The 70,105-nt window shown below is 38.0% G+C and overlaps 1 protein-coding gene across 1 annotated transcript; it reads right to left on the bottom strand.

The window, feature by feature from the left end:
* Positions 1-10,172: 10,172 nt before the first annotated feature.
* Positions 10,173-62,957, bottom strand: LOC109883737 (transcription factor AP-2 delta (activating enhancer binding protein 2 delta)). The gene is made up of 8 exons (XM_031815725.1): positions 62,711-62,957; positions 61,573-62,082; positions 59,062-59,122; positions 50,754-50,919; positions 41,139-41,257; positions 34,274-34,415; positions 32,568-32,681; positions 10,173-11,549 (listed from the first exon to the last, which is right to left on the bottom strand). The coding sequence occupies exons 1-8, from the start codon at positions 62,747-62,749 to the stop codon at positions 11,339-11,341; spliced, it is 1,362 nt and encodes a 453-aa protein (XP_031671585.1). The 5' UTR covers positions 62,750-62,957; the 3' UTR covers positions 10,173-11,338.
* Between the last annotated feature and the right edge of the window lie 7,148 nt (positions 62,958-70,105).

The following is a 70,105-nucleotide window of genomic DNA, read 5'->3' as shown; positions in this document are numbered from 1 at the left end:
TACCCTAATCCTGACTCCCCTATGGAAAGTGATCTGCACCAATCACTAAACCGAAACACTTCCTCTGTCTCTTCTCCCTTGTCATCAATACTCAATCAACAGACAATTATCATCCCCCTAGTAACCACATTTTCACATAGAATTAGACCCATACATCAATCAATCAAACACAACTTCTCTACAGCTCAGCACACTTACATACCACTCAAACCATACAGAATCATTTCAGCATTTAGAAAGAACAAAAACTTAAAGGACCTCCTCACCAAAGCAAGATTCAGTAGTAAACCACCACAAGACCTCAAACCTCATAATTTCCATTTTCGACAGATAAAGTTCATTACAAATATACACAGCCACACATCAGCATCAGTACAAGAATCCTATTCATTGAACACATAACACCATTTATATCATTACATGTACACTTTGCAATAAACAATACATTGGAGAAACCAAACACACCATAGAAACCAGACTCAAACAACACCTGTATAACATTAAAAGGGCACACCTACAAACGGAACTCATAACCCACTTCCAGGAGCACCCCATCACTCACCTTACCATATCAGGGTTACAGTCATATATAGGCTGGACCTGTGGGCAGCGAAAGAGGGTAGAACGGAAGTGGATCCAGCACCTACAGACAATAACGCCAAATGGCCTGAACGAGAGGTTTTAGAAAATGGGTTTTAACAGACAGGAAAATGGATGGAGAAGAACATGGTTTTATTCATATTTTATTTTTACTCTCTATATATTTATGGTTTGTTTGGTTTTATTTTGGCACTTCCTCTTTTAGGTTTTTCCTTTCCTTTAACAAAACAATAAAACCATTTAAATGCACAATATGGCGTTTATGTTCAAATTTTACAACACTATGGTTGAATGAATCTCTCACCACATTGACTTCTGCACTGCCACCCAGAAAAAGAGGCAACTTGGAGCCTCTCAGTTTAATTTATGATCCTAGGAGGACATCTACAGGCCTTTTTAAGTACTACACCTAATTATATTAGACCAGCAGAAATGGGAGGGATATACAGGAGATAGGCCTGTGCACCGTAGAACTAACTAGTTGAAACGAAACACAATTATATTCAAAACCTAACCCTAACCCTAACCCTCTAACCCTAACTCTAACCCTAACCCTAACCCCTAACCCTTAACCCTTAACCCTTAACCCTAACCCTAACCCTCTGACCCTTATGGTAACCCCAATCTGAATGTTGACCTTAACCTATAGCTTTCAAATCTTCAGCTTAATTTCTAAACCTAACCTTATGTCCCTACACCTCCATATCTAATTTGAATCTCTATACTCTCTATATCTATTTGAATCCCTACACTCTCTATATCTTTTTTAATCTCTAGATTTTTATACCGAACTTTTTCTCCTAGACCACCGCTCTGAATTTGGCACTTGGCCTTTCTTCTTAGTTTAGAATTTCTGGCTTTTAACCTAAGCCTTATTTTAATGTCTGACTCTGGTCTTCCTTTTATAGCTTTTCTTAGTCATTTAAAGTATATAATACATAAGTCTCACCATTTATCCTAAAGGGGTTGCCTGTGCCAGTGCACATCAGATTCGTCTGTTACTCATTGAACCTAACCCTAACCCTATACATTATTTGGGTTTTAAAAGACTTCTTTGACTAGATTGTTTTAGTATGTTAATTGTTTTAATTTGTTGGTCAAGTAGGCCACAATGATTAAACACCTACCCAAATTGGGACGGTTGATGGGGGGAGAATGGGGGGGATGGACGGAGGACTAAGCCATACATATGTCTCAGCAAGAAGGGATCCGCCCCCTCAATTCCCCATATCAGCACAGGTGTTGGTGACTACTCATTACCTCTGAAGAAAGCTATGATGCTGAAACGTCAGGTCTCTGTTTTTTGTTTGTTTTAATTTCTGAAAGTTCCCTTAACAGATGTTTTCCTTTAACAAACTATACAACGACAGTACTATGGAATCTAGCACATGAAGGCCTCTTGGACTGCAAATTCACTCGAAAGGAAGCTCCAGTGAGAACAAATGCCTGGAAAAGGACTAAGGAGAAAGAGATTTCTTTTCTAACCTTTTGAACATTGCTAAGAACATTGCTAAGTCCATGGACAATCTCCTCTGGTTAAGTGGATCATTACCAGTGAATGTTTGTGTGGGGTAAACTCAAGGGAACTTCAGAATCTTAATTGTTTTTATGTTTTGTTGTTTCTTGGTTTTAAATATTGTCTTTTTATGAAAATGTTTTTCTTCTTATAACATTTTTTTCCCTTCCCCTATGTCCTGATTTTTTAAATTTATTTTTAAACAGCCTAGGGTGTAGTAGAGACTCAGCTGGGATAACATTTCTAATTGCGGTCATTGTTTGGGGTGGCTGAAGATGACGCTTCCCAGAAGCAACAGGTTTGGGCCTCTGGCTCATTCTATAACTTTGGGGGAGAATACACCCACCTTAAGCTCAGACACTCTTAAAACCTCTTTCGACCCTAAATTGACTAAGCAGTATTTTAAATTATTACAAGCCATCCATCATGCGGAAATTTTAGCAGAACTACAAAGGACTGGGTCTTTCTCACCTGGCATGATGAAACAGGTTGTTAGACTTACAGCTTTTATCAAGCCTTCCTCACCTAACTCAAGCACTCTGGCACTGGTGAAGGAAAATACGGACCACTGGATGGTACCCAATATGGGTATCTTGGTGGAGCATTATGATTCAGTCCTGGCAGCGGGGTTACTGGAGATGGGGGGATTTGATATCAATTTCCTTTGAGCGAGCTGTTGCTTGGGCAAGGACTAGATATAGACGCAAGTTTACTCAGTCATCAGTGGCAACGTTAAAGGCTATACTTCCCAAGGCCAGCATTGGTGCCAGTGAGGTGGCAGGCCCAGGCCAGTTGACTATGGAGGACTTTCCGCCCTTGTCGGGTGCCCTGTCTCCAGCTCCCAGTAAGGTGGAAGGGGTGGGAGAGGGCAGTCCGGCAGGTGGGTTAGTCCATAATGGGCCTAAACATGGACCAAGGGGGAGCTCCCTTAGGAGATCTCCTGGGCTAGCAGCTCTAGAGCTGGATCCAGTGAAACGGGGGGGGGGGGAAATTGTTTCAGTTACGGCTGAAGTATATTCCCCTAGACCCCAAGTACCTGCTGGAGATCCATTGACCACAGAGTTAGTGCCAGGGGGGACTGATAGTGGGAAGCAAACACAGGTGAGGTCTGCTCTTGTTCATAGTCCTAAGAGGTCTTTATACAGTAATGTTATCCTACAATGTAGTAATACAATTACCTCTTTATCTGACTCTGGTCGGGAGGACCCCGGAGTTGGAGGGGGGCGGGAACCGTGGGGGGCTGCTTTTGGGACCGGAGGGGGGGATGAACATATGATGATAAGTGGCAACAAAACGGAATGTTCCCTGATTACGGCCTTGTCTGAGCCCCTGGGGGGTCCCATATTGCTGCCGCTCCGGTCCCCCCTGCTGCTACTCTCTTCGGGGACTCCGCATCTTGGTCAAGGTAGGAGTAAAATAGTGGGATTAGTCCCAGCTGAGGCGCACCCGGGGGTCCCTTTTTCTATCCCAGTGATTGACCTACCTGTCAGGAAGCTTATATCCACCTGTTTTGAACCAGTTAGGCACCCAAATTATATCAGAAAAATTCGGGATTGGGAACTCACAATTAGAAAACCAATTGTTATAATTGGAGATTCCAATATCTCACGGATACCTAGGTTTGCTGACCCCAGAGTGCAAGCAGACAGCTTCCCTGGGGCCACATTTCACCATCTAAAAGGGGTAATAGAAAAATTGGCACAACACCCAATGGTGGAGAAGGTGGTTCTATCGGGGGGTTTAAACAACTGCCTTTTGAAACAGCTGGCGTTGACCTCCTGGAAACAACTACAACAACTGTTGAAAGTGGCGGAAAGTAAATTTCCCAATGCAATACTCTACGTGCCAATTATCAACTACTCAGATAGATTGGAAAAACAGCAACAGATACTCTTGGATCAACTTAATCAAAAAATCCTAGAGCAATGTAACTATTTACCAGAGATTAGCAAACTTAGGTTCCATACACTGCCACGTGACCCAGTACACTGGACACCTGAAACAGGAAATATCATTTTGAACTATTGGCTGGATAATTTAAACATGTAAGGGGAGAACAGTGACCTGATACAGCTCCACACTCAAATATCACTAATCTTTCACACTCATATAGGCTTTCTGAGACGGAAAGAAAGGTATTGGAATGGGGATTGTCTTTTATCCCCACCCCCCGAATAATGGATAGGATGGAGCTTCGTAGGGACCTTCACCTATACCATAGGAGACAAAAATTGTTGGATCATTTTAACTATGTAACTGACATTCCCTTTGTACCATTTACAGATACCTCTTTTTGGGAATCTAGAGTACAATCCATGTCTCCATCCATTCAGACGTTGATCAGGAGGGATCTGGATGCATTTAGGAGGTTCCGACCTGGTCCAGTCACTGGGGGGAATATTACGGAATTGCAGCTAGATACTATTAAATCGTTGGGGTCCAACCAGAGTATAGTCATTAAACCGGCGGATAAAGGATCACAGATTGTAATTATGGACAGAGTACAGTATTTGTTGGAGGCTAACAGGCAATTAAATAACGTGAAAAATTATGTCCCATTAGATCACTCTATTCAATCTGAAACTCAAAAAATGATTAAGAGGATATTGGTGGAATTGCTGGAAAATAAGTATATTTCTTCCAAGCAATATACTTACCTGTTGGGCCCCGAGGTGCCAAGACCGCGACAATTCTATCTCCTTCCAAAAATTCATAAACCTTTGGAAGAGTGGTCTGTGCCCTTTCAGATCCCTAGGGGCCGCCCAATTGTTAGTGACTGTGGATCGGAATCGTACCGAATTGCTGAATATATTGATTATTTTATTAATCCGTTATCCCAGAAGCACGCTTCTTATGTTAAGGATACATATGATTTTGTTGATAAACTTAAAGGCCTTGAACTACCACTAGGGGCGTTCTTATTTTCAATAGATATTAACTCTATATGTACAAACATTGAAACCGCTTTGGGACTGCGGGCGATAAAACATACATTTGACAGGTTTCCTGATCCTCAGAGTCCGGAAAAGGAAATCTTAGATCTGTTGGAGCTGAGCTTGTTGAGGAACGATTTCAATTTTAATGATGAGTTCTATCTTCAGATCCATGGGACTGCTATGGGTAAGAAATTTGCTCCGGCCTTAAATGCCAGATCCTTCCTTTTCTATATCTTAGGTACTTGGATGATATCTTTGGAATTTGGGTGAGTTCTATGCGGGACTTTGAGTGCTTCTTAGAAACTCTCAATACACATCATCCTGCCATTACAACCTCCCACAATATACAAAGGGGAAAACTAGAGTTTTTGGACACTCAGGTCCTATTTGTACCCTCAGATGGGGTAACTAAATCATTGGCCACTAAAGTCTTCTTTAAGGAGACTGATAGGCATGCCTTGTTACATAAGGCAAGTTACCATCCAAAACATGCTTTCAGAGGGATTATTAAATCCCAGCTGATTCGGTTCAATAGAATCTGTACATTGGGTGAGCATGTGGAGGAGGCCATAACTATCCTTTTTAGAGCCTTGGGGCTACAGGGATATTCCAAATGTTTCCTTAGGGGGATAAAGGTAGAAGTAAGGGAATTATTTGGCAGGGAAGGGGGATACAATAAAACAGTGGAAACACATAATCTGATACCATTTGTTACAACATACTCTGGGAGTTTGAGTGGATTTGGCAGGAACTTGAGATCCAATTTCAGGGAGGCTCAACAAGCGGTGGAAGGACTGGTAGATTGTAGAGTAATCTCAGCGTATAGAAGAAATAAAAACCTTGGGGACAGTCTGGTCCACTCTGCCTTCCAGACGAAAAATGTACCTAATAAATTTGATTAATATTTGGGGAGACCAAAGTATATTGTTAATGCCTTTTCGGGGTTGGGGTTCCTCGTAAGACAGAGGATCGAATTGTCCACTGTAAATTTGATCTATGGAATTAAGTGTAAATTGTGCCAAAAGATTTACATAGGAGAAACAAAGAATGCATTACAGGTCAGACTGAAACAACACCTATACCAGATAGCTATGGGTAATAAGACTACGGTTTGTATTTGCATTTTGGCATACATGCAGTGGACGGTTTGAGTATCTTTGGCCTGGAGACAAATGGGAGCTGGTCCAGGACACAACGACAGGGGATGGAAAGAACTTGGATTGGGCGTCTCAATATGATAGACCCTAAGGGCCTGAATGAAAAATATTGATTTATTTTGGCTTACCTAACTGATGGAAGGGGTCATCTTCGGTGTAGTGTAGATATCCCTCTAGTGGTGTGGGGGCTGTGCTTTGGCAAAGTGGGTGGGGTTATATCCTTCCTGTTTGGCCCTGTCCGGGGGTGTCCTCGGATGGGGCCACAGTGTCTCCTGACCCCTCCTGTCTCAGCCTCCAGTATTTATGCTGCAGTAGTTTATGTGTCGGGGGGCTGGGGTCAGTTTGTTATATCTGGAGTACTTCTCCTGTCCTATTCGGTGTCCTGTGTGAATCTAAGTGTGCGTTCTCTAATTCTCTCCTTCTCTCTTTCTTTCTCTCTCTCGGAGGACCTGAGCCCTAGGACCATGCCCCAGGACTACCTGACATGATGACTCCTTGCTGTCCCCAGTCCACCTGGCCATGCTGCTGTTCCAGTTTCAACTGACCTGAGCCCTAGGACCATGCCCCAGGACTACCTGACATGATGACTCCTTGCTGTCCCCAGTCCACCTGGCCATGCTGCTGTTCCAGTTTCAACTGACCTGAGCCCTAGGACCATGCCCCAGGACTACCTGACATGATGACTCCTTGCTGTCCCCAGTCCACCTGGCCATGCTGCTGCTCCAGTTTCAACTTCCACCTGACTGTGCTGCTGCTCCAGTTTCAACTGTTCTGCCTTATTATTATTTGACCATGCTGGTCATTTATGAACATTTGAACATCTTGGCCATGTTCTGTTATAATCTCCACCCGGCACAGCCAGAAGAGGACTGGCCACCCCACATAGCCTGGTTCCTCTCTAGGTTTCTTCCTAGGTTTTGGCCTTTCTAGGGAGTTTTTCCTAGCCACCGTGCTTCTACACCTGCATTGCTTGCTGTTTGGGGTTTTAGGCTGGGTTTCTGTACAGCACTTTGAGATATCAGCTGATGTACGAAGGGCTATATAAATACATTTGATTTGATTTGATTTAGTGACAGGGGTTATTTGGGGTGGGGGAGGGAAGAGGGGAGGTGGTGGGGGCCGGGGGAGAGCCACTCATTATAAATGTTTGTTTATTGTATTATGTATTTATTTTGGACTGGTCCACGGTGGATTTGCCATTGTCTGATAGCACTTATGATTGCTTATTTCTTATTTAATTATTTATTTATGGATCTACTCACGGACCATTAAAAACGATGGCACTTATTTTTATCATATCCCTGATCTTTTAGTGTGGTGTGGTTTTATTTGATTGTTTAGATACTTTTATAGCACTTATTTCGAGTTTTGCCTTTGTTTGATGGCACTATGGACCTTTTATTATTATTATTATTATTATTATTTTTGGGGTGGTTCACCTTGTAGACCCTAACCCTAACCTGAATTCTAACCTTAACCACTAGTTACCCTAATCCTAACCCTGACCCTGACCCTAACCCTAACCTTGACCCTAACCCTAACCCCAACCCAATCTGAATTCTAACCTTAACCCCAAGTTACCCTAATTCCTCACCCTAACCCTGGGACCCCCATGCCTGAACCTAACCCTAACCCTGAGACCTTCATGCCTAACCTTAAACCTTTAGACCCTCATATCTGATTTTAATTCAACCTTGACCTGTATTTTAACTCTGACCCTTATGGTAACCCCAATCTGAACTTTGACCTTAACCTATAGCTTTCAAATCTTCAGCTTAATTTCTAACCCTAACCTTATGTCCCTACACCTCCATATCTCATTTGAATCTCTACACTCTCTATATCTATTTTAATCTCTAGATTTTTATACCGAACTTTTCCTCCTAGACCACTGCTCTGAACTTGGCACTTGGCCTATATTCTTAGTTTTGAATTTCTGGCTCTTAACCTAAGCCCTATTTTAATGTCTGACTCTGGTCTTCCTTTTATAGCCTTTTTTTTGTCATTTAAAGTATATTATACATACGTCTTACCATTTATCCTGAAAGGGTTGCCTGTGCCAGTGCACATCAGATTCGTCTGTCACTTATTGAACCTAACCCTAACCCTAACCCTATTGAACCTAACCCTAACCCTATTGAACCTAACCCTAACCTTAATCCTAACCCTATTGAACCTAACCCTAACCCTAACCTCTATACCAGGTTTCTTGCAGGATGACAATGTCTGTATTACCGATTTCTTTGGTGAATTCCGGGTTCCTGCTCTTTAGGCCAAAGGCAGATGACCTCAGGCCTTGGATATTCCAGGATGATATAGTGAAGGCTTTTTGTTCCATAGAGTGTCCAATGTTGTTGGTCGTGGTTTGTCCTCAGGCCAGTAAGTGTGAGCAGAGCCTGCTGAGCATCTGGTACATGCCATTGGCTTGGGCGAATGTGAGAGTGGGGGTTGGGACTGTTTGCCCGCTCACTACCTGGGCGTATGTGTGGCTTCCATAGTCTGTCTGTCTGTCTGTCTGTCTGTCTGTCTTGTCTGTCTGTCTGAAAGTATTCAGACCCCTTGACTTTTTCCACATTTTGTTACGTTACAGCCTTCTTCTAATATGGACTAAATAAATAAAAATTCTCCACAATATACTCACAATACCCCATACTGGCAAAGTGAAAATAGTTTCTGAGAAATTTTGCTGATAAAAAAAAAAAACTTATTTACATAAGTATTCAGACCCTTTGCTATGAGACTTGAAATTGAGCTCAGTATAGCCTGTTTCCATTGATTATCCTTGGGATATTTCTACAACTTGACTGGAGTTGACCTGTGGTAAATTCAATTGATTCAACATGATTTGGAAAAGCACACAGCTGTAAATATAAGGTCCCACAATTGACAGTGCATGTCAGAGCAAAAACCAAGCCATGAGTTTGAAGGAATTGTCCGTAGAGATCTGAAACAGGATTGTGTCGAGGCACAGATCTGGGGAAGGGTACCAAAAATATTGTGTAGCATTGAAGGTTCCCAAGAATATAGTGGCCTCCATCATTCTTAAATGGAAGAAGTTCGGAACCACTAATACTGTTTCTAGAGCTGGCCTCCCGGCCAAACTGAGCAATCGGGGAGAAGGGCCTTGGTCAGGGAGGTGACAAAGAACCCAATGGTCACTCTGACAGAGCTCTAGAGTTCCTCTGTGGAGATGGAAGAACCTTCCAGAAGGACTACCATCTCCACAGCACTCCACCAATCAGGCCTTAATGGTAGATTGGCCAGCCACTCCTCAGTAAAAGGCACATGATTCTCTGGTCTGATGAAACCAAGATTGAACTATTTGGCCTGAATGCCAAGCGTCACGTCTGGAGGAAACCTAGCACCATCCCTACGGTGAAGCATGGTGGTGGCAGCATCATGCTGTGGAGATGTGTTGAAGTGGCATGGACTGGGAGACTAGTCAGGATTGAGGAAAAGATGAACAGAGGAAAGTATAGAGCAATCCTTGATGAAAACCTTCTCAAGAGTGCTCATGACCTCAGACTGGAGCAAAGGTTTACCTTCCAACAGAGAGGATCTGCAGAGAAGAATGGGAGAAACTTCCCAAATACAGGTGTGTCAAGCTTGTAGCGTCATACCCAAGAAGGCTCGAGGCTGTAATTGCTGCCAAAGGTGAATCAACAAAGTACTGACTAAAGGGTCTGAATACTTTAAGTAAATGTAATTTCATTTGATTTATTTATTTTAATTAGCAAAAATCTTGCTATCTATCTTTCTCCTGGGGAACATTCTTCATGTTTGTCCTTTTCAGAAGTTCTTCCGATGAGTATTCAATCAACTGTTTATATTCTAACAAAGGGATTCACATCCAGAATCTGTTATTATACGATACCACATGTTCTTGTATATTTTGTTGTATGCAATTATGTGCGTGTGTGTATTGATTGGTTGATTGATTGACCCACACACTACACAGGAACTAGTAGGAAGGAACATGTATCAATAGTTTTTATTGAACACAGGTATTTTAGAAGGTATGGTTTTAACATACAGTATATGTAATTCAAAGCCTACAAGAAAAGTTATTTAAATATTTATATATATATCTATACAAATGTTTATGAAGGGTCAAAGAGCTTGTATCATAATTGTAGTTCTGGGGAGTGTACAAAGATTGACATGCACAACAAAATGTTTCCATGGCAACTGAATAGTCACCTTTACAAAATGGCTCAGAAATCTGGACTCACACACACGCACGCACACACAGATACACACACAAGCACAGGCACATGAACACACACACACACTCTCACCAACATAGTGAACCCAGTCTCACACTCTCACCAACATAGTGAACCCAGTCTCAGACTCTCACCAACATAGTGAACCCAGTCTCACACTCTCACCAACATAGTGAACCCAGTCTCACACTCTCCCCAACATAGTGAACCCAGTCTCACACTCTCCCCAACATAGTGAACCCAGTCTCACACTCTCCCCAACATAGTGAACCCAGTCTCACACTCTCACCAACATAGTGAACCCAGTCTCACACTCTCCCCAACATAGTGATCCCAGTCTCACACTCTCACCAACATAGTGAACCCAGTCTCACACTCTCACCAACATAGTGAACCCAGTCTCACACTCTCCCCAACATAGTGAACTCAGTCTCACACTCTCCCCAACATAGTGAACCCAGTCTCACACTCTCCCCAACATAGTGAACCCAGTCTCACACTCTCACCAACATAGTGAACCCAGTCTCACACTCTCCCCAACATAGTGAACCCAGTCTCACACTCTCCCCAACATAGTGAACCCAGTCTCACACTCTCACCAACATAGTGAACCCAGACCCCAGTCTCTTGGTTCTAAAACGGTAAACATAATAATGGCATTAATTGCACTGTTCAGGTGGAGACTGGAGGGAGAACGTACTGTGTGTATGTGTGCGTATGTGTGTACATGTGTACCCCGCTCCTTTCCCGTTGACTCCCAGATGGCACTGACCAGAAGTCCCTGTCTCTACTTCCTGTTGTTCAGAATGAATAAATGTCAGTCTCCACAGAGATTAGCTCCTCCTCCCAGGGATCAAACCCTGACAAACACAGGCACATACACTGCATAGCACAGGGAAAGGGCTACTCTGTCTTTTCAGCTTTGCCGTCTTTATTGAGCAGCTCGCTGGTTTTCCGGACAGTTCCGGTCTTTTCAGTCTCCTGACCAGAGGTTTTCCCAGGGTTCCCGGCGGCAGAATGTTTATCCAGGAAGTTGAGCATCTCACTAAGAACGGTCTGGAAGGTGCTGAGAGCCGCGCACACTGCCGGAGTCCCGAATCCATGGGTGATCAGACTGGAGAACACAAACACATGAAGACATAAATATACACTACATATATAGATACACATTATATATACACTATATACACATTATATATACACTATATACACATTATATATACACTATATACACATTATATATACACTATATACACATTATATATACACTATATACACATTATATATACACTATATACACATTATATATACACTATATACACATTATATATACACTATATACACATTATATATACACTATATACACATTATATATACACTATATACACATTATATATACACTATATACACATTATATATACACTATACACACATTATATATACACTATATACACATTATATATACACTATATACACATTATATATACACTATACAGTGTGTTCTGAAAGTATTCAGACCACTTCCCATTTTCCACATTTTGTTACGTTACAACCTTATTCTGAAATTGATTAAATCATTTGTTCTCCTCAATCTACACACAATAGCCCACAATGACAGAGAAAAAACTTTTGTTTTCTTTTTGCAAATGTATTAAAAATCTAAAAAGTATCCAGACACTTTGCTATGAGACTCAAAATTGAGCTCAGGTGCATCCTGTTTCCATTTATCATCCTTGAGATGTTTCTACAACTTGATTGGAGTCCACCTGTGGTAAATTCAATTGATTGGATATGATTTGGAAAGACACACCTGTCTATATAAGGTCCCACAGTTGACAGTGCATGTCAGAACAAAAACCAAGCCATGTGGTCAAAGGAATTGTCTGGAGAGCGCCGAGACAGGATTGTGTCGAGGCACAGATCTGGGGAAACTTTTTAAATGTAAAAAGTTTGGAACCGCTAAGACTGTTCATAGAGCTGGCCACCCAGCCTAACTGATCAATCGGGGGAGAAGGGCCTTGGTCAGGTAGGTGACAAAGAATCCAATTGTCACTCGGATAGAGCTCCAGAGTTCCTCTGTGGAGATTGGAGAACCTTCCAGAAGAACAACCATCTCTTCAGCACTCCACCAATCAGGACCTTATGGTAGAGGGGCCAGACAGAAGCCTCTCCTCAGTAAAAGGCACATGATAGCAAGCTTGGAGTTTGCCAAAAGGCTCCTAAAGGACTCTCAGACCATTTGAAACAAGTTTCTCTGTCAGAGTGACCATCGGGTTATTGGTCACCTTCCTGACCAAGGCCTTTTACTCCTCTAGAAAGAGTCTTGGTGGTTCCAAACTTCTTCCATTTAAGAATGATGGAGGCTACTGTGTTCTTGGGGACCTTCAACGCTGAAGAAATATTTTGGTACCCTTCCCCAGATGTTTGCCTCGACACAATCCTGTCTCGGAGCCCTACGGACAATTCTTTCCACCTCATGGCTTGGCTTTTGCTCTCACATGCGCTGTCAACTGTGGTACCTTATATAGACAGTTGTGTGCCTTTCCAGATCATGTCTAATCAATTGAATTTTCCACACGTGGACTCCAATCAAGTTGTAGAAACATCTCAAGAATGATCAATGGAAACAGGATGCACCTGAGCTCAATTTCGAGTCTCATAGCAAAGGATGTGAATACTGATGTAATAAAGGTAATTGTGTTTTTTACTTTCAATACATTAGCAAAAATGTATTCTATCCTGTTTTCACTTTGCCATTATGGGGTACTGTGTGTAGATTGATGAGGATGTTTTTTTATTTCATCTATTTTAGAATAAGGCCTGAATCATTTCAGAATGCACTGTACACTATATAGACACAATATACACTATATATACATTATAAATACACTATAGACACGACACGACACACACTATACAAACACTATAGATATACAGTACCAGTCAAAAGTTTGGACACACCTACTGATTCAAGGGTTTTTCTTTATTTTTACTATTTTCTACATTGCAGAATAATAGCGAAGACAAACTATGAAATGACACATATGGAATCATGTATTAACCAAAAAAGTGTTGATGAAATCAAAATATATTTTACATTATTCAATGTAGCCACCATTTGCTATGATGACAGCTTTGCACACTCTTGTCATTCTCTAAACCAGCTTCACCTGGAATGCTTTTCCACCAGTCTTGAAGGAGTTCCCACATATGCTGAGCACTTGTTGGCTACTTTTCCTCCCTGCGGTCCAACTCATCCCAAACCATCTCAATTGGGTTGAGGTTGGGTCATTGTGGAGACCAGGTCATCTGAAGCAGCACTCAATCAATCTCCTTCTTGGTCAAATATCCCTTTCCCAGCCTGGAGGTGTGTTGGGTCATTGTCCTGTTGAAAAACAAATGATAGTCCCACTAAGAGCAAACCAGATGGGATGGCGTATCATGGCAGAATGCTGTGTTAGCCATGCTGGCTAAGTGTGCCTTGAATTCTAAATACATCACAGACATTGTCATCATTTAAGCACCATCACACCACCTCCTCCGTGCTTCACGGTGGGAACCAAACATGTGGAGATCATCCGTTCACCTACTCTGCATCTCACAATGACAGTTGGAACCAGAAATCTCAAGTTTGGACTCATCAGACCAAAGGACAGACTTCCACAGGTCTAATGTCCATTGCTCATGTTTCTTGTCCCAACCAAGTCTCTTCTTCTTATTGATGTCTTTTAGAAGTGGTTTCTTTGCAGTAATTCGGCCATGAAGGCCTGATTCACACATTCTCCTCTGAACAGTTGATGTTGAGATGTGTCTGTTACTTGAACTCTGTGAAGCATTTATTTGTGCTGTAATCTGAAGTGCAGTTAACTCTAATGAACGTATCCTCGGCAGCAGAGGCAACTCTGGGTCTTACTTTCCTGTGGCGGTCCTCATGAAAGCCAGTTTCATCATAACGCTTGATAGATTTACGACTGCACTTGAAGAAACTCTCAAATTTCTTAATGTTCCATATTGACTGATCTTCATGTCTTAAAGTAATGATTCACTGTCGTTTCTCTTTGCTTATTTGAGCTGTTCTTGCAATAATATGGACTTGGTCTTTTACCAAATAGGGTTATATTCTGTATACCACCCCTACCTTGTCACAACACAACCGATTGGCTCAAACACATCAAGAAGGAAATTAATTGTTAACCTTTATCAGGCACACCTTTTAATTGAAATGCATTCCAGGTGTCTACCTCATGAAAAGTAGCCACTCTTTGCCTTGATGACAGCTTTGCACACTCTTGGCATCCTCTCAACCAGCTTCATGAGATAGTCACCAATGCATTTCAATTAACAGGTGTGTCTTGTTAAAAGTAAATTTGTGGAATTGTTTCATTCTTAATGCGTTTGAGCCAATCCGTTGTGTTGTGACAAGGTAGGGGTGATATACAGAAGATAGCTCTATTTGGCAAAAGACCAAGTCCATATTACGGCAAGAACAGCTCAAATAAGCAAAGAGAAATGACAGTCCATCATTACTTTAAGACAAGAAGGCCAGTCAATGTGGAAAATGTCAAGAACATTGAAAGTTTCTTCAAGTGCAGTAGCAAAAAACATCAAGCGCAATGATGAAACTGGCTCTAATGATGACCGCCACAGGAAAGGAAGACCCGGAGTTACCCCTGCTGTTGAGGATAAGTTCATTAGAGTTACCCCTGCTGTTGAGGATAAGTTCATTAGTTACCCCTGCTGTTGAGAATAAGTTCATTAGAGTTACCCCTGCTGTTGAGAATAAGTTCATTAGAGTTACCCTGCTGTTGAGGATAAGTTCATTAGAGTTACCCCTGCTGTTGAGAATAAGTTCATTAGAGTTACCCCTGCTGTTGAGAATAAGTTCATTAGAGTTACCCCTGCTGTTGAGAATAAGTTCATTAGAGTTACCCCTGCTGTTGAGAATAAGTTCATTAGAGTTACCCCTGCTGTTGAGAATAAGTTCATTAGAGTTACCCCTGGTGTTGAGGATAAGTTCATTAGAGTTACCCCTGCTGTTGAGGATAAGTTCATTAGAGTTACCCCTGCTGTTGAGAATAAGTTCATTAGAGTTACCCCTGCTGTTGAGGATAAGTTCATTAGAGTTACCCCTGCTGTTGAGGATAAGTTCATTAGAGTTACCCCTGCTGTTGAGGATAAGTTCATTAGAGTTACCCCTGCTGTTGAGAATAAGTTCATTAGAGTTACCCCTGCTGTTGAGAATAAGTTCATTAGAGTTACCCCTGCTGTTGAGGATAAGTTCATTAGAGTTATCCCTGCTGTTGAGAATAAGTTCATTAGAGTTACCCCTGCTGTTGAGGATAAGTTCATTAGAGTTACCCCTGCTGTTGAGAATAAGTTCATTAGAGTTACCCCTGCTGTTGAGGATAAGTTCATTAGAGTTACCCCTGCTGTTGAGGATAAGTTCATTAGAGTTACCCCTGCTGTTGAGGATAAGTTCATTAGAGTTACCCCTGCTGTTGAGAATAAGTTCATTAGAGTTACCCCTGCTGTTGAGAATAAGTTCATTAGAGTTACCCCTGCTGTTGAGAATAAGTTCATTAGAGTTACCCCTGCTGTTGAGGATAAGTTCATTAGAGTTACCCCTGCTGTTGAGGATAAGTTCATTAGAGTTACCCCTGCTGTTGAGGATAAGTTCATTAGAGTTACCCCTGCTGTTGAGGATAAGTTCATTAGAGTTACCCCTGCTGTTGAGGATAAGTTCATTAGAGTTACCCCTGCTGTTGAGGATAAGTTCATTAGAGTTACCCCTGCTGTTGAGGATAAGTTCATTAGAGTTACCCCTGCTGTTGAGGATAAGTTCATTAGAGTTACCCCTGCTGTTGAGGATAAGTTCATTAGAGTTACCCCTGCTGTTGAGAATAAGTTCATTAGAGTTATCAGCCTCAGAAATTGCAGCCCAAATAAAAGTAACGGACACATCTCAACATCACCTATTCAGAGGAGACTGTGTGAATCAGGCCTTCATGGTCGAATTGCTGCAAAGAAACCACTGCTAAAGGACACCAATAAGAAACACGAGCAATGGATATTAGACAGGTGGAAATCTGTCCTTTGGTCTGATGAGTCCAAGTTTGAGATTTCTGGTTCCAACTGCCGTGTCTTTATGAGACGCAGAGTAGGTGAACGGATCATCTCTGCATGTGTGGTTCCCACCATGATGCATGGAGAAGGTGTGATGGTGTGGGGGTGCTTTGATGGTGACACTGACTGTGATTGATTTTGAATTCAAGGCACAATTAACGTGCATGGCAACCACAGCATACTGCAGCAATACGCCATCCCATCCAGTTTGCTCTTAGTGGGACGATCATTTGGTTTTTAACAGGACAATGACCCAACACACCTCCAGACTGTGTAAGGGCTATTTGACCAAGAAGGATAGTGATGAGTGCTGCATCAGATGACCTGGCCTCTACAATCACCCGTTCTCAACCCAATTGAGATGGTTTGGAATGAGTTGGACCACAGAGTTTATTTATTTTTATTTCACCTTTATTTAACCAGGTAGGCTAGTTGAGAACAAGTTCTCATTTACAACTTGGACCTGGCCAAGATAAGGCAAAGCAGTTCGACACATACAACAACACAGAGTTACACATGGAATAAACAAACATACAGTCAATAATACAGTAGAAAAAGTATATATACAGTGTGTGCAAAAGAGGTAAGATAAGGGAGGTAAGGCAATAAATAGGCCGTGGTGGCGAAGTAATTACAATATACCTTTTAAACACTGGAGTGATAGATGAGCAGATGATGATGTGCAAGTAGAAATACTGGATTGCAAATGAGCAAGATAAATAAATAAATACAGTAGCTGGATGAGGTAGTTGGATGGGCTATTTACAGATGGGCTATGTACAGGTGCAGTGATCTGTGAGCTGCTCTGACAGCTGGTGCTTAAAGCTAGTGAGGGAGATATGACTCTCCAGCATCAGTGATTTTTGCAGTTCGTTCCAGTCATTGGCAGCAGAGAACTGGAAGGAAAGGTGACCAAAGGGGGAATTGGCTTTGGGGGTGGCAAGTGAGATGTACCTACTGGAGCGAGTGCTACGATTGGGTGCAGATATGGTGACCAGTGAGCTGAGATAAGGTGGGGATATACCTAGCAAATACTTGTAGATGACCTGGAGCCAGTGAGTTTGGCGACGAGTTTGAAGCGAGGGCCAGTCAACGAGAGTGTACAGGTCGCAGTGGTGGGTAGTATATGTGGCTTTGGTGACTAAACGGATGGCACTGTGATAGACTGCATCCAATTGGTTGAGTAGAGTGTTGGAGGCTATTTTGTAAATGACATCGCCAAAGTCGAGGATCAGTAGGATGGTCAGTTTTACGAGGGTATGTTTGGCAGCATGAGTGAAGGATGCTTCGTTACGAAATAAGAAGCCGATTCTAGATTTAATTTTGGATTGGAGATAATAATGTGAGTCTGGAAGAGTTGACAGTCTAGCCAGACACCTAGGTATTTGTAGTTGTCCACATACGTCAGAACTGTCCAGAGTAGTGATGCTGGACAGGCGGGCAGGTGCGGGCAGCGATCGGTTGAAGAGCATGCATTTAGTTTTACTTGCATTTAAGAGCAGTTGGAGGCCACAGAAGGAGAGCTGTATGGCATTGAAGCTCGTCTGGAGGTTAGTTAACACAGTGTCCAAAGAAGGGCTAGAAGTATACAGAATGGTTTCGTCTGCGTAGAGGTGGATCAGAGAATCACCAGCAGCAAGAGCGACATCATTGATGTACACAGAGAAGAGAGTCGGCACGAGAATTGAACCGTGTGGCACCCCCATAGAGACTGCCAGGCCCTCCGATTTGACACACTGAACTCTATCAGAGAAGTAGTTGGTGAACCAGGCGAGGCAGTCATTTGAGAAACCAATGCTGTTGAGTCTGCCGATAAGAATGTGGTGATTGACAGAGTCGAAAGCCTTGGCTAGGTCGATGATTACAGCTGCACAGTAATGTCTTATCGATGGCGGTTATGATATCATTTAGGACCTTGAGCGTGGCTGAGGTGCACCCATGACCAGCACTGAAACCAGTTTGCTAGGCAAGAAGGTACGGTGGGATTCAAAATAGTCGTTAACTTGGCTTTCGAAGACCTTGGAAAGGCAGGGTAGGATAGATATAGGTGTGTAGCAGTTTGGGTAAAGAGTGTCTACCCCTTTGAAGAGGGGGATGATCACGTCAGCTTTCAAATCTTTTGGAATCTTAGACGATACGAAAAAGAGGTTGAACAGGCTAGTAATATGGTTTTCAACTATTTCGGCAGATAATTTTAGAAAGAGAGGGTCCAGATTGTCTAGCCAGGCGAATTTGTAGGGGTCCAGATTTTGCAGCTCTTTCAGAACATCAGCTATCTGGATTTGGGTGAAGGAGAAATGGGGAGGCTTGGGTGAGTTGCTGTGGGGGCTGCAGGGCAGTTGACCGGGGTAGTGGTAGCCAGGTGGAAAGCATGGCCAGCTGTAGAAAAATGCTTATTGAAATTCTCAATTATTGTGGATTTATCAGTGGTGACAGTGTTTCCTAGCCTCAGTGCAGTGGGCAGCTGGGAGGAGGTGCTCTTATTCTCCATGGACTTTACAGTGTCCCAGAACTTTCTTGAGTTTGTGCTACAGGATGCAAGAGTGAAGGAAAAGCAGCCAACAAGTGCTCAGCATATGTAGGAACTCCTTCAAGACTGTTGGAAAAGCATTCCACGTAAAGGTGGTTGAGAGAATGCCAAGAGTGTGCAAAGCTGTCATCAAGGCAAAGGGTGATTTGTTTAACACGTTTTGGGTTACTACATGGTTCCATATATGTTATTTCATAGTTTTGATGTCTTCACTATTATTCTACAATGTAGAAAAAAGTACAAATAAAGAAAAACCTTTGATGTGTCCAAACGTTTGACTGGTACTGTATATCCACTATGTTGACACTACATACACAATATCAACATTATATACAGTGCCTTGCGAAAGTATTCGGCCCCCTTGAACTTTGCGACCTTTTGCCACATTTCAGGCTTCAAACATAAAGATATAAAACTGTATTTTTTTGTGAAGAATCAACAACAAGTGGGACACAATCATGAAGTGGAACGACATTTATTGGATATTTCAAACTTTTTTAACAAATCAAAAACTGAAAAATTGGGCATGCAAAATTATTCAGCCCCCTTAAGTTAATACTTTGTAGCGCCACCTTTTGCTGCGATTACAGCTGTAAGTCGCTTGGGGTATGTCTCTATCAGTTTTGCACATCGAGAGACTGACATTTTTTCCCATTCCTCCTTGCAAAACAGCTCGAGCTCAGTGAGGTTGGATGGAGAGCATTTGTGAACAGCAGTTTTCAGTTCTTTCCACAGATTCTCGATAGGATTCAGGTCTGGACTTTGACTTGGCCATTCTAACACCTGGATATGTTTATTTTTGAACCATTTCATTGTAGATTTTGCTTTATGTTTGGGATCATTGTCTTGTTGGAAGACAAATCTCCGTCCCAGTCTCAGGTCTTTTGCAGACTCCATCAGGTTTTCTTCCAGAATGGTCCTGTATTTGGCTCCATCCATCTTCCCATCAATTTTAACCATCTTCCCTGTCCCTGCTGAAGAAAAGCAGGCCCAAACCATGATGCTGCCACCACCATGTTTGACAGTGGGGATGGTGTGTTCATGGTGATGAGCTGTGTTGCTTTTACGCCAAACATAACGTTTTGCATTGTTGCCAAAAAGTTACATTTTTGTTTCATCTGACCAGAGCACCTTCTTCCACATGTTTGGTGTGTCTCCCAGGTGGCTTGTGGCAAACTTTAAACAACACTTTTTATGGATATCTTTAAGAAATGGCTTTCTTCTTGCCACTCTTCCATAAAGGCCAAATTTGTGCAATATACGACTGATTGTTGTCCTATGGACAGAGTCTCCCACCTCAGCTGTAGATCTCTGCAGTTCATCCAGAGTGATCATGGGCCTCTTGGCTGCATCTCTGATCAGTCTTCTCCTTGTATGAGCTGAAAGTTTAGAGGGACGGCCAGGTCTTGGTAGATTTGCAGTGGTCTGATACTCCTTCCATTTCAATATTATCGCTTGCACAGTGCTCCTTGGGATGTTTAAAGCTTGGGAAATCTTTTTGTATCCAAATCCGGCTTTAAACTTCTTCACAACAGTATCTCGGACCTGCCTGGTGTGTTCCTTGTTCTTCATGATGCTCTCTGCGCTTTTAACGGACCTCTGAGACTATCACAGTGCAGGTGCATTTATACGGAGACTTGATTGCACACAGGTGGATTGTATTTATCATCATTAGTCATTTAGGTCAACATTGGATCATTCAGAGATCCTCACTGAACTTCTGGAGAGAGTTTGCTGCACTGAAAGTAAAGGGACTGAATAATTTTGCACACCCAATTTTTCTGTTTTGATATGTTAAAAAAGTTTGAAATATCCAATAAATGTCGTTCCACTTCATGATTGTGTCCCACTTGTTGTTGATTCTTCACAAAAAAATACAGTTTTATATCTTTATGTTTGAAGCCTGAAATGTGGCAAAAGGTCACAAAGTTCAAGGGGGCCGAATACCACAAGGCACTGTATATTCTAAATAGACACTATATATATAGATATTATCAACTGTATATAGACACTATATATATAGATATTATCAACTGTATATAGACACTATATATATAGATATTATCAACTGTATATAGACACTATATATATAGATATTATCAACTGTATATAGACACTATATATATAGATATTATCAACTGTATATAGACACTATATATATAGATATTATCAACTGTATATAGACACTATATATATAGATATTATCAACTGTATATAGACACTATATATATAGATATTATCAACTGTATATAGACACTATATATATAGATATTATCAACTGTATATAGACACTATATATATAGATATTATCAACTGTATATAGACACTATATATATAGATATTATCAACTGTATATAGACACTATATATATAGATATTATCAACTGTATATAGACACTATATATATAGATATTATCAACTGTATATAGACACTATATATATAGATATTATCAACTGTATATAGACACTATATATATAGATATTATCAACTGTATATAGACACTATATATATAGATATTATCAACTGTATATAGACACTATATATATAGATATTATCAACTGTATATAGACACTATATATATAGATATTATCAACTGTATATAGACACTATATATATAGATATTATCAACTGTATATAGACACTATATATATAGATATTATCAACTGTATATAGACACTATATATATAGATATTATCAACTGTATATAGACACTATATATATAGATATTATCAACTGTATATAGACACTATATATATAGATATTATCAACTGTATATAGACACTATATATATAGATATTATCAACTGTATATAGACACTATATATATAGATATTATCAACTGTATATAGACACTATATATATAGATATTATCAACTGTATATAGACACTATATTTATAGATATTATCAACTGTATATAGACACTATATATATAGATATTATCAACTGTATATAGACACTATATATATAGATATTATCAACTGTATATAGACACTATATATATAGATATTATCAACTGTATATAGACACTATATATATAGATATTATCAACTGTATATAGACACTATATATATAGATATTATCAACTGTATATAGACACTATATATATAGATATTATCAACTGTATATAGACACTATATATATAGATATTATCAACTGTATATAGACACTATAGATATAGATATTATCAACTGTATATAGACACTATATATATAGATATTATCAACTGTATATAGACACTATATATATAGATATTATCAACTGTATATAGACACTATATATATAGATATTATCAACTGTATATAGACACTATATATATAGATATTATCAACTGTATATAGACACTATATATATAGATATTATCAACTGTATATAGACACTATATATATAGATATTATCAACTGTATATAGACACTATATATATAGATATTATCAACTGTATATAGACACTATATATATAGATATTATCAACTGTATATAGACACTATATATATAGATATTATCAACTGTATATAGACACTATATATATAGATATTATCAACTGTATATAGACACTATATATATAGATATTATCAACTGTATATAGACACTATATATATAGATATTATCAACTGTATATAGACACTATATATATAGATATTATCAACTGTATATAGACACTATATATATAGATATTATCAACTGTATATAGACACTATATATATAGATATTATCAACTGTATATAGACACTATATATATAGATATTATCAACTGTATATAGACACTATATATATAGATATTATCAACTGTATATAGACACTATATATATAGATATTATCAACTGTATATAGACACTATATATATAGATATTATCAACTGTATATAGACACTATATATATAGATATTATCAACTGTATATAGACACTATATATATAGATATTATCAACTGTATATAGACACTATATATATAGATATTATCAACTGTATATAGACACTATATATATAGATATTATCAACTGTATATAGACACTATATATATAGATATTATCAACTGTATATAGACACTATATATATAGATATTATCAACTGTATATAGACACTATATATATAGATATTATCAACTGTATATAGACACTATATATATAGATATTATCAACTGTATATAGACACTATATATATAGATATTATCAACTGTATATAGACACTATATATATAGATATTATCAACTGTATATAGACACTATATATATAGATATTATCAACTGTATATAGGACACTATATATATAGATATTATCAACTGTATATAGACACTATATATATAGATATTATCAACTGTATATAGACACTATATATATAGATATTATCAACTGTATATAGACACTATATATATAGATATTATCAACTGTATATAGACACTATATATATAGATATTATCAACTGTATATAGACACTATATATATAGATATTATCAACTGTATATAGACCTATATATAGATATTATCAACTGTATATAGACACTATATATATAGATATTATCAACTGTATATAGACACTATATATATAGATATTATCAACTGTATATAGACACTATATATAGATATTATCAACTGTATATAGACACTATATATATAGATATTATCAACTGTATATAGACACTATATATATAGATATTATCAACTGTATATAGACACTATATATATAGATATTATCAACTGTATATAGACACTATATATATAGATATTATCAACTGTATATAGACACTATATATATAGATATTATCAACTGTATATAGACACTATATATATAGATATTATCAACTGTATATAGACACTATATATATAGATATTATCAACTGTATATAGACACTATATATATAGATATTATCAACTGTATATAGACACTATATATATAGATATTATCAACTGTATATAGACACTATATATATAGATATTATCAACTGTATATAGACACTATATATAGATATTATCAACTGTATATAGACACTATATATATAGATATTATCAACTGTATATAGACACTATATATATAGATATTATCAACTGTATATAGACACTATATATATAGATATTATCAACTGTATATAGACACTATATATATAGATATTATCAACTGTATATAGACACTATATATATAGATATTATCAACTGTATATAGACACTATATATATAGATATTATCAACTGTATATAGACACTATATATATAGATATTATCAACTGTATATAGACACTATATATATAGATATTATCAACTGTATATAGACACTATATTATAGATATTATCAACTGTATATAGACACTATATATATAGATATTATCAACTGTATATAGACACTATATATATAGATATTATCAACTGTATATAGACACTATATATATAGATATTATCAACTGTATATAGACACTATATATATAGATATTATCAACTGTATATAGACACTATATATATAGATATTATCAACTGTATATAGACACTATATATATAGATATTATCAACTGTATATAGACACTATATATATAGATATTATCAACTGTATATAGACACTATATATATAGATATTATCAACTGTATATAGACACTATATATATAGATATTATCAACTGTATATAGACACTATATATAGATATTATCAACTGTATATAGACACTATATATATAGATATTATCAACTGTATATAGACACTATATATATAGATATTATCAACTGTATATAGACACTATATATATAGATATTATCAACTGTATATAGACACTATAGATATAGATATTATCAACTGTATATAGACACTATAGATATAGATATTATCAACTGTATATAGACACTATAGATATAGATATTATCAACTGTATATAGACACTATAGATATAGATATTATCAACTGTATATAGACACTATAGATATAGATATTATCAACTGTATATAGACACTATAGATATAGATATTATCAACTGTATATAGACACTATATATATAGATATTATCAACTGTATATAGACACTATATATATAGATATTATCAACTGTATATAGACACTATATATATAGATATTATCAACTGTATATAGACACTATATATATAGATATTATCAACTGTATATAGACACTATATATATAGATATTATCAACTGTATATAGACACTATATATATAGATATTATCAACTGTATATAGACACTATATATATAGATATTATCAACTGTATATAGACACTATATATATAGATATTATCAACTGTATATAGACACTATATATATAGATATTATCAACTGTATATAGACACTATATATATAGATATTATCAACTGTATATAGACACTATATATATAGATATTATCAACTGTATATAGACACTATATATATAGATATTATCAACTGTATATAGACACTATATATATAGATATTATCAACTGTATATAGACACTATATATATAGATATTATCAACTGTATATAGACACTATATATATAGATATTATCAACTGTATATAGACACTATATATATAGATATTATCAACTGTATATAGACACTATATATATAGATATTATCAACTGTATATAGACACTATATATATAGATATTATCAACTGTATATAGACACTATATATATAGATATTATCAACTGTATATAGACACTATATATATAGATATTATCAACTGTATATAGACACTATATATATAGATATTATCAACTGTATATAGACACTATATATATAGATATTATCAACTGTATATAGACACTATATATATAGATATTATCAACTGTATATAGACACTATATATATAGATATTATCAACTGTATATAGACACTATATATATAGATATTATCAACTGTATATAGACACTATATATATAGATATTATCAACTGTATATAGACACTATATATATAGATATTATCAACTGTATATAGACACTATATATATAGATATTATCAACTGTATATAGACACTATATTTATTTAACCTTTATTTTACTAGGCAAGTCAGTTAAGAACAAATTCTTATTTTCAATGACAGCCTAGGAACAGTGGGTTACCTGCCTGTTCAGGGGCAGAACGACAGATTTGTACCTTGTCAGCTCGGGGATTTGAACTTGCAACCTTTCGGTTACTAGGCCAACGCTCTAACCACTAGGCTACCCTGCCGCCCCGATGTACAAAAAGACACTATGTTGACACTAAAAATAGATTATTTAGCTACTATATATATATACACTATATACACATTATATATACACTATATACACATTATATATACACTATATACACATTATATATACACTATATGTACATTATATAGACACTATATAGACACTATATAAATACTATATGTACATTATATAGCCACGATATAGACACTATATAAATAAATACTATATGACCATTATCTGACACTTTATATACACTATGTTTACAGTATATGTACATTATATAGACACTATATAAATACTACATGTACTTTATATAGACACTATATATACACTATGTTTACACTATATATACATTATATAGCCACTATATAGCGAATATATATATATATATATACACTATATATGCACTTAATATACTACAAACACAAAATAACCATACTCCACATATACACTATATAGATACTATATAAACTACTATATAAACTATATAGACAATATATACTCTACATATACACTATATATGCAACATATACTCTATATGTACCGTATAGACACAATATAAACACTATATTTGTCACGACTTCCGCCGAAGTTGGCTCCCCTGCCTGTTCGGGTGGTGCTCGGCGGTCGTCGTCACCGTCCTACTAGCCGCCACCGATCCCTTTTTCGTTTGTCTGTTTGTTTAGTCTTATTAGTTTCACCTGTGTTTCTGTTGTTTGGTTTAATTAGCTTCCCTATATTTAGTAGGTAGGCCTGCCCTTGTTTTGTGCGGGATTGTCTTTATGTTACGCGTGTGCATTTTAGGTAGTGGTGGATTTTCTTTTCTTTAACTGAGCACCCTGTGGTTTTTGGGTTGTTTCGTTGTGTGTCCCGCGCCCTGTATTTGTTGGGCTTATTATTTTGTTGTGCCTGAGTAAAGCACTTAACCTCAGAACTCTCTCTGCATCTGATTCCTGCACCCACCTAGTCCCTTTCCTGCACCCACCTGACAATATTCACTGTATGCACAATATGTAGACACTATTCATACCATATATACACACTATATAGACATTATATAGAAGTTATATAGACACAATATGTATATATATTATTTAGACACAATATTGGCACAGTTCAAAAGTTTTGGGTCACTTAGAAATGTCCTTGTTTTCCATGAAAACTAACATGAATTGTGTTGCAAAATGAATAGAAAACATAGTCAAGAGGTTGACAAGGTTATAAATAATGATTTTTAATTGAAATAATAATTCTGTCCTTTAAACTTTGCTTTCTTCAAAGAATCCTCCATTTTCAGCAATTACAGCCTTGCAGACCTTTGGCATTCTAGTTGTCAATTTGTTGAGGTAATCTGAAGAGATTTCACCCCATGCTTCCTGAAGCACCTCCCACAACTTAGATTGGCTTGATGGGCACTTCTTACATACCATACGGTGAAGCTGCTCCCACGACAGCTCAATAGGGTTGAGATCCGGTGATTGTGCTGGCCACTCCATTATAGACAGAATACCAGCTGACTGCTTCTTCAATAAATAGTTATTGCATAGTTTGGAGCTGTGCTTTGGGTCATGTCCTATTGTAGGAGGAAATTGGCTCCAATTAAGTGCCATCCACAGGGTATGGCATGGTGTTGCAAAATGGAATGATAGCCTTCCTTCTTCAAGATCCCTTTTATCCTGTACAAATCTTCCACTTTACCACCACCAAAGCACCCTCAGACCATCACATTGCCTCCACCATGATTGACAGATGGCGTCAAGCACTCCTCCAGCATCTATTCATTTTTTTTGCATCTCACGAATGTTCTTCTTTGTGATCTGAACACCTCAAACATAATACTTTTTTCCACTCTTTCTCTGTTCTTTTGCCCATCTTAATCTTTTCTTTTTATTGGCCAGTCTGAGATATGGCTTTTTTTCTGCAACTCTGCCTAGAAGGCCAGCATTCTGGAGTAGCATCTTCACTGTTGTCGTTGAAACTGGTGTTTTGTGGGTACTATTTAATGAAGCTGCCAGTTGAGAACTTGTGAGGCTTTCAAACTAGACACTCTAATGTACTTGTCCTCTTGCTCAGATTTGCACAGTGGCCTCCCATTCCTCTTTCTATTCTGGTTAGAGACCGTTTGCGCTGTTCTGTGAAGGGAGTTGTATATGGCGTTGTACAAGATCTTCAGTTTCTTGGCAATTTCTCGCATGGAATAGCTTTAATTTCTCAGAGCAAGAATAGACTGATGAGTTTCAGAAGAAAGTATTTTGTTTCTGGCCATTAATCGAACCCACAAATGCTGATGCTCCAGATACCCAACTAGTCTAAAGAAGGCCAGTTTTATTGCTTCTTTATTCAGGACAACAGTTTTCAGCTGTGCTAACATAATTGTAAAAGGGTTTTCTAATGATCAATTATCCTTTTAAAATGATAAACTTGGATTATGTCACGTTCTGACCTTTATTTCCTTTGTTTTGTATTTATTTAGTATGGTCAGGGCGTGAGTTAGGTGGGCAGTCTATGTTTGTTTTTCTATGATTTGGGTATTTCTATGTTTCGGCCTAGTATGGTTCTCAATCAGAGGCAGGTGTCATTAGTTGTCTCTGATTGAGAATCATACTTAGGTAGCCTGGGTTGCACTGTTTGTTTGTGGGTGATTGTCTATGTTGTAGCTTCACGGTCGTCATTTGTTTATTGTTTTGTATACAGTGTCAGTACTTGCTTTATTAAAGATTTACCATGGACACTTACGACGCCGCATTTTGGTCCGATCCTTCTCGCCTCTCCTCTTCAGATGAAGAGGAGGACGCCCGTGACAGATTAGCTAACATAATATGCCATTGGAACACAGGAGTGATGGTTGCTGATAATGGGTCTCTGTACGCCTATGTAGATATTCCATTAAAAACAGCCGTTTCCAGCTACAATAGTGATTTACAACATTAACAATGTCAACACTGTATTTCTGATCAATTTGATGTTTTTTCTTTTTTTTCTTTTCAAAATCAAGGACATTTCTAAGTGACGCCAAACTTTTGAAGGGTAGTGTGTATATATATATATATATATACTGTGTCTCTAAAGTATATAGTATATAGCGTCTATATATATATACTATAGAGACACAATATAGACATTATAAAGACACCATAAATATACTACATAGACACTATATACACTCTATATACTCTATATATACACTATATTAACACTATATACACTCTATACACACTATATACTCTATATATACACTATATTACCAACTATATACACTCTATACACACTATATACACTATATACACTATTAACACTATATACACTCTATATATACACTATATGGACACAATATAGATGCTATAAATAAACTATATAGACACCATATGCACACTATATAGACATTATAAATATACTATATAGACACTATATAGACACTATATATACACTATGTTTGCACTATGTTTACGCTATATACAGTTGAAGTCAGACGTTTACATACACCTTAGCCAAATACATTTAAACTCAGTTTTTCACAATTCCTGACATTTAATCCTAGTAAAAATCCCCTGTTTTAGGTCAGTTAGGATTACCAGTTTACTTCAAGAATGTGAAATATCAGAAAAATAGTAGAGAGAATTATTTCTTTGAGCTTTTATTTCTTTCATCGCATTCCAAGTGGGTCAGAAGTTTACATACACTGAATTAGTATTTGGTAGCATTGCCTTTAAATCGTTTAAGTTGGGTCAAATATTTTGGGTAGCCTTCCACAAGCTTCCCACAATAAGTTAGGTGAATTTTGGCCCATTCCTCCTGACAGAGCTGGTGTAACTGAGTCATGTTTGTAGGCTCGCACACGCTTTTTCAGTTCTGCCCACAAATGTTCTATAGGATTGAGGTCAGGGCTTTGTGATGGCCACTCCAATACCTTGACTTTGTTGTCCTTAAGCCATTTTGCACAACTTTGGAAGTATGCTTGGGATCATTGTCCATTTGGAAGAACCATTTGCGACCAAGATTTAACTTCCTGACTGATGTCTTGAGATGTTGCTTCAGTATATACACATAATTTTCCTTCCTCATGACACCATCTATTTTGTGAAGTGCACCACTCCCTCCTGCAGCAAAGCACCCCCATGACTACAGACACTGGGGACACCCCGAATCAGCTCTGAGAGGCTACACCAAACATTAACACGCAGCCGGGCCGGTGCATAGCAAGGAACAGCCGGTTACCTGCCACTGACAGCTGACCCAGACATCACCCGCCCCCTTGCACTTCTCTCTCGCTCTTCGCATTCAACCTAAGACAAACAACACTGTTGTGCAGGTGTCCGCGGTGGAGCCGGAAAATGTTTGTTCCCATGGACTGTTGGCGTGCAGCTCTTAAAACTCATTTGAATCTGCTGGGGTGTCGCGTGCTATTAAATGTATAATCTGCACATATTCGTTGTTGTCACGATCCGATGGAACTTGATGCAGCTAAAGAAAGGATTATTATGACCTGAATAAGGATTCTATGAGACTATCAAAACATCCAAGAGGATCCTAATAGGACCTTTCAGGACTATGATCAGTTTCCCCCACTGCACCCCTCTACTAGCTAGAACCAGGAAATGGCTGCTCCTTGTTGGACTCCAGGTGAATGTAAATGTCTGCTCCTTGTTGGACTCCAGGTGAGTGTAAATGGATGCTCCTTGTTGGACTCCAGGTGAGTGTAAATGGCTGCTCCTTGTTGGACTCCAGGTGAGTGTAAATGGCTGCTCCTTGTTGGACTCCAGGTGAGTGTAAATGGATGCTCCTTGTTGGACTCCAGGTGAGTGTAAATGGCTGCTCCTTGTTGGACTTCAGGTGAGTGTAAATGGCTGCTCCTTGTTGGACTCCAGGTGAGTGTAAATGGCTGCTCCTTGTTGGACTCCAGGTGAGTGTAAATGGATGCTCCTTGTTGAACTCCAGGTGAGTGTAAATGGATGCTCCTTGTTGAACTCCAGGTGAGTGTAAATGGATGCTCCTTGTTGGACTCCAGGTGAGTGTAAATGGCTGCTCCTTGTTGGACTCCAGGTGAGTGTAAATAGCTGCTCCTTGTTGGACTCCAGGTGAGTGTAAATGTCTGCTCCTTGTTGGACTCCAGGTGAGTGTAAATGGATGCTCCTTGTTGGACTCCAGGTGAGTGTAAATAGCTGCTCCTTGTTGGGCTCCAGGTGAGTGTAAATAGCTGCTCCTTGTTGGGCTCCAGGTGAGTGTAAATGGCTGCTCCTTGTTGGACTCCAGGTGAATGTAAATGTCTGCTCCTTGTTGGACTCCAGGTGAGTGTAAATGGCTGCTCCTTGTTGGACTCCAGGTGAGTGTAAATGGATGCTCCTTGTTGGACTCCAGGTGAGTGTAAATGGCTGCTCCTTGTTGGACTCCAGGTGAGTGTAAATGTCTGCTCCTTGTTGGACTCCAGGTGAGTGTAAATGGCTGCTCCTTGTTGGACTCCAGGTGAGTGTAAATGGATGCTCCTTGTTGGATTCCAGGTGACTTCGGTGTTCCATCCATGGCAGTGGATGCCCCTCCAGCTGCCTCTCTCTGTCCTAGTCAATCAACTGCCTGGACCACTGTGGCCCCCCTCCGCTGGGCCTTGCTGTCTGGATCAGAACTCTGTCCATTTGGTTGTTGTGTCCTGCACAGAGCCTGAACCACCACTCCCTGGATCAGAGCTCTGTCCTTTTGGCTGTTGTGTCCTGCACACAGCCTGAACCACCACTCTCTGGATCAGAGCTCTGTCCTTTTGGCTGTTGTGTCCTGCAAACAGCCTGAACCACCACTCTCTGGATCAGAGCTCTGTCCTTTTGGCTGTTGTGTCCTGCAAACAGCCTGAACCACCACTCTCTGGACCAGAGCTCTGTCCTTTTGGCTGTTGTGTCCTGCACACAGCCGGCGTCTCAGCAGCCCTCTTCTCAGGTGAGTTCTGGCTCTTGCCTCACAATCTGCTTCAAGACACGACAGAGGACGGATCATTCTGGCTATTGTGATAGGGAGTTCAATGGTAGGGCATATGTCTGTACCTGGGGCAAAGACTTTGTGTTTTCTTCGGGCAAAAGTCACCAGGTTTCTTCCCGAGTCTGTGAGTCAGTCACCGGGGCTGATACTGTCATGGTTCATGTGGGGTCAAAGTTCAGGATATCACCAGGTTGCTTCCCGAGGGGTCAAATTACATTGTGAAGGGCAGCTCAGAACAGCTGAAGATTGTGCGTGTGTGCGTGCGTGCGTGTGTGTGTGTGTGTGTGTGTGTGTGTGTGTGTGTGTGTGTGTGTGTGTGTGTGTGTGTGTGTGTGTGTGTGTGTGTGTGTGTGTGTGTGTGTGTGTGTGTGTGCATGTACCTGAAGTGTGTGAGGTGTCTCTGTATATCCAGGTCCAGTATAGGTGTGGGTCTGGAGGAGCCAAGAGGAGAACGGTCCTGACTCAACAGGTCCTGGAACTCTTTACAGATCTGCCTAAATGTCACAGGGAAAAGGTTAGAGGTTAGGGGTCAGAGGTTAAGAGATCAATACGTCAAATCAAATCAAATCAAATTTATTTGTCACATACACATGGTTAGCAGATGTTAATGCGAGTGCTTCTATTTCCGACAATGCAGTAATAACCAACGAGTAATCTAACTAACAATTCCAAAACTACTACCTTATACACACAAGTGTAAAGGGATAAAGAATATGTACATAAAGATATATGAATGAGTGATGGTACAGAGCGGCATAGGCAAGATGCAGTAGATGGTACCGAGTACAGTATATACATATGAGATGAGTATACATGATACATGTATTACATAAAGATGCAGTAGATTATATAGAGTACAGTATATACATATGAGATGAATAATGTAGGATATGTAAACATTATATTAAGTAGCATAGTTTAAAGTGGCTAGTGATACATGTATTACATAAGGATGCAGTAGATGATATAGAGTACAGTATATACGTATACATATGAGATAAATAATGTAGGGTATGTAAACATTATATTAAGTAGCATTGTTTAAAGTGGCTAGTGATATATTTTACATCAATTCCCATCTATTCCCATTATTAAAGTGGCTGGAGTTGAGTCAGTGTGTTGGCAGCAGCCACTCAATGTTAGTGGTGGCTGTTTAACAGTCTGATGGCCTTGAGATAGAAGCTGTTTTTCAGTCTCTCGGTCCCAGCTTTGATGCACCTGTACTGACCTCGCCTTCTGGATGATAGCGGGGTGAACAGGCAGTGGCTCGGGTGGTTGTTGTCCTTGATGATCTTTATGGCCTTCCTGTGACATCGGGTGGTGTAGGTGTCCTGGAGGGCAGGTAGTTTGCCCCCGGTGATGCGTTGTGCAGACCTCACTACCCTCTGGAGAGCCTTACGGTTGTGGGCGGAGCAGTTGCTGTACCAGGTGGTGATACAGCCCGACAGGATGCTCTCGATTGTGCATCTGTAGAAGTTTGTGAGTGCTTTTGGTGACAAGCCACATTTCTTCAGCCTCCTGAGGTTGAAGAGGCGCTGCTGCGCCTTCTTCACAATGCTGTCTGTGTGAGTGGACCAATTCAGTTTCTCTGTGATGTGTACACCGAGGAACTTAAAACCTACTACACTCTCCACTACTGTCCCATCGATGTGGATAGGGGGGTGTTCCCTCTGCTGTTTCCTGAAGTCCACAATCATCTCCTTAGTTTTGTTGACGTTGAGTGTGAGGTTATTTTCCTGACACCACACTCCGAGGGCCCTCACCTCCTCCCTGTAAGCCGTCTCGTCGTTGATGGTAATCAAGCCTACCACTGTTGTGTCGTCCGCAAACTTGATGATTGAGTTGGAGGCGTGCGTGGCCACGCAGTCGTGGGTGAACAGGGAGTACAGGACAGGGCTCAGAATGCACCCTTGTGGGACCCCAGTGTTGAGGATCAGGATCACGTGTGTGTGTGTGTGTGTGTGTGTGTGTGTGTGTGTGTGTGTGTGTGTGTGTGTGTGTGTGTGTGTGTGTGTGTGTGTGTGTGTGTGTGTGTGTGTGTGTGTGTGTGTGTGTGTGTGTGTGTGTGTGTGTGTGTTTGTCTTACTTGGTGGCCAGCACCATCTTCTTGCGCCCGCTGTTCTCCTTGGGTTCATTGTGTTGTCTGGCTAGGTGTTCTCCAGCTGCCTTGGTAGGAAACTCTGTCTCACATGTATAACCAAAGTCTCTAGCCAGGTGGAGCGCCTCACCTACACAAACACAAACACAAACACAAACACAAACACACACATACACGTACACGTACACACACGTACACACACACACACACACACACACACACATACACATACACATACACACACACACACACACACATACACAAACACACACACACACACACACACACAAACATATTTTATTAGGAGAATATTGATATAGGGATGAGTAAAATTAGAAGGTGTAGATTGATAGAGGGATGAGTATAATTAGAAGGTGTAGATTGATATAGGGATGAGTATAACTAGAAGATGTAGATTGATAGAGGAGTGAGTATAATTAGAAGGTGTAGATTGATAGAGGGATGAGTTTAGTTAGGAGGTCCAGATTGATAGAGGGGTGAGTTTTATTAGGTGTAGATTAATAGAGGGATGAGTTTTATTAGGTACAGATTGATAGATGGATGGGTTTTATTAGGTGTAGATTGATAGATGGACGGGTTTTATTAGGAGGTCCAGATTGATAGAGGGATGAGTTTTATTAGGTCCAGATTGATAGAGGGATGAGTTTTATTAGGTGTAGATTGATAGAGGGATGAGTTTTATTAGGTGCAGATTGATAGAGGGATGAGTTTTATTAGGTGCAGATTGATAGATGGATGGGTTTTATTAGGAGGTGTAGATTGATAGAGGCATGAGTTTTATTAGGAGGTGTAGATTGATAGAGGCATGAGTTTTATTAGGAGGTCCAGATTGATAGAGGGATGAGTTTTGTTAGGTGTAGATTGATTGAGGGATGAGTATTATTAGGTGTAGATTGACTGAGGGTGAGTTTTATTAGGTGTAGATTGATATAGGGATGAGTATAACTAGAAGATGTAGATTGATAGAGGAGTGAGTATAATTAGAAGGTGTAGATTGATATAGGGATGAGTATAATTAGAAAGTGTAGATTGATAGAGGGGTGAGTATAATTAGAAGGTGTAGATTGATATGGGGATGAGTATAATTAGAAGGTGTAGATTGATAGAGGGATGAGTTTAGTTAGGAGGTCCAGATTGATAGAGGGGTGAGTTTTATTAGGTGTAGATTAATAGAGGGATGAGTTTTATTAGGTGCAGATTGATAGATGGATGGGTTTTATTAGGAGGTCCAGATTGATAGAGGGATGAGTTTTATTAGGTCCAGATTGATAGAGGGATCAGTTTTATTAGGTGTAGATTGATAGAGGGATGAGTTATATTCGGTGCAGATTGATAGAGGGATCAGTTTTATTAGGTGCAGATTGATAGATGGATGGGTTTTATTATGAGGTGTAGATTGATAGAGGTATGAGTTTTATTAGGTGTAGATTGATTGAGGGATGAGTATTATTAGGTGTAGATTGACTGAGGGTGAGTTTTATTAGGTGTAGATTGATATAGGGATGAGTATAACTAGAAGATGTAGATTGATAGAGGAGTGAGTATAATTAGAAGGTGTAGATTGATATAGGGATGAGTATAATTAGAAAGTGTAGATTGATAGAGGGGTGAGTATAATTAGAAGGTGTAGATTGATATGGGGATGAGTATAATTAGAAGGTGTAGATTGATAGAGGGATGAGTTTAGTTAGGAGGTCCAGATTGATAGAGGGGTGAGTTTTATTAGGTGTAGATTAATAGAGGGATGAGTTTTATTAGGTGCAGATTGATAGATGGATGGGTTTTATTAGGAGGTCCAGATTGATAGAGGGATGAGTTTTATTAGGTCCAGATTGATAGAGGGATCAGTTTTATTAGGTGTAGATTGATAGAGGGATGAGTTATATTCGGTGCAGATTGATAGAGGGATCAGTTTTATTAGGTGCAGATTGATAGATGGATGGGTTTTATTATGAGGTGTAGATTGATAGAGGTATGAGTTTTATTAGGTGTAGATTGATTGAGGGATGAGTATTATTAGGAGTAGATTGATTGAGGGTGAGTTTTATTAGGTGTAGATTGATAGAGGGATGAGTTTTATTAGAATGAGTAGATTGATAGAGGCATGAGTTTTATGAGAAGGTTGAGATTGATAGAGGGATGGGTTTATGAGAAGGTGTGGATTGATAGAGGGATGAGTTTTATGAGAAGGTTGAGATTGATAGAGGGATGGGTTTATGAGAAGGTGTGGATTGATAGAGGGATGAGTTTTATGAGAAGGTTGAGATTGATAGAGGGATGGGTTTATGAGAAGGTGTGGATTGATAGAGGGATGAGTTTTATTAGGAGTTGTAGATTGATAGAGGGATGAGTTTTATTAGGAGGTCTAGATTGATTGAGGGATGAATTGTATTAGGTGCAGATTGATAGAGGGATGATATTTATCAGAATGAGTAGATTGATAGAGTCATGGGCTTTAAAGGTGCAGATTGACAGAGATTATTTTTATTCAGAGGTTTAAATACAATAGAGGGATGAGTTTTAATAGAAGGTGTAAATTGATTTAAGGATGAGATTTATTAGGAGGTGTAGATTGATAAAGGGATGTCTTTTATTAGATGTAGATTGATAGAAGGATGAGATTTATTAGGAGGTTCAGACTGATTTAGTTGTATTAGATGTATATTGATATAGGGATGAGTTGTATTAGGTGTAGATGATAAGGAAATTAGTTTTATTAGGAGGTGTAGAAAGATATTTAAGAGGTTGAGATTGATAGAGGGATGAGTTGTATAAGACAATGTAGATTGATGGAGGGATGACATTTATTAGGAGGTGTAAATTGATAGAGGGGTGAGTTGTATTTGGAGGTGTAGATTGATATAGGAATGAGTTTTATAAGAAGGTGTAGATTGATGGAGGAATGAGTTTGGTTTGAAGGTGTAGATTGATGGATGGATGGGTTTTATTAGGATGTCCAGATTGATAGAGGGATGAATTGTATTAGGTGTAGATTGAGAGAGGGAAGAGTTTTATTAGAAGGTCCAGATTGATAGAGGGATGATTTGTATTAGGAGGTGTAGATTGATAGTGGGATGAGCTGTATTAGGAGTTGTGGATTGATAGAGGGGTGACTTTTATTAGGAGATGTAGATAGAGGGGTGAGTTTCATTAGGTGTAGATTGATGGAGGATGAGTTTTATTAGGAGTTCCAGATTGATAGAGGGATGAGCTTTATTAGGTGTATACTAAAGGTGTAGCTTGAAAGAGGGATGAGTTGTTAAGGTGCAGATTAATAGAGGGATGAGATTTAATGGATTAATAGAGGGATGAGGGATGAGATTTAATGGAAGATGTAGATTGATAGAGGGATGAGTTTTATTAGGTCTAAATTGTTTGAGGGATGAGTTTTATCAGGTGTAGATTGATAGAGGGAAGAGTTTTAATGGAAGATGTAGATTGATAGAGGGATGAGTTTTATTAGGAGGTCTAAATTGATTCAGGGATGAGTTTTATTAGGTGTAGATTGATAGAGGGATGAGTTTTATTAGGTGCAGATTGTTAGTGGGATGAGCTGTATTAAGAGGTGTGGATTGAGAGGGGGCTGAGTTGTATTAGTAGGTGTAGATTGATAGAGGGATGAGTTTGGTTTGAAGGTGTAGATTGGTAGAGGGATGAGTTTTATTAGAACATGTAGATTGATAGAGGGATGAGTTGTATTAGGTGTAGATTGATAGAGGGATGAGTTTTAATAAAACATGTAGATTGATAGTGGGATGAGCTGAATTAAGAGGTGTAGATTGATAGAGGGATGAGTTGTATTAGGTGTAGATTGATAGAGGGATGAGTTTTATCAGAATGAGTAGATTGATAAAGTGATGGTTTTTAAAGGTGCATATTGATAGAAGGATTTTTATACAGAGGTGTACATTGATAGAGGGAAGAGTTTTAATAGAAGATGGTGATTGATAGGTGTGATAGGAGGTGTAGATTGATAGTGGGATTAGCTGTATTAAGAGTTGTGGATTAATTGATTGGTGAGTTGTATTAGGAGATGTAGATAGTGGGATGAGTTATATTTGATGGTGTAGATTGATAGAGTGATGGGTTTTATTATGTGTAGATTGGTGGAGGGATTTGATTTAAAAAAAGTTGTAGAGTGATAAGAAGATTACTTTTATTAGGAGGTATAGATTGAAAAGGGATCACTTGTATTAGGAGGTGTAAATTGATAGTGGGAATAGCTGTATTACGAGGTGTAGATTGATATAGGGTTGAGTTTTATTGGGTGTGTACTGATAGAGGGATGAGTTTTATAAGAAGGTGAAGATTGATAAGGAGATTTGATTTATTAGGTGTAGATTGAAAAGGGATGAGTTATATAAGAAGGCGTCGATTGATAGAGGGATGAGTTTTATTAGAATATCCAGATTGATTGAGGGATGAATTGTATTAGGTGGAGATTGATAGTGTGAAGAATTTTAATCGAAGATGTAGACTGATAGAGGGATGAGTTGTATTTGTTGGAGATTGATAGAGGGATGAGTTTTATTAGAAGGTGTAGACTGATATAGGGATGCATATTTATTAGGAGGTGCAGATTGATGGAGGGGTGAGTTTGGTTTGAAGGTGTAGATTGATAGATGGATGAGTTTTATTAGGAGATCCAGATTGATAGAGGGCTGAGTTGTATTAGGTGTAGATTGATAGAGGGGTGAGTTTTATTGGGATATGTAGATAGAGGGATAAGTTATATTCGGTGTATTTTGATAGAGGGATGAGTTTCATTAGGTGTGTATTGATGGAGGGATGAGTTTTATTAGATGTTGTAGGATTGACAGAGGAGGAGTTTTATTATGTGTAGATTAATAGAGGGATGAGTTTTTAAGAAGGTGTAGATTGATGGAGGGATGCGTTTTATTAGGAGTTCCAGATTGATCGAGGGATCAGTTATATTAGGTGTAGATTGATAGAGGGATGAGTTGTATTATGGGGTGTATATTGATAGAAGGATGAGTTTTATAAGAAGGTGTAGATTGATGGAGGAATGAGATTTATTAGGAGGTTCAGATTGATAGAGCGATGAGTTGTATTAGGTGTAGATTGATAGAGGAATGAGTTGTTAAGGTGCATATAGATAGAAGGATGAGGGACGAGTTTTATTTGAAGGTATAGTGGGATGTTTTATTTGATTTTGAATGATAGACGGATGAGTTGTATTAGAAGGTGTAGATTGATAGAGGTTTGAGTTTTATTAGGTGTAGATTGATAGATGGATGAATATTTAGTAGTATGTCCTAATTGATAGTAGGATGAGTTGTATTAGAAGGTGTAGATTGATAGAGGGATTAGTCTAATTAGGAGGTCTAGACTGACTGAGGGATGAATTTTATTTGGAGGTGTAGTTTGACTGAGGGGTGAGTTTTATCAGGTGTAGATTGATAGAGGGTTGTGTTTTGTTATGAGGTGTAGATTGATAGTTAGGATGTCTAGATTGATTGAGGGATGAGATGTATTAGGAGGTGCAGATAGAGTGAGGGATTAAATGTATTAGGAGGTGTAGATTTATAGAGGGATGAGTTTAATTAGAATGTTTAGATTGATAGAATGATGACTTTTATTAGGAGGTGTAATTTGATAGAATAATGAGTTTATTAGGAGGTCCAGATTGACAGCGGCATGAGATGTATTAGGAGGGATGAATTTTATTAGGAAGTCCAGAATGATAGAGGGGTGAGTTTTATTAGAAGGTGTAGATTGGTAGAGGGATGTGTAGATTGATAGAAGGCTGAGTTTTATTAGGAGGTCTAGATTGATTGAGGGATTCGTTTTATTAGGAGCTGTGTATTGATTCGAGGGATGAGTTTTATTCAAAGGTGTAGATTGATATGAGGAGGAGTTTTATTAGGAGGTGTAGATTGAGGGATTAGTTGTATTAGGAGGTGTAGATTGATAGAGGGGTGAGATGTATTAGGAGGTTCAGATTGATAGAGGGATGAGTTTTATTAGAAGGTACAGATTGATAGAGGGGTGAGTTTTATTAGATAGTGTAGATTGACAGAGGGATACATTTTATTAGGTGTCGAATGAAGGAGGATTGGATGTATTATGAGGTGTAGATTTATAGAGTGGTAAGTTGTATTAGGAGGTATAGATTGATAGAGGGATGAGTTTTATTAGGAGGTATAGATTGATTGAGGGATGAGTTGTATTAAGTGCAGATTGATAGAGGGATGAGATTTTTTAGGTTTAGATTGATAGAGGGATTAGTTTTATTAGGAGTTCCAGATTGATAGAGGGATGAGTTGTATTAGGTGTAGATTGATAGAGGGATGAGATTTATCAGAATGAGTATATTGATAGAGGGATGAGTTTTATTAGGAGGTACAGATTGATAGAGTGGTGAGTTTTATTAGGTACAGCTTTATAGAGGGATTAGTTTAATTAGATGTAGATTGACATAGGGACTAGTTTTATTAGAATGAGTAGATTGATAGCGGTTTGAGTTTAATTAAGAGGGCGATAGTGATAGATGGTTAAGTTTTATTAGGTTTCTATTGACAGAGCGATGAGTTTTATTAGAAGGTGTAAATTGGTAGAGGGATGAGTTTTATTAGGTTTAGATTGATAGAGGGATGAGTCTTATTAGAAGATGTAGATTGATAGAGGGGTGAGTTTTATTAGGTGTAGATTGATAGAGGGTTGAGGTTTTTTGGAAGGTGTAGATTAATAGAGGGATGAGTTGTATTAGGTGTAGGTTAATAGAGGCATGAGTTTTTTTAAAGGTCTAGGTTGATAGAGGGATGAATTATATTAGGTGGTCCAGATTGATTGACGGATGAGTTATTCTTACCTTCCACCAGAGAGGTGAGGAGTGTAACGTTGGCAGCTTTTCTCCGTCCAGCTGGCAGGTTGAGTCCCAGTCGATCTAACTTTTCTCTCAGACAACGACCACCATTCTTAGACTTAGCTCTGCATTAAAATACATTATCACAGCAATAAAATAAAATATACTATCATCTCGTTAAAATAATTAACATATTAATATCAATTAACCCCCTAAAGTCGATGTCCGCTCACCGCGGTAATGTAATTAGCATTAGGGTTAGGGTTCAAATCTGGCAGATGTCTGTATTTGTTTTGCATTAGATGCATCTCAATCCACCGCATCTACCTATATCGCACCCCCCCATCTGCGGTGAAAGGTAACAGAGCTAGAGAGGTGTTTATCAGACCATGAGACAGCCCATCTGCGGTGAAAGGTAACAGAGCTAGAAAGGTGTTTATCAGACCATGAGACAGCCCATCTGCAGTGAAAGGTAACAGAGCTAGAGCTGTGTTTATCAGACCATGAGACCGAAAATCGGTCTTCTCATGAAATCGTCTGTAGCGTCCAGACGGTTTGCTCTACGTCCCCAAGGAGCGTCTTGGGAATCGTCTTAAGTCAATACAGCTGTTCTGCCAACTTCTGTATGGAGCGTATGAACAGTTTACGCTAACAGAGCTAGAGAGGTGTTTATCAGACCAGACACTAATACGACCCCTTTAGAAAGGTGAGATTTTGTTTTGTTCTAGGATCCCCCAGGCTTCACTCGTCTGAAGGTCCCCCGGTATCAGTTGTAAAAAATGAATGGAAGTATATATGGAGACTGTTTATTGTCAAAGGAAAATGAATGGAAGTATATATGGAGACTGTTTATTGTCAAAGGAAAATGAATGGAAGTATATATGGAGACTGTTTATTGTCAAAGGAAAATGAATGGAAGTATATATGGAGACTGTTTATTGTCAAAGGAAAATGAATGGAAGTATATATGGAGACTGTTTATTGTCAAAGGAAAATGAATGGAAGTATATATGGAGACTGTTTATTGTCAAAGGAAAATGAATGGAAGTATATATGGAGACTGTTTATTGTCAAAGGAAAATGAATGGAAGTATATATGGAGACTGTTTATTGTCAAAGGAAAATGAATGGAAGTATATATGGAGACTGTTTATTGTCAAAGGAAAATGAATGGAAGTATATATGGAGACTGTTTATTGTCAAAGGAAAATGAATGGAAGTATATATGGAGACTGTTTATTGTCAAAGGAAAATGAATGGAAGTATATATGGAGACTGTTTATTGTCAAAGGAAAATGAATGGAAGTATATATGGAGACTGTTTATTGTCAAAGGAAATGAATGGAAGTATATATGGAGACTGTTTATTGTCAAAGGAAAATGAATGGAAGTATATATGGAGACTGTTTATTGTCAAAGGAAAATGAATGGAAGTATATATGGAGACTGTTTATTGTCAAAGGAAAATGAATGGAAGTATATATGGAGACTGTTTATTGTCAAAGGAAAATGAATGGAAGTATATATGGAGACTGTTTATTGTCAAAGGAAAATGAATGGAAGTCTATATGGAGACTGTTTATTGTCAAAGGAAAATGAATGGAAGTATATATGGAGACTGTTTATTGTCAAAGGAAAATGAATGGAAGTATATATGGAGACTGTTTATTGTCAAAGGAAAATGAATGGAAGTATATATGGAGACTGTTTATTGTCAAAGGAAAATGAATGGAAGTATATATGGAGACTGTTTATTGTCAAAGGAAAATGAATGGAAGTATATATGGAGACTGTTTATTGTCAAAGGAAAATGAATGGAAGTATATATGGAGACTGTTTATTGTCAAAGGAAAATGAATGGAAGTATATATGGAGACTGTTTATTGTCAAAGGAAAATGAATGGAAGTATATATGGAGACTGTTTATTGTCAAAGGAAAATGAATGGAAGTATATATGGAGACTGTTTATTGTCAAAGGAAATGAATGGAAGTATATATGGAGACTGTTTATTGTCAAAGGAAAATGAATGGAAGTATATATGGAGACTGTTTATTGTCAAAGGAAAATGAATGGAAGTATATATGGAGACTGTTTATTGTCAAAGGAAAATGAATGGAAGTATATATGGAGACTGTTTATTGTCAAAGGAAAATGAATGGAAGTATATATGGAGACTGTTTATTGTCAAAGGAAAATGAATGGAAGTATATATGGAGACTGTTTATTGTCAAAGGAAAATGAATGGAAGTATATATGGAGACTGTTTATTGTCAAAGGAAAATGAATGGAAGTATATATGGAGACTGTTTATTGTCAAAGGAAAATGAATGGAAGTATATATGGAGACTGTTTATTGTCAAAGGAAAATGAATGGAAGTATATATGGAGACTGTTTATTGTCAAAGGAAAATGAATGGAAGTATATATGGAGACTGTTTATTGTCAAAGGAAAATGAATGGAAGTATATATGGAGACTGTTTATTGTCAAAGGAAAATGAATGGAAGTATATATGGAGACTGTGTATTGTCAAAGGAAAATGAATGGAAGTATATATGGAGACTGTTTATTGTCAAAGGAAAATGAATGGAAGTATACATGGAGACTGTTTATTGTCAAAGGAAAATGAATGGAAGTATATATGGAGACTGTTTATTGTCAAAGGAAAATGAATGGAAGTATATATGGAGACTGTTTATTGTCAAAGGAAAATGAATGGAAGTATATATGGAGACTGTTTATTGTCAAAGGAAAATGAATGGAAGTATATATGGAGACTGTTTATTGTCAAAGGAAAATGAATGGAAGTATATATGGAGACTGTTTATTGTCAAAGGAAAATGAATGGAAGTATATATGGAGACTGTTTATTGTCAAAGGAAAATGAATGGAAGTATATATGGAGACTGTTTATTGTCAAAGGAAAATGAATGGAAGTATATATGGAGACTGTTTATTGTCAAAGGAAAATGAATGGAAGTATATATGGAGACTGTTTATTGTCAAAGGAAAATGAATGGAAGTATATATGGAGACTGTTTATTGTCAAAGGAAAATGAATGGAAGTATATATGGAGACTGTTTATTGTCAAAGGAAAATGAATGGAAGTATATATGGAGACTGTTTATTGTCAAAGGAAAATGAATGGAAGTATATATGGAGACTGTTTATTGTCAAAGGAAAATGAATGGAAGTCTATATGGAGACTGTTTATTGTCAAAGGAAAATGAATGGAAGTCTATATGGAGACTGTTTATTGTCAAAGGAAAATGAATGGAAGTATATATGGAGACTGTTTATTGTCAAAGGAAAATGAATGGAAGTATATATGGAGACTGTTTATTGTCAAAGGAAAATGAATGGAAGTATATATGGAGACTGTTTATTGTCAAAGGAAAATGAATGGAAGTATATATGGAGACTGTTTATTGTCAAAGGAAAATGAATGGAAGTATATATGGAGACTGTTTATTGTCAAAGGAAAATGAATGGAAGTATATATGGAGACTGTTTATTGTCAAAGGAAAATGAATGGAAGTATATATGGAGACTGTTTATTGTCAAAGGAAAATGAATGGAAGTATATATGGAGACTGTTTATTGTCAAAGGAAAATGAATGGAAGTATATATGGAGACTGTTTATTGTCAAAGGAAAATGAATGGAAGTATATATGGAGACTGTTTATTGTCAAAGGAAAATGAATGGAAGTATATATGGAGACTGTTTATTGTCAAAGGAAAATGAATGGAAGTATATATGGAGACTGTTTATTGTCAAAGGAAAATGAATGGAAGTATATATGGAGACTGTTTATTGTCAAAGGAAAATGAATGGAAGTATATATGGAGACTGTTTATTGTCAAAGGAAAATGAATGGAAGTATATATGGAGACTGTTTATTGTCAAAGGAAAATGAATGGAAGTATATATGGAGACTGTTTATTGTCAAAGGAAAATGAATGGAAGTATATATGGAGACTGTTTATTGTCAAAGGAAAATGAATGGAAGTATATATGGAGACTGTTTATTGTCAAAGGAAAATGAATGGAAGTATATATGGAGACTGTTTATTGTCAAAGGAAAATGAATGGAAGTATATATGGAGACTGTTTATTGTCAAAGGAAAATGAATGGAAGTCTATATGGAGACTGTTTATTGTCAAAGGAAAATGAATGGAAGTATATATGGAGACTGTTTATTGTCAAAGGAAAATGAATGGAAGTATATATGGAGACTGTTTATTGTCAAAGGAAAATGAATGGAAGTATATATGGAGACTGTTTATTGTCAAAGGAAAATGAATGGAAGTATATATGGAGACTGTTTATTGTCAAAGGAAAATGAATGGAAGTATATATGGAGACTGTTTATTGTCAAAGGAAAATGAATGGAAGTATATATGGAGACTGTTTATTGTCAAAGGAAAATGAATGGAAGTATATATGGAGACTGTTTATTGTCAAAGGAAAATGAATGGAAGTATATATGGAGACTGTTTATTGTCAAAGGAAAATGAATGGAAGTATATATGGAGACTGTTTATTGTCAAAGGAAAATGAATGGAAGTATATATGGAGACTGTTTATTGTCAAAGGAAAATGAATGGAAGTATATATGGAGACTGTTTATTGTCAAAGGAAAATGAATGGAAGTATATATGGAGACTGTTTATTGTCAAAGGAAAATGAATGGAAGTATATATGGAGACTGTTTATTGTCAAAGGAAAATGAATGGAAGTATATATGGAGACTGTTTATTGTCAAAGGAAAATGAATGGAAGTATATATGGAGACTGTTTATTGTCAAAGGAAAATGAATGGAAGTATATATGGAGACTGTTTATTGTCAAAGGAAAATGAATGGAAGTATATATGGAGACTGTTTATTGTCAAAGGAAAATGAATGGAAGTATATATGGAGACTGTTTATTGTCAAAGGAAAATGAATGGAAGTATATATGGAGACTGTTTATTGTCAAAGGAAAATGAATGGAAGTATATATGGAGACTGTTTATTGTCAAAGGAAAATGAATGGAAGTATATATGGAGACTGTTTATTGTCAAAGGAAAATGAATGGAAGTATATATGGAGACTGTTTATTGTCAAAGGAAAATGAATGGAAGTATATATGGAGACTGTTTATTGTCAAAGGAAAATGAATGGAAGTATATATGGAGACTGTTTATTGTCAAGGAAAATGAATGGAAGTATATATGGAGACTGTTTATTGTCAAAGGAAAATGAATGGAAGTATATATGGAGACTGTTTATTGTCAAAGGAAAATGAATGGAAGTATATATGGAGACTGTTTATTGTCAAAGGAAAATGAATGGAAGTATATATGGAGACTGTTTATTGTCAAAGGAAAATGAATGGAAGTATATATGGAGACTGTTTATTGTCAAAGGAAAATGAATGGAAGTATATATGGAGACTGTTTATTGTCAAAGGAAAATGAATGGAAGTATATATGGAGACTGTTTATTGTCAAAGGAAAATGAATGGAAGTATATATGGAGACTGTTTATTGTCAAAGGAAAATGAATGGAAGTATATATGGAGACTGTTTATTGTCAAAGGAAAATGAATGGAAGTATATATGGAGACTGTTTATTGTCAAAGGAAAATGAATGGAAGTATATATGGAGACTGTTTATTGTCAAAGGAAAATGAATGGAAGTATATATGGAGACTGTTTATTGTCAAAGGAAAATGAATGGAAGTATATATGGAGACTGTTTATTGTCAAAGGAAAATGAATGGAAGTATATATGGAGACTGTTTATTGTCAAAGGAAAATGAATGGAAGTATATATGGAGACTGTTTATTGTCAAAGGAAAATGAATGGAAGTATATATGGAGACTGTTTATTGTCAAAGGAAAATGAATGGAAGTATATATGGAGACTGTTTATTGTCAAAGGAAATGAATGGAAGTATATATGGAGACTGTTTATTGTCAAAGGAAAATGAATGGAAGTATATATGGAGACTGTTTATTGTCAAAGGAAAATGAATGGAAGTATATATGGAGACTGTTTATTGTCAAAGGAAAATGAATGGAAGTATATATGGAGACTGTTTATTGTCAAAGGAAAATGAATGGAAGTATATATGGAGACTGTTTATTGTCAAAGGAAAATGAATGGAAGTATATATGGAGACTGTTTATTGTCAAAGGAAAATGAATGGAAGTATATATGGAGACTGTTTATTGTCAAAGGAAAATGAATGGAAGTATATATGGAGACTGTTTATTGTCAAAGGAAAATGAATGGAAGTATATATGGAGACTGTTTATTGTCAAAGGAAAATGAATGGAAGTATATATGGAGACTGTTTATTGTCAAAGGAAAATGAATGGAAGTATATATGGAGACTGTTTATTGTCAAAGGAAAATGAATGGAAGTATATATGGAGACTGTTTATTGTCAAAGGAAAATGAATGGAAGTATATATGGAGACTGTTTATTGTCAAAGGAAAATGAATGGAAGTATATATGGAGACTGTTTATTGTCAAAGGAAAATGAATGGAAGTATATATGGAGACTGTTTATTGTCAAAGGAAAATGAATGGAAGTATATATGGAGACTGTTTATTGTCAAAGGAAAATGAATGGAAGTATATATGGAGACTGTTTATTGTCAAAGGAAAATGAATGGAAGTATATATGGAGACTGTTTATTGTCAAAGGAAAATGAATGGAAGTATATATGGAGACTGTTTATTGTCAAAGGAAAATGAATGGAAGTATATATGGAGACTGTTTATTGTCAAAGGAAAATGAATGGAAGTATATATGGAGACTGTTTATTGTCAAGGAAAATGAATGGAAAGTATATATGGAGACTGTTTATTGTCAAAGGAAAATGAATGGAAGTATATATGGAGACTGTTTATTGTCAAAGGAAAATGAATGGAAGTATATATGGAGACTGTTTATTGTCAAAGGAAAATGAATGGAAGTATATATGGAGACTGTTTATTGTCAAAGGAAAATGAATGGAAGTATATATGGAGACTGTTTATTGTCAAAGGAAAATGAATGGAAGTATATATGGAGACTGTTTATTGTCAAAGGAAAATGAATGGAAGTATATATGGAGACTGTTTATTGTCAAAGGAAAATGAATGGAAGTATATATGGAGACTGTTTATTGTCAAAGGAATGTTATTGTCAAAGGAAAATGAATGAAGTATATATGGAGACTGTTTATTGTCAAAGGGTTAAATACATATAATAAATAAAAAAACATGTTTCCTGATCTTTCAGATATAGGAGATACACTTCAAAAATATAGGAGATACACTTCAAAAATATAGGGGGACTGTTGTTCTATCTGTTGTTCTATCTGTTGTTCTATCTGTTGTTCTATCTGTTGTTCTATCTGTTGTTCTATCTGTTGTTCTATCTGTTGTTCTATCTGTTGTTCTGACTATCTGTTGTTCTATCTGTTGTTCTATCTGTTGTTCTATCTGTTGTTCTGACTATCTGTTGTTCTATCTGTTGTTCTATCTGTTGTTCTATCTGTTGTTCTGACTATCTGTTGTTCTATCTGTTGTTCTGACTATCTGTTGTTCTATCTGTTGTTCTATCTGTTGTTCTGACTATCTGTTGTTCTGACTATCTGTTGTTCTGACTATCTGTTGTTCTGACTATCTGTTGTTCTATCTGTTGTTCTATCTGTTGTTCTGACTATCTGTTGTTCTGACTATCTGTTGTTCTGACTATCTGTTGTTCTGACTATCTGTTGTTCTATCTGTTGTTCTATCTGTTGTTCTGACTATCTGTTGTTCTGACTATCTGTTGTTCTGACTATCTGTTGTTCTATCTGTTGTTCTATCTGTTGTTCTGACTATCTGTTGTTCTGACTATCTGTTGTTCTGACTATCTGTTGTTCTGACTATCTGTTGTTCTATCTGTTGTTCTATCTGTTGTTCTATCTGTTGTTCTATCTGTTGTTCTATCTGTTGTTCTGACTATCTGTTGTTCTGACTATCTGTTGTTCTATCTGTTGTTCTATCTGTTGTTCTATCTGTTGTTCTATCTGTTGTTCTATCTGTTGTTCTGACTATCTGTTGTTCTATCTGTTGTTCTATCTGTTGTTCTATCTGTTGTTCTGACTATCTGTTGTTCTGACTATCTGTTGTTCTGACTATCTGTTGTTCTGACTATCTGTTGTTCTGACTATCTGTTGTTCTGACTATCTGTTGTTCTGACTATCTGTTGTTCTGACTATCTGTTGTTCTATCTGTTGTTCTGACTATCTGTTGTTCTATCTGTTGTTCTGACTATCTGTTGTTCTGACTATCTGTTGTTCTATCTGTTGTTCTGACTATCTGTTGTTCTGACTATCTGTTGTTCTGACTATCTGTTGTTCTGACTATCTGTTGTTCTGACTATCTGTTGTTCTGACTATCTGTTGTTCTGACTATCTGTTGTTCCGACTATCTGTTGTTCTGACTATCTGTTGTTCCGACTATCTGTTGTTCCGACTATCTGTTGTTCCGACTATCTGTTGTTCTGACTATCTGTTGTTCTGACTATCTGTTGTTCCGACTATCTGTTGTTCTGACTATCTGTTGTTCTGACTATCTGTTGTTCCGACTATCTGTTGTTCCGACTATCTGTTGTTCCGACTATCTGTTGTTCTGACTATCTGTTGTTCTGACTATCTGTTGTTCCGACTATCTGTTGTTCCGACTATCTGTTATTGAATGTGTTTCTATTGGCTAATAGCAGTAAGGACTATCTGTTATTCAATGTGTTTCTATGGGCTAATAGCAGTAAGGACTATCTGTTATTCAATGTGTTTCTATGGGCTAATAGCAGTAAGGACTATCTGTTATTCAATGTGTTTCTATTGGCTAATAGCAGTAAGGACTATCTGTTATTCAATGTGTTTCTATGGGCTAATAGCAGTAAGGACTATCTGTTATTCAATGTGTTTCTATGGGCTAATAGCAGTAAGGACTATCTGTTATTCAATGTGTTTCTATTGGCTAATATCAGTAAGGACTATCTGTTATTCAATGTGTTTCTATGGGCTAATAGCAGTAAGGACTATCTGTTATTCAATGTGTTTCTATTGGCTAATAGCAGTAAGGACTATCTGTTATTCAATGTGTTTCTATTGGCTAATAGCAGTAAGGACTATCTGTTATTCAATGTGTTTCTATGGGCTAATAGCAGTAAGGACTATCTGTTATTCAATGTGTTTCTATGGGCTAATAGCAGTAAGGACTATCTGTTATTCAATGTGTTTCTATGGGCTAATAGCAGTAAGGACTATCTGTTATTGAATGTGTTTCTATGGGCTAATAGCAGTAAGGACTATCTGTTATTCAATGTGTTTCTATGGGCTAATAGCAGTAAGGACTATCTGTTATTGAATGTGTTTCTATGGGCTAATAGCAGTAAGGACTATCTGTTATTCAATGTGTTTCTATGGGCTAATAGCAGTAAGGACTATCTGTTATTCAATGTGTTTCTATGGGCTAATAGCAGTCAGGACTATCTGTTATTCAATGTGTTTCTATTGGCTGTGTGCGCGTGTTTGTTTGTGTGAGTGTGCATGTCTGTGTGCCAGTGTGTGTGTGTGTCTGTACCTGCGCAATATTCCTCCCAGAAGTGAGGCGTTGAGACACTCTGGAGGCGAGAGGCGTCTCTTCACCTCAGCGATGGTGACTTTATATTTAGAGGTTGAGCTCAGGAGGGACAGACGGCCGGGGACAGAGCAGAACAGATCTGTAGGGTTCACCACACAGGTTCCTCCTATATAGAACACATATTCACATGTTAAACAAACACAAGTAACATATAGTGTTCAGGGACCTTACCCCCCTCCAATAACCCTATGTGCTAACCTCCCCTAACCCTACTAACTACCCCTTAACCTCCTAACCCTCCCCTAACCTCCTAACCTCCTAACCCCCGTGACCCTCCCCTAACCTCCTAACTCCCCTGAACCTCCCCTAACCCTCCTCTAACCTGCTTAACCCTACCCTAACCCCCCTAACCCCCTAACCTCCCATAACCCCCCTAAATTCCTCTAACCCCCATAACCCCCATAACCCCAACCCCCCTAAATTCCTATAACCCCTATAACCCCCTAACCCCCCTATCTTCCTCTAACCCCCCATAACACCCAACCCCATAACCCCCTAACTTCCTCTAACCCCGCATAACCCTCCTTTAACCACCCTAATCCTCCCCTAACCCTCCTAACCCCCCATAACCCCCAACCCCATAACACCCCTAACTTCCTTTAAACCCCCTACCTCAACCCCCTAAACATCCCCTAACCCCCTAACCTACACTTAACCCCCTTAACCCTCCTTTAACCCCCCTAACTCTCCCCTAACCCTCCCTTAACCCCCCTAAATTGTATGGTTGAGAGAGATGAGGTAAAAAGAATGACAAATAAGTCTGGCTGCACAACCAATTGGCAAACGTACTGCAAATTGAATAAACTGAATAAAAAAATACGAAAAAAATGAAATAATTGTTGTTGTTAATCAGCAATGACAAGCCACCGGGGTCTGACAACTTGAAATTAACATTATTGAGGATAATAGTGGACGATATTGCCAGTCCTATTTGCCATAACTTGTCTAAGTCTACTAAAGTCTACTAAGTCTACTAAATGTCTGTGGCCTGGAGGGAAGAAAAAGCTACGTAAGAATAGTAAAGCCCCCTTTACTGGCCCACCAATCAGCCTGTTACCAACCCTTAGTAAACTGTAAACAGACTTTCAACACGTGTTTCGGGAAAAACATTCAACAAGCACAGCACATACACAAATGACAATTTTCTTTATTTTGACCTGCCAGCCAATTCCAAGCTTAAGCTATTGAAACCAAAGACTTCCGCCTCCCAAAAGGCAGTTCCTATTGCTTCCACTAGATGTCAACAATCTTTACATACATGGTGCTTCTACACCTGCATTGCTTGCTGTTTGGGGTTTTAGGCTGGGTTTCTGTACAGCACTTTGAGATATCAGCTGATGTACGAAGGGCTAAATAAATACATTTAATTTGATTTGATTTGATTTGGTTTCAGGCTTGTATTCTGAAAAACCAACGAGGAATAGTTGTTTCTCCTCAGCGCGTCCCATGGCAAAACTAGTCTCATTGCGCACGTGACCGAGGGAGCACGCTGCGTCCTTTCCTATTGAAAATAGTTTGCTCCATATGAAATATTATCATTTATTTAGATATTAGAGTACCTAATAATGAATTAGAAACGTTGTTTGATTTGTTTGGATAAACTTTACTGGTAACTTTTGGAACTCCTATGTCTGCATTCTGAATGGGTGGATTACTGAACTCAATGACGCCTACTAAACGGACTATTTGGGATATAAAGATCAAACAAAATGACCATTCATTGTGTTCCTGGGACTCTTGTGAATGCGATCAGAGGAAGATCTTCAAAGGTAAGTGACTTATTTTATTGCTATTTGGGATTTTGTGACGTCTGTGCTTGTTTGGATAATATGCTGGTGTGTGGCGCTGACCTGAGATAATCGAATGCTGTGCTTTCGCCATAAAGCCTTTTTGAAATCTGACGATGCGGTTAGATTGCCAAGACTCTAAGCTAAAGAATCACGTATGACACTTGTATTATCATGAAGTTTAATATTAAGTTTTCTGTATTTTCAATTTGGCGCTGTGCAATTTCACCGGATGTTGTCGAGGTGGGACCCCTGCGCCAGAAAGGTTAATGGAAGTCTCTCCCACATAATCCAGGTAGAATCAGGAATTCCCCAGGGCAGCTGTCTAGGCTCCTTACTTTTTTCAATCTTTACTAACAACATGCCTCTGGCTTTGAGTAAAGCCAGTATGTATATGTACTGTATGCAGATGACTCAACACTATACACATCAGCTACTACAGCGACTGAAAGGACTGCAACACTTAACCTCTCTGGGATATGTGGGAAGGTAGCGTCCCACTTGGCCAAAAACCATAGAAAATGCAGAGCGCCAAATTCAAATAAATTTCTATAAAATTCGAACTTTCATGAAATCACATATGTAAGATACCACATTAAAGCTACACGTGTTGTGAATCCAGCCAACATGTCAGATTTCAAAAAGGCTTTTCAGCGAAAGCAAACGATGCTAATATCTGAGGATAGCACCTCCGTAAACAAAAGAGAGAAAACATATTTCAACCCTGCAGGCACGACACAAAACGCAGAAATATAAATATAAATAATGCCTTAACTTTGGCGATCTTCTTCTGTTGGCAATCCAATATGTCCCATAAACATCACAAATGGTCCTTTTGTTCGATTAATTCCATCCATATATATCCAAAATGTCCATGTATTTGGCGCGTTTGATCCAGAAAAACACTGGTTACAAACTTGCGCAACGTGACTACAAAATTTCTCAAAATTTACCTGTAAACTTTGCCAAAACATTTCAAACTACTTTTGTAATACAACTTTAGGTATTTTTTTAAGTAAATAATCGACAAAATTGAACACGGTTCAATACAGGAAGAAAACAAACTGACGCTAGCTTTCTGGTCACGCTCCTCTATCAAACAGTACACATGAAGTGACCCTCGTTTTGAACAGAGCTACTTCTTCAATACACAAAGGAAAAACCTCAATCAATTTCTAAAGACTGGTGACATCAAGTGGAAACGGTAGGAACTGCAAGCAAGTTCAAACAGTTTTAGAAACTTCAGAGTGTTTTATATCCAAATCTACTCATAATATGCATATCTTATCTTCTGGGGATGAGTAGCAGGCAGTTGAATTTGGGCATGCCAAAATTCAAAATACCCGCCCCCTATCCTAGAGAAGTTAAGAAAGAGCTACAGTTAGTTTTAGAATGGGTGGTAAGGTATAAGTTAGTCCTAAATATTTCAAAAACTAAAAGCATTTGTATTTGGGACAAATCATTCACTTAACCCTAAACCTCAACCAAATCTTTTTATGCATAATGTGGAAATTGAGCAATTTGAGGTGACTAAACTGCTTGGAGTAACCCTGGATTGTAAACTGTCATGGTCAAAACATGTTGATACAACAGTAGCTAAGATGGGGAGAAGTCTGTCCATAATAAAGTGCTGCTCTACCTTCTTAACAAGACTATCAACAAGGCAGGTCCTACAGGCACTAGTTTGTTGCACCTGGACTACTGTTCAGTCATGTGGTCAGGTGCCACAAAGAGGGATTTGGAAAATTACAATCGTCTCAGAACAGGGCAACACGGCTGGTCCTTAAATGTATACGGGGAGCTAACATTAATAATATGCATGTCAATCTCTCATGGAATAAAGTGGAGGAGAGATTGACTTCATCACTACTTGTATTTATGAGAGGTATTGACATGTTGAATGCACCTAGCTGTCTGTTTAAACTACTTGCACACTGCTCAGACACCCATGCATACTCCACAAGACATGCCACCATAGGTCTCTTCACAATCCCCAAGTCCAGAACAGACTATGGGAGGTGCACAGTACTACATAGAGCCATGACTACATGGAACTCTATTCCACATCAGGGAACTGATGCAGCAGGAGAATCAGATTGTCAAAACAGATGAAAATACACCTTATGGAACAGCAGGGACTGTGTAGAGACACACTAACAGCTACATACACACACTAGCACACACACTCTACACACACGTACATTGTAATATTGTTGTTTGGTGGTATTATACATTTATATTGCATATATGTATTGGTGTAATAATTTTATATGATGTACATTTGTATATTTTGTTTTATATGTAATGTAAGTAACCCAAACACATTGGACCCCAGGAAGAGAAGCTGCTACCTTGGCTGCAGCTAATGGGGATCCCTGATAAACCACAGGAAGAGAAGCTGCTACTTTGGCTGCAGCTAATGGGGATCCCTGATAAACCACAGGAAGAGAAGCTGCTACCTTGGCTGCAGCTAATGGGGATCCCTGATAAACCACAGGAAGAGAAGCTGCTACTTTGGCTGCAGATAATGGGGATCCCTGATAAACCACAGGAAGAGAAGCTGCTACCTTGGCTGCAGCTAATGGGGATTCCTGATAAACCACAGGAAGAATAGCTGCTACCTTGGCTGCAGCTAATGGAGATCCCTGATAAATATAATTGGAAAAGAAAAGGCTCAACGCTTGCTCACCATTAAAAATGTGTCGTTTTATTAGACAAGGTTAAAAGATTGATGTTCCCTAATAAATACAAATACAAAACAACTCTAGCAGCTGCTAACAGTCTGGGAGGCATCGCATCAGGGTAACAGGGAGGTTGGACTGACAACACTTTATCAATGAGAACACAGACATTGATTAACTCTAATTTAAATAAGGCTTGCAAATCCAGCCATAGTCTTTCACTATTTGATACGGGATTAAATATGGTCATAGGCTAACGTGTACGTGCGTGTGCGTGTGTGTGCGTTTGTGTGTGTGAATTCCGGCTGTGTGACAGTTTCCGGCCTGGCATGTCAGTCAAGCTCACATCTCTGAAAGCTGTGAGTTCACATCATAGTAATTCCTCCAAAAATGTTTTGAATCAAAGTAGTTTGTATTTTATGTTGCCACGGGCAATGGAAAAGGAGCTATTGCCGATAGTACGGTGGAGCGCGTGGGCCCAGAGGCGATAGCTCTATTTAAGCAGCGGAGAGTAGCCTCGGGCAGCGGCGGAGCAGCGGCGGGATCACACTCGGAATCAAGCGCCTTTTACAAGTTTACCATGAAAATTAAAGAAAATGAGACATGGGCCAAATGTCATTCTCCTCCTATTTTAACCACAATGTTTATAGCACCTGTCACAAGACAGCACAGCCCACACATACCCAGCAGCCGTCTGAGAGAGGGTGCGTGCACGTGGAGGGTGATAAGCTTGATCAGATGCTGAAGGCTTGGTGGGATACTGGTGATTAAAACACAGACACTGCTCTAAGTAGGAGCCGCGTTTCTGGAGACATTTCTTTTGAAAAAGGTTGTGTGAATATTCATGGCGCCAAAGCCGGCGTCAGAAAGAACAACATTAATATGATCTCAGCTGAATTCGGGCCGCGCCGCATTAGCATATCAAAGCGGCCGCCCGAGGCGAGAGAAGCTATCGATACCGGAGCGCGAGGTAAAGCAAAGATTATTGGTTGTGATGGTTGGAGCAGTGGAGCTCGCGGCTAAATCCTACACACCATTAACCAAAAGTGATAGCGGAGAGATTCCCGCATCAAGCTTCCAGAACCCCCCCCCCCCCCCTCAAAAAAACACCTAGACACAGTAGCACACAGTAGCACACACACACCTAGACAGTTTATGCTACTGTTATAGACTCGCTACTTTATATAGCCTCGCTACTGTTATTTTTCACTGTATTTTTACTGTTGTTTTTATTTCTTTACTTACCTATTATTCACCTAATACGTTTTTTGCACTATTGGTTAGAGCCTGTAAGTAAGCATTTCAATGTAAGGTCTACCTACACCTGTTGTATTCGGCGCACGTGACAAATAAACATTGATTTGATTTGATTTATGAAACATTAACAACTAGACACAGGCTGCCCTGTGGAAAATTACACGTGTTTATAGCTCGAGAATAACGGAATAATAACGCCTTCTTTGCTTCTTTCACGTAAACAGAAAGTGATGCGGTAAAAATACCAGAAAGACGTTTGATTTGTGTTGTCCTTTTAGCTCTAGCTAAAAGTTTTTATTTAAATGTTCTAATTTTTGTTTTTAATTTACATTTGTATTTACTTTACCACACAAACAAATGGAAAAGTCAACAGCCTAGTGGATTCAAATCAGCAGGAGTAACATTTCAGAGTTCTAATGATCTATTTCTACACCCTAGGCTATATTTCATTATACAATTAATTTCCAATTTGTCAAAGGTAACAAGTAATAAAAAACAGCCATAAGTTTTCATCCTGTTATTACTGTGAAGCTCAACATAATGAAATAACATCAAAACATCCTGCAGTTACAACTGTGAAGGCCAACACAATAAAATTACCAAAACATCCTTCCATCATTACTGTGAAGGCCAACACAATGAAATAACATAAAAAATAAAATATGTTATTACTGTGAAGGCCAAACAATGAAATTACCAAACGACTATCATTATAACTGTTAGAATTACTATTGTTATTATTACTGTAATTATTATTACTCTTATTACAACTGTTATTATTACTGTTATTATAACTATTATTATTACAGTTACTAGAACTGTTATTATAACTTTTATTATTACTCTTATTACAACTGTTATTATTACTGTTATTATAACTATTATTATTACAGTTACTAGAACTGTCTGGGTGACTGTTATTATTACTCTTATTACAACTGTTATTATTACTGTTATTATAACTATTATTATTACAGTTACTAGAACTGTCTGGGTGACTGTTATTATTACTCTTATTACAACTGTTATTATTACTGTTATTATAACTATTATTATTACAGTTACTAGAACTGTTTTATTTATTTTATTTTACCTTTATTTAACCAGGCAAGTCAGTTAAGAACAAATTCTTATTTTCAATGACGGCCTGGGAACAGTGGGTTAACTGCCTGTTCAGGGGCAGAACGACAGATTTGTACCTTGTCAGCTCGGGGGTTTGAACTCACAACCTTCCGGTTACTAGTCCAACGCTCTAACCACTAGGCTACCCTGCCGCCCCGGCAGTTACTAGAACTGTTATTATAACTATTATTATTACTCTTATTACAACTGTTATTATTACTTTTACTATTACTGTAATTATTATTACTCTTATTACAACTGTTATTATTACTGTTATTATAACTATTATTATTACGATTACTAGAACTGTTATTAGAACTGTTATTGTTAGTAGAATTACTGTTATTATAACTATTATTATTACGATTACTAGAACTGTTATTATTACTGTTATTGTTAGTAGAATTACTGTTATTATAACTATTATTATTACGATTACTAGAACTGTTATTAGAACTGTCTGGGTGACTGTTATTATTACTGTTATTACAGCTGTTATTATTACTGTTATTGTTGCTACTGTTATTATTGTTACTATTGTTACTGTTTTTATTATTACTATTATTACTGTTATTAATATTACTAATTGCCATTATTATTAATATTATTACTGTTATTATTATTGCTGTTATTATTGTTACTATTTTTACAGTTATTATTGTTACTATTATTACTGTTATTATTATCACGACTACTGCTGTTATTACAACTGTAATTATAATTGTTATCATTATTACTATTACAACAGTTGTTATTATTATTATTACTGTTGTTATTATTATTGTGACCATTGTTACTGTTATCATTGTAACTATTATTACTGTTATTATTGTTACTATTGTTACTGTTATTATTGTTACTATTATTGCTATTATTACAACAGTAATTATAACGTATTATTTCTGTTATTATAACTCTTACTATAACTTATTGTTATATGTATTATTATTATTCCTGTTATTATTATTATTATTGTTGCTGTCATTTTTATCATTGTTAGGCAATATTAATTTGGGTTTCTTCTTTTCATTGTTGATTTTGATAATAGAGTTGGTTAGGAGAATGACAGATCTGCAAGAAAGAATTACGCACTCTATTCTACAATGGAAGGTGCACTGATAGCGTTTACAGCTTGAGGCATAGTAGTAGAATTTTCTGGATTGACGTGACATCCTAATTTAACCATTTTAAACACAAACTGAGAGAAAAATGAAAAATAGTACAGTGGTGTGTCATAAAATTGTCTAGTTCAACAAAAATATATTTTCCCTTGATTTAGATAATGCTTCCATCTTGTCTTTTCGATTATTAATTTTTACCAGACAGGGAAGGAGATGGGTATTCATGTTAATGTGTGTTTAAGGTGTGGGTTTTAAGGTGTGTGTGTAAGGTGTGTCTTACCTCTTCGGATGATGCCGCCTTGGCCATTGAGCACAAGCCCGCACTGCGCCTCCACGGAGCCCTGAAACAGCGTCATATTATTATTAATAATAATAGTACAAGTTCCGTGATAAACAATCAAGAATCGTAATCAAGAAACACACACACACGAGCTTGGCGCAGTGCGTCAACCTCAGTGTTGACTTGAACGCTCAGCCCAGCCCACAGTGGTGTGTGTGCGTGTGTATGTGTGTGTGTGTGTGTGTGTGTGTGTGTGTGTGTTTTGACACCTGCGCCTACCTGTTGTTACCGCTTATAACCGATCCTAACCACAGATGTGGAACCTGTTACACATGGTGATATCAGTGATGTCATCCGAACGACTGAGGAACATGAGCTGTTATTGAGAAGAACCCCGTTAATCCCCGGTGTGAGCAGCGAGCGGACCGGGTGCAGACACAACCCTGATTAAAATAAACACTCGGCTGTCTTTCTCGAAGAGGCCGTGTAAGTCTCTATAACAAACAAGGCTGTATAGAAAATTTTTACTCCGAAGCTAAAGTGATTATAAAATCAATATACAAAACGCAGAGGTCTCGCATACATTAAGTGTCTAACAGGAGAAAGAGTTAGGGAGCCTGACGGGGGAAAGGTGTGGCAGCTCTTTTGTTGAGCATGGAAATCTCTTTAGGCGCTCAAAAATGCGATGTGCTGCACGAGACAGACTGCATCTGTTCTACTCAGGTTCACGTGCCTTTATTTTCTAAAGAAGGTCGAAGATCTTTTCTAGTGGCTTGTGTGTGAGAGACCCCTTGCTCGCTCGTGTTTGTGCATTTCTGTGTGTTAGTGTGTGTGTGGTTACCCTTCTTACCAACACGCCACTCAAAGGTCTGATAATCTACATAATGAAAGTGGTAATGATGGTGACATATTGAAATATATTAACATCTAAATAAAGATTCTTAGTATCTATAATAATAATCAGAATCAGAATAATCAGAATAATAATAACTGTTATCCTCATCACCATCATAATAGCCTAAATAAGAGAACATTCACAACAGAAAGAAAGATATGGTAGGCTCTTGGATCTAGAACAGCTCCATTATTATTATTATTATTATTATTATTGTTGTTCTTATTATGGTTATTATTATAGTTGTTGTTGTCATTATTGTTATTATGGTTTTGTTATTATTGTTAGTTATTGTTATTATTGTGATTATTATTACCATTATTATTATTACAGGTCTTATCAGCAGACTATTTTGCTATGCTACGCTATTAAAATTATTATTCAACAAGTTATCATATAGCCCTTTATAAATATTATTAATGAACAAGTTATTATCATATATTAATACCACAAACAAGTAGTTAGCAAATATCCCTATATTAGTATTATTAGTCAAGCAAATATATATCTAGGTCTAGCAGATTAATTTCTTCAGGTATTCTACCTATTGAATTACTTGAATTACTTCTGGTATGCTGGTAGTTTAATTACTTCTGGTATGCTGGTAGTTTAATTATTTCTGGTATGCTGGTAGTTTAATTACTTCTGGTATGCTGGTAGTTTAATTACTTCTGGTATGCTGGTAGTTTAATTACTTATGCTATGCTAGTAGTTTAATTACTTCCGGTATCCTACAAGTTGAATTACTTCTGGTATCTTACCAGTTTGGTGGTAAAATTGAGAAATGAACAACGCGATAAAGGAATGATGCAACGTGTTTAAAACGAGATTTTTTTGTCTCGTGCACAGTGTTTAACTGGAGGTTGTTCTGTCTGGTGCAGCAGTGTGTTTAACCAGAGCCGCGGCTCAGATGTCGCTGCATAAAGAACACGTTGATTGACATTAAAACGGTAATTGGATAAACTACGGTGCTTTACCGTGCCCGAGCTGCCCATTGTGCCCTGAACCCCAATCCCTTAATCCGCTTTCAGAAGAGAAGAGAGAACCAGCGTCTTTTCACCGCCTCACCAGCCGGACACACACACACACCATTTCTTTACATCGAAAATAATATGTAAAATATAGGTCACGTGCATTTTGAGTAAAATAGAGGGTGGACTGCATAATGGGAGTGAATTTCTCCCATTATATTCTATTCAGTTGTATTCTAGATTACTTCATATTTTAATTCCTCTCCATCTAATGTAATATCAGCCTAATGTCATATTCAGTCATGGAATATTCAGTTTTTATTTTGACTGAACCCTCCTCGTCCTACTCAGAATAACTGGAGTTCTGCAGAGCGTGAGAGAGCAGAGATACCCTCGTGTCTCTGTGTTTGGAACGGGACAGACAGACGGACTCTGAGAGTGACAAGAGTTAGGGTTTAGGAGTTAGGAAATAGGGTTTAGGAGATAGTGGCTAGGCTTTAGGAAATAGGGGCTAGGGTTTAGTATTTAGGGTCTGAAATTAAACTTTGTGGTGCACTATAGCCAGTATGTCTGTTGTGTGAATTGTTGGTGTTTGATCAGAATGACAACAGTGGAGGAGAGGAGAGAGAAGAGGAGAGGGGGTACCTGCAGGTCGTCCGCCCCGGGGGGAGGGAGCCCCAGACCGGCTGCAGGCAGCAGCCTCTGGTCGTGGTGCATGCCGTACTGCCCACCGTGTGACGTCATCAAAGACAGGTCATGGCGCCGGTAGGCGTCCAGGCAGCCCAGCTCGCGCCGCTGCTGCTCGTCCAGGCACGAGGACTTAAGTGCACGGGCGCTGTGCAGGTTGATGAAGTCTGTGTCTCCGTGGGTCGCGTGGTGAATCTGCTGGTAGTACTGCCCGGAGTGGAGAGAGTTGAGGCCGTACGCCTCTGGGCCCACGGCTGGGTGGGAGTGCTGGAAGTCATAGTGGAAGGACTGGTGGTGCAGGGGGGTGTACTGGTGGTTGGTGGAGAAGTAGGGCGAGGCAAACTCTGTAGCCGCCGCGGGGTAGGCTGTGAGCGGCGAGGATGAGCTGTAAGCCACCGAGGAGTTGGCGACGCTCTCAAGGCAACCTAGCTGCATCAGACGGTAACTGTTGGACCCGTCATGACGTATCTGAGAGGAATAAAGGAAAATATCAGCGGTGTCATTTCATTTACCATCTCTCTCTCTTTACCACTCTCTCTCTTTTAACACCTCAAACTCAAACACTCAAAGCTCTTAGAAAAAACACGAAGAAAATGTGATTCCATGAGCCTGGGAGGGGTACGCACAGCAGCACAAGCCCTCAGTGTGTGTGTGCGTTGTACACGGTATCTGTCATTTTCAGTGCAGCGTTTTAGAGCGCGTGCTGTTCTATTATTATTTGGGTCTCAGCTCTGAACGCGCGCTGGGTGGCAGGTAAGTAGAGTAAGCCACCAGTGTTCCGCCCTAAATGTTATAATCACACCCGTTACCGGTTTACACACACAAGCCTCATCTGCCTCCCTCATTTTATTCCCTCACTCTTCACACAAATAAAAAACATTACTCCAGTTTTCCGTAGCCAGTCCTCTGCCATTACCCAGGGAAGCTTTGCTTTCTGGAGACGCATCACAACGATTTTACTTTAAATCTGCATGTATCAAACAGGTGTGATTACTGTAACTTTAAATCTGCATGTATCAAACAGGTGTGATTACTATAACAGGTAGATTATATTCCTAAATATTATTGATAATGAAGAGTGATAATAAATAAATACCTCGGCATCATGGACCAAACCGGGGAACGTGGCTGACATGGTGTTGCTCCGCTAACCAGCTTTCCCTCCTGATCGAACAAATGCTTTCCGTTAAAATCCCCAAACCGAGAGAAGTGGAAAAAGTCCCTGCACGGAGCCGCGGATAGCTGGTGGAACACGAGCGTTTTCCCTCTGTACCATCACACCGGCTGGCGCACAGATTTTGTACTTGCAGGGTATTTCTGTTGTGATGTCGTCGGTGGTCCCCTGATAATATAGTTAGAAAAATAAGCATCAGCACTGAGGAATGGATGGAGGACAATAGAAGAGCTAGCTGTTTCCATCCCAGGAGACAAGGAATAAATATTGTATCTTCCCTAATAAGGAACCGACACTTTCAAAATGTTTTACCATTTTTGTGGACATTTTCTTTTTTCTCGTTTGTATTTTCAGACGGTTTGCTTTCTTCGTTTTACCCACATGGCTTAAACCTAGGCTATTACAAAACTAGTCGGATTTTCAACAAAAATGTAAGTTGACTTCAAAACATCCCCACGTTTATATAGGCTATCATTATTAAATAAACATGTATTTTCGTTTTAGAATATTTTTTTCTCATCTATTGAACTTAATGTAATTTGATGTAGGCTATTTAGTTTTTTCAAACAGAGCCGTGCCCCGTCAACAAGTCTCTATTAATTAATAAGCACATTATTATTACTACAACCATTATAATTATTATTATTGTTTTATTTGAATTATTATCGTTATTGTTGTGTAATTAATATCAATATTATATATTATTATAGACTTATGTATTGCCTTTATTATTATTATTACTAGTATTATATTATCTTTGTTTTTAAATCAAATACACCCCATATTAAACAGTAACGTCTGCTCCAGATGTATTTGGAATTAAGCGACAATATTTTGTTTCGATCGAAATTAAAATTAGGCTATGCAATGAGTGTATACCAGGGAGGAAGATCATTTCGTGGAGAGAAATAATGAGAATAATCAGGGAATAATTTCTGCTAACAGCACTGGATTTTCTTTTTTCTTTTATTTTATGTCGTGAATGGATCGTGGACATTTATAACGTACATTTATAGGCAAAACAAATGTCGTTTCACAGTCAATTGTAGAGGCTTTGTGATGTTACCAGGAGAAGTTTGTGTGTGTGTTTCTGCTCTGCGCTCATGCAGAAGGGCGATAGGTTTGCAGCTCGTGAGGGAAACGGCGACACAAACTCAGTCTCGTTTGTCGGTTTGGATCGAGCCGCTTCAACCCGTGCTCACGCGCTGAGAGGAAGTGTCCTCTGCCTCTGCCATGTTGCCCTCGAGCAGACCGCTACAAGACTCTGACTCCATTGTGTGACAGGGCGTGCACGGAGGTCAGCTGGCGACACTGACTAGGAACGGGAAATCAGCGTGAGACACGGCGGTCAGTATGATGATCCGAACCACCCGCACTCACCTGGGCGCGTGCCCACAGGGTGGTCCTGAGCTGGTTAGGCGGGTAGAGAGAGAGAGGGATTGAGAGCAAGGGCCTGCCGGCTCGGGAGGGAAGAGAGGAAAATAGAAATGTGAAACGACAGAAGAAGGCTGTGCTTCCGGTCAGGCCCTGCAGCTCTCTCTGTCTGCCTCAGTACTGAACTACTCTAGCAGTCTGTCAGATATAACACATTCAGACACACCAACACGCACAAACACACACACACAGAGGGAGGGATGGAGAACAGAACGTGAGTCAACGTGAGGGCAGGACGGTGCTTTTAAAGTGTTTTAAAGCCCAAAGCCTAATTATTTAACCCAAATTATCGCAATTACTCCGGGAGCGTCTAGACCCCTAAACTCATCCGCCCACTCCACTATCGAAACCGGCTGCCCAACAGGAACATGGACATGTTAATCAATGTTTAACAGAAACAACCGGTTATTGTTTAAACTGTAACGATGTGATATTAATGTGCAGAGTGCAGACTGTGTCATTATAATATCCAGTGACCACAGATGCTGCTACAGACAGACCGACAGATAGGCAGGCCAGTTAGACGCCGCTATTGACTCTTAGTCTTGAATTAGCAAACTATTTATCCATCTGTTCCTGCAGGTCTCAGGCCTATCGCTGAATAACCACCACAACACTCTCTCATCTCAACAATATTATTCTACATCTCTTCTAAAATATATCGTAATCAAATGAGAACATACAACCACAAAACAAGATAATGAAATGCACACATTATGCAAGGTTTAATATAACAAATATATATATAAAGTTCTCAAGGCCCTCATGTCCATGAGCAAATTAAGTAATTCGATTGTTTTGCCTCGAGGCTTGATGAAACCTCCGCGCGATTGAAGGCCAGTTGTCGCATGTGAGGATTAAGTTTTCCACCCGGCAGAGCGCGCTGTGTGTGCGCGAGGCACCAGTTGCGTAGTAGACGGTGCTAATAGGGCTTAGCTCCTGGAGCAGCCTCACGGACAGGGCGGGAAGCGCAGCGCCAGATGCGCAGTGAGATCGAGCATGGACCGTCTCCATCTGCTGCTTCGCAAGGCTCGGAGAGACATGAGCTCCAACTCTCAGAATCTCAGCGGCAGAGAAATGAACAGTCACACATACAGGCTCAACTCATAACATATCGCCTACTGTAATAGTAAACTACTATAACACTATACTACTAGGTTATACTATAATAACGATTACAGTGTATCATATTTCGGCGAATACAGTTAACCATGCCTATCAACATCACATTGAGGTTGAACCGTAAATCATCTCATAAACGATCAATTCCGTCTGACATTAATACATTTACAACCATTTAATAATAAATATACTAACCTACAGGCCTACTATATGATAAATATACTAGTCTCTACTCTTCGTGATAAATATACTAGGCTATACTATTCATGATAAATATACTAGCCGATACTATTCATGATAAATATACTAGCCGATACTATTCATGATAAATATACTAGGCTATACTATTCATGATAAATATACTAGCCGATACTATTTTTGATAAATATACTAAATACCCTTACTTTAGGCATTAAAGTTACATTTTAAGAACTTTAATTTTAAGGGTCAACATTACTTGAAAGAAAATATCACATATTTTATTGGAGAGTGATAAAGACCCTGTGAAACTGAGATGAGATACTATTATGAACTCGTCTTTCAATTCTTGAGTTGTTTTGTTGCTAAAACCTCTATGCTTCCTTCCATTGGGACTGGAATTTAATCGAAATCCTCACGTGAACGAAACATTTACAGACCACTAATCAAATAGATTGGTTTAGTGGAAAACACTTGGTATATGCCTATAGGCCGAGCTGTTTATGTTTATAAATACAGTTGAACCATATTTTTGCAGGCTTTGGAGCAGGCGTAGTTATGTCAATATGTCAACTTGCTTGTATCTGTCCCATTTCAAATATATAAAAAAATAGAAATGCCACATGGTTTCATCTCGACATCCTTTCTCCTCTCTTCTTCCCTTTTTATATCTAAATAGGAGGGGCCTACTGCCGTTTCAGACTGGAACGGTGTTGTTTCAGTTTCCAGGAAGCCTGGAAATGCTTCACATGATTAGGGTATGTGTTATTACTTTGTACGTTTTTTTTATGTAATTAGGCAAGTTTATTTAACTATGCTGAATTTATTTATTCATCTATTTAGGCATATTTTGTTTTCAAATGTCAGAGACAGTAGCCGACATATTAATCCACCTTTAAACATATACATTTTTTATGGTTAAATCAGGATAAAATGATATCAGCAATAGGTTAAAACATTTGGTCAATCAACAAAATCAACACTAGCGGGAACTACACATTACCATACAATAAGCCTACCATACAAGTAGAATTACTATGCTAGAAATACGTAAAAACAGACAGCAATACAATCCAATAAACAAAATACAGATTTAAGAATAGATTTTAAATGAATCATTTGTAGGGTAGGCTATATTTAACGATGTATTAACGCCTTTGTAGGCCTATATATTGTATATTAATGTGTTGTATTGAACGGTGTGTTGAGGACTGTGTTGTGCTGTGGACTGTTATGCCCATGTGGCGAAGATGTAAACTAAGTCAGACACCGGGTTCATATGGCCACAAGAGTCCATTAGGCTACCTTTGCACCGCACCGCACGCATGCGCCAGCCCAAGTAAGAGTCTTGGTCAGAGTGTAAGTTATTATTAGGAAACATAACAACCCGCCATGACAACATCCTAGCCTGACCTGCAAAGCCCAGGGATGGGATATTAGGGGAGGTGGGGTCATTTAGAGCAATGTTTGGTTAATTTACACATTTCACTAAATTAATTTCACAGGGTGCTAGGAGTGGAGCAGGAAACAGGTGTTCAGTATTTAAATGAAGCCTGTTGCTGCAAGGCCAGAGCCGTTCAGCCAGAGTGTCTTATATTAGGCTGTAGGCCTAGTATAACGACATAAGCCATTCATTATTTACACATACCACCAGACCAAATATAAACACATAGGCCTACATAAAAAAAGGTCTCATTAGTAGTGAAGATTCTTCTTTTTATTTGTAGTTGGGATGTTTTATTATTTGAATTAAGAAATCAAATCAAAGGCTACACAGTTTAGAGCAGCTTTAACAGGTGCAGCGAAATGTGCTCGCTCCCTCAACAATGCAGTAGGCCTAGATGAATATTTAGTTATCAAAGTGCCTTAGATTTAGTCCAAACCATGAAAATATGTCTTGGTTCCTGACCCTCATCCAGGCTAGCTAGGCCTATTGAAACTCCAAACCCTACTAGCAGCATACCCTCACCCTTCACCAGCACCCTCACCCATTTTTTATTTATTTATTTATTTTATTTCACCTTTATTTAACCAGGTAGGCTAGTTGAGAACAAGTTCTCATTTGCAACTGCGACCTGGCCAAGATAAAGCATAGCAGTGTGAACAGACAACACAGAGTTACACGGAGTAAACAATTAACAAGTCAATAACACAGTAGAAAAAAGGGGGAGTCTATATACAATGTGTGCAAAAGGCATGAGGAGGTAGGCGAATAATTACAATTTTGTAGATTAACACTGGAGTGATAAATGATCAGATGGTCACGTACAGGTAGAGATATTGGTGTGCAAAAGAGCAGAAAAGTAAATAAATAAAAACAGTATGGGGATGAGGTAGGTGAAAATGGGTGGGCTATTTACCAATAGACTATGTACAGCTGCAGCGATCGGTTAGCTGCTCAGATACCCCTCACCCATAGGCTACCCCTCAGTTATCGTCTCATGACCTTAATGCCATCATGTAGTCGTTATAAGGAGCTGCCAGTAAGCCTGGGCAGCCAGCCAGTCACGGCCTTGTCACAGTACTGTATCTGAGGGCTCTGAAGTCATCCCGGAGACCAGGGATCTCCCTTTAATCAAATAAATACAAGAAAATAAAATTATATTATATTGCATTTGTCACATGCACCGAATACCTTACAGTGAAATGCTCACTTACAAGCCCTTAACCAACAATGCAGTTCAATAAATAGATTTAAGAAAATATTTACTAAGTAAACTAAAGTAAAAAAGTAACACAACACAATTACAAACAATAACGACGCTACATACGGGAGAACAACACCAGACATCAGAAACAAGATAACATCCTACTGGTATCATGAATATTTGTCTACTTCATTAACAACAAACCACTGGTATCACTAACCGTTTGTCTACATCATTAACAGAGTTATTGTTGTTCATTGTAAATGTAATTACTGCCCCATTCAGTCCTTTCAGACCAGACACGTGCCAGCTGCGATAATTAACAAAAGAGTGCAGAAAAAGGCCGATCTGCTTCCACTCAGACGCCAACAGACACGCAACAGCCGGTCCAAGTTGAATTGATTTGTTGGTTGCAGATTTAAAACTTTTTACGCATTTTCATAAATGATAATGCTAAAATGAAATTAATTTGATCAAATTGAATTGATCAGACATCATCCATTAGACAAGTCAAGACAAGCCTGGATCTATAGCCTGTTGATGGAATATTAAAGGGCTTCATGGGAAATTGGGAATGTCCTGGTTAAATCGGCCCAAATAACACATTGATATAGAACCCCACTGGGCACAGACGTCAGTTCAACATATAGTTTTTATTTACACTTGGTTAAGTTGTCAACTAATGTGAATTCAAACGTGAAATCAACCAAATATTTCACAATGTCATTGTACTAGGTTATAAACAGTTGCGTGAAAAAATACGAAATTATCTTGCATTGATGACTTTTTGCAAATCCAATCAGCTTTAAATCATGTTGATTTAACATGTTTATACAAACATCCTCTGTTGTTTTTTTTGTCAGTAAAATGGGCTCTCTCAGTTATTCAGAAAGGACCAAGCAAAATTTACCGAGGTCCATTAAAAGGTTAGCATGTCAGCCCAGGTAAATAAAGACGAGCTGTAAGGCTGCTGGTGGCAGATTCTAGGTACCACCTTCTGCCGTTGTGCCCCTAAGCAAGACATGTATTCCTACATAGTTTGTGGTTGTGTCTACCTTGGGGTTTGGTAGCAGGATACTAACTACAGAACTACATACCAACTGTTAAACCAATTGGTATACCAACTACATAACTACATACCAACTATTATACCAACTACATAACTACATACCAACTGTCTTACCAACTAGGTACATAACTACATACCAACTGTTATACCAACTAGCTACATAACTACATACTAACTGTTATACCAACTAGCTATATAACTACATACTAACTGTTATACCAACTAGCTATATAACTACATACTAACTGTTATACCAACTAGCTATATAACTACATACTAACTGTTATACCAACTAGCTATATAACTACATACTAACTGTTATACCAACTAGCTATATAACTACATACTAACTGTTATACCAACTAGCTATATAACTACATACCAACTGTTATACCAACTACAAAACTGCATAGCAACTGTTATACCAACTAGCTATATAACTACATACTAACTGTTATACCAACTACAAAACTGCATAGCAACTGTTATACCAACTAGCTACATAACTACATACTAACTGTTATACCAACTACAAAACTGCATAGCAACTGTTGTACCAGTTGTTTAAAAAAAAGTATTACAAGTAAAAAACCTAAATAGCTTATTTACATAACATTTCAGACCCTTTGCTATGAGACTCAAATTAAGCTATGGTTCCATTGATCATCCTTGAGATGTTTTTACAACTTGATTGGAGTCCACATATGGTCAATTCAATTGATTGGACATGATTTGGAAAGGCACACACCTGTCTATGTAAGGTCCCACAGTTGACAGTGCATGTCAGAGCAAAAACCAAGCCGTGAAGTTGAAGGAATTGTCCATAGAGCTCAGAGACAGGATTGT

This window comes from Oncorhynchus kisutch, unplaced genomic scaffold (assembly GCF_002021735.2).
Source record: "Oncorhynchus kisutch isolate 150728-3 unplaced genomic scaffold, Okis_V2 scaffold524, whole genome shotgun sequence".
In the NCBI taxonomy this organism is placed as follows: domain Eukaryota; kingdom Metazoa; phylum Chordata; class Actinopteri; order Salmoniformes; family Salmonidae; genus Oncorhynchus; species Oncorhynchus kisutch.
The sequence above is the reverse complement of the archived record's forward strand: the minus strand, read 5'-3'. Positions and strand labels throughout refer to the sequence as shown.

What these genes read in the sequence shown, in the direction of transcription:
- LOC109883737 (XM_031815725.1), bottom strand. Translation starts at nt 62,749, where the DNA reads ATGTCAGCCACGTTCCCCGGTTTGGTCCATGATGCCGAG. An exon ending in CTGGGAGGAATATTGCGCAG is followed by an intron (nt 41,258 to 50,753) that starts GTACAGACACAC and finishes ATTTTAATGCAG; the next exon opens with AGCTAAGTCTAAGAATGGTG. An exon ending in CCTCACCTCTCTGGTGGAAG is followed by an intron (nt 34,416 to 41,138) that starts GTAAGAATAACT and finishes GTGTTTGTGTAG; the next exon opens with GTGAGGCGCTCCACCTGGCT.